Genomic DNA, 72,089 nt, shown 5'->3' with positions numbered 1-72,089 from the left:
GCGTAGACCACGACTTGTTCGTCAGACGCGTGGCTTCGCTGCAGCAGGACGGCGCCTATTCCATGCCCACTTGCGTCAGTGTGGAGGATAGTAGAGGCTGTGGGATCAAAGTGACGAAGCACTGGTCCTGATGTGAGGCATCGCTTGAGGGTCTGAAAGGCGGCTTCATATTCATCCGTCCAGGTAAAGGGTGTGGTCGTGGTCAGGAGTTTATGAAGACGAGCTGCGATAGTGCGATAGTCCGATAGACGCTAATCCGAGAAAGCTGCGAAGGTCTTTAGGTGTGGCTGGTGATGGGAAATGCTGTACAGCAGCGACCTTGTCGGGATCTGGCTCAATGCCGTGCTTGCTGACCACGGGACCTGATACTGTGATGCTGCGGCTCGCAAATCGACACTTCTTAGTATTGAGCTGGATACCAGCCTTGGCTAGACACGTGAGAACGTCATCTAAACGTTTTAGGTGCTGGGAGAAGCTGGACGAAAAGATGACAATGTCGTCCAGGTAACATAGGCAGGTTTTCCATTTGAGGCCGCGTAGTACGGTGTCGATCATTCGTTCAAATGTGGCTGGCGCATTGCACAGACCAAAAGGCATTACGTTGAATTCGAGAAGGCCATCAGGTGTTGAAAACGCCGTCTTCTCTTTGTCGGGTTCATGCATCGGGATCTGCCAATATCCAGAACGCAAGTCGAGGCTCGAAAAGTATTCGGCACCTTGTAAGGTATCCAAAGCATCGTCAATACGGGGCATAGGATATACGTCCTTACGGGTAATTCCTATATCTATATCTATATCTATATATATAAGAAACAAAAAGGAAAACGAGCAAACGTTGCCATCATACGACCAGACGGGTTTTGATACGTCAGACCTATGTGTGCAAGATGAGCGACTGAAAAGTATGCTTACGCACTATCTTACAAGTCTCAGTAGGAAGTAGAGCACAGCACGGTCTCGGGCTTTCGGGTAAGCCCGAGCCCGTCCCGGCCCGTAAGCCGGGCCGGGCGGGGTAGCACAGTTTTTTCACGGGCTCGGGCCGGGCTCGGGCTCGGGCCGTGCTCGGGCTCGGGCCGTGCTCGGGCTCGGGCCGTGCTCGGGCTCGGGCCGTGCTCGGGCACGGCGTGTGTTTTTTGACTCGGGCCCGGGCCGGGCTCGGGTTTTTGGACGCGGGCCCGGGCCGGGCTCGGGCTTTCTGGTGGTGTGCATGTAACGTGCAGCAAGTTATTCTCGGGCCGTCTGAACTCTGAAAAACATTATTTTTCGGTCTCGGGCCGGGTTCGGGCCGGTTTCGAGTCGGGCTCGGGCCGGACTCGGGCCTAAGGTAAAGGGGTGGCGGGCCGGGCCGGACGGGTAACGTAGATTATTTCCGGGCCCGGGCCGGGCCCGGGTCTCACCATAAAAGTTTTGATCAGGCTCGGGCGCGCAGCTCAACGTAAAAACGGGCCGAGGCCGGGCCCGGGCTGAAAAAATCGGCCCGTGCAGTGCTCTAGTAGGGAGTTTCTGCAGTAAATTTTTTTTTTCCTATGTCAGCGCCGCCTGCAGTCTTGGAGCCCCTCTGACGGGCACCATGTTGCAGCTCACATTGAACGTGACTGCACGTCACCTAAACTTTGAGTGCCCCAAGCATGCTACCCACAGGCAGAGTATAGTATTATACTGGAGAGCATGTTGCACAGTGTCCTTGCGTCCGTGCTGCAATAATGTGTTCCGTGCGCTTTACATTTAGGCCTTTTGTTATCCTCAATAAAGGCACGCCGTATGAGCACACGTATTCTAATGAACGCCGCAGTAGCTATTCTTGTTGTGCCAGCAGAGGCGGCGCATGCGCAGTATGCTAACCAACTGCAGTAAAAAATACCTGCTGGTATTTGACCACCATGTATCTAATGAGATAACGCCGCCTCCCTACTTTACACAATACAAACGTACCGTGCATATATGAACAAAATACAAACGTATTTAATAAATAAAAGCAGGAACACGGGAAAGCTATTTCGAGGACGAAAGTAAACTCTAGATGTGGCAAAAGAACGAAAACGAAGCGGCTGCAAAGATCACGGCGCTGGATGAGGAAAATCGCTTGACTCACTAACCCAATCAGTGACGCAACGTCCTCGGAAGTCTAAAGAGACTCTGCTTTTCAGAAGCGGCCAATACGGCAGCCCACCCTTCTCCATCTTTGCACCCGCGTCGTCAGGGTGGAAACATTCCGCGTAAAACACAACTTCAAAATTGAGGACAAGCAGCGATACTGCAGCAGAACTCAGACCGCTGTTTTTGCGAGAGAGCCAAGCAATCCGTAAGTGAAAAACAGCGCAGCTGAGCCACTTGGTCGCTGACTAACTTCCGGAGACATGAAAGGAGAAGTTAAGTCTGGGAGACACGTTAATCCACCTCACCAGATTCCGCGTATATTCGACTCGGTGGCTCGATTCGTATTCGCTTCATGCAAATGCCGCGCATTTGCAGAGCGCTTGCCGACTGCTCGTGTCTGAGTGGCAAAAAAAATATTATAGTTGCCTGTCTAGTATGTGTTCCAGGCGATAGCATGTCCGCTGGCTTTACCATACATTAGGCATGAATTATTTTTATTCTAGGAGCGCGTGTTCTCCGGCAGGTAAATAACGGCGTCCAAATGGTGCACTAACTTAAGTTTCTTAAGTCTGCTTACCTTCCTCACCTGTGAACAAAGACGTTTTCACGAGAACATTTTTAATGTTCGTTTTTTTTTTCATCTTTTTATAAGCATTCTTACGCAAACAAAAAAAAACATGTCTCCCATATAGCTACACAGAGGTTATACAAATTGAACAAGACTGCCTGTTTGATAAGCAAAATTCGCAATGGGTATAAGGTTGTGCTTGCTTCGAGATTGACAACCCTCTGAGCGAAGCAGTCACCCAACCAACTGTGATACCCGTAATTATGAAAGCTTTAACCAAACAGGTTTTCCTAATTATTACATCTCATTTCACTTAATGTTTAGTTGAAGTTTTTCTTTATTTTACAAAATTACATTGCAAAGAAACAATGCGTTGGTAAATAAATTATTTGCAAGATGATCGACTAAGTAGAATGCTGACGCACTGTCACGAGGATAAGCAGCTCAAATTAATACTCATAAAAATTCAAAGCAGATCAAATTCTCTTTTTTACAGGGTGTTGATTAATTTATTTCGCTTGTCATTAAATAAAATTGTCGATGTTATATGCTATATTTATTCACCAATCGCAATGCCATTTCAATCATACTTTTTTTTTTCTCTAATGGTTTGGCACGCAGGTTTAAGCAAGAAATAACCGTGACCTAATACGACAAAAAAAAGTTGAGCTGAAGGTGCCGAATCTGCCAGGTGTAAGCGTTCATTTGCACACGGATACAAAGTGCGCCGTTCACCTAGATTAAATACCACACACCCTAGGCTTAAATATCGGTGAGCGCTCATTTTTGAAGAGTGGGAGTTGAAACTTTCTCCGACACGCTCCCTGCAACGCAACAAGGCACGGTTTAGCACGTTCCCTCGTGCGAAAGTTTAGTAGCACGTTTTCGGTAGCGCGATAAAAATTTTTGGACACACCGGTGATCCACGTTCAAACAGGAACACCCACTCACTTTGGTCGAGTATTGTCCCGGGAGTACGTTGAGGGCAGAGTTCGAAAAGAGAAGTGTTTGCGCGAGAATTTGCATAATAACTGGCTCCCTTGGAACGCCCGCCTACATAACCAGCGGTTTAGTTAAAGGCATCAAACAGGAAGAAAGATTTTTAGAGGAACGAGGGCGAGATGTTAGCGTTTATCAAAGCTTGCAGAGCATGGTCTATAGCCGTGCGCTTTAGAAAACGGCGAGAGATAGGTGAAAGATGGGGTGACGCCCGCTCCATGAACGGATGATCACAAAAGGCGAAAACAGGATGCCGTTCGGGAAGCAAGCGACAAGAACAGGTGGAAGCGGTGGATGCACTTTTTACCTAGTAAGAAACAAAGCTTTTTTTTTTCTCTCACGATAGCTCTAACGAAAAAAAAAACGAACTACTGCTACCGCAGGTCGGAAAAGGAAGTACTGTTCGAAGCTCGAAACCTGTTAAGTTGTGTTCCGCGATTAGACGCTCCGAAAGGTATAGAGGAATGGGTCGGCGAAAGAGCGAACGTGCTGCCAAAAATCCTGTCAACTGTTTAAACGACGTTGTACATAGAGAGGAACGTCGGCGGCAAGATGCACGCGTCGAACATTCCCGGAGTGTTGTAGCGCTTTCACAAACGAGCCACAAAACAAAGTGCTGCCTACGCTTACGCTGCCTACCTCGACTCACGACAAGTTTCAAAGAACAAGTGGTGCTTGCGGAAAGTTCCAGAGAGAGAGACAAAGCATGCATAGAAAGGCAGGGCGGTTAACCAGAGGTAGTTCCGGTTGGCTAGCCTGCACGAGGGGAAGGAGTAGGAGGACAAAAAGAGAGCGGAAGGACAGAGAGAGAGAGACGAGAACAAGCAAACCGCGTACACTGATCCACAGTTATGACAGGTACTCCGGCAGAAAGTTTGCGTTGCGAACAACGTGTTCTCTTTCTACACTTCAAAGATATTTTTGGAGCTTTGTGCATGCTTACGCCTAACAAGGCCTTAAAGGAGAGCAAGCATGAGCCAGAAACGCAAATATTTCTATTTTGTGTCTATCATTAGTAGCCGCAGTGGTGGCGTAGTGGATATATGTCGTTGCGCTGCAAAGCCTGACGGTGCTAGATCAACCCGATGGTGCTGGTTGCCGTAACTGGGTAAGGACATTGCAGCGAACAGACCAGCCCAGACCATCCGATTCTCTCCGAATTCATCATTTCTGCTTGCTCCGCGTCATGACAGCAAAATAAGGTCAAATCATCCATCGCTAAGTCTCACCTCACGCTGAGGATAAGGTATTAGTGTTGATTTGTCGTTAATGTTGAGATCGGCTGTTTGTTTTGACGCTGTGAGGCCTAAGTAGAGAGAGAAAAGTGATTTGATCTTTCACCTAGCAGATTGCGCCACAAAATTAGCGTTGGTGGTGCGTTGGTGGTGTGTTGGCGATGCGGAATGCTCTGAAACCCTAATTCTTCACTGTAGCGTTAATTTGATTCTATGCTCTAAACTCGGCACACGATGACGGTATGCTAAAACCTTGTCCTCTAGGCGTGCCTACAGCCATGATACGGCGCATTCGCAGAGCGCCTAACGTACCACCTATCACGGTAACGTACCACGCATCGCGCAAAGCTGAAACTCTCGGCAGCGTAATGAAAACCGTGAGCGGGACTACCCTGATACGCAGCTCGATATGCGTCCTTGCACGAACAAATGTGATTTGGAAATTTGCCCGCTCGCTAAACAAGTTTTACGCTACCAGCGCCCCACCATGTGCTCAATGCATATAATATGCTTGAAAGCATGTTCACAATGAGACTTCGTAATAAATCAAATCGTCTAACGACGTTTCATAGAAAACGTTGGACAGGAAGTTTTGTTAATGATGAATAACCAGTCTTGCCGAAACGATCCATGATGCCAAGGCACGTGCTGTGCACAAGCATATTAATGATCACCAGTTTACCGAACCGTCGAGACATCTCAGCAGATTTCTACGCCCCGCTTTGTACGTTTCCGTTTTGGCATCACTTTAGCAAACGTGGATTCAAGGCACGCACGTAACTAGTGCACGAATCGGCAACATATTTCTGAGTTGGCGACTCTGTAATGTACACCGCACGGAAATCTGAAAAATGAGGGCAGGTCTAGCACGAAGTCAAACTCGCATCTGTACTAACCGACGTGCTCGATTCCTAACTGCGTCCTCAAAGGCGGTCGCGCTGCTGAAGCAACCGGAGCGACTAATTTCACGAGATGGCGGATCAATGAGGGCCTCCCGATCTGGAAACCCTTTCACAAGACACCCTCTGGCAATTCCTAAGGTGCGCCGAGACAAAGCGAAGTCATTTTTGTTCAGTGAAAACGGCCACGAAACAAAACAATGGCAGGAACAAAGGGCACCTACGATTCGCCAGAGTTATAAACCCCCTCCACTACGGGTATCGTTACACTAAGTAACGTGAACCTGAAGCTTCGTAAACATCTCGAATCAGAATCGCCGACTGCACAGTGGGAGTGATTGTAGGTTATTTGAAAGTAAGAGTGGCCAGGCAAAACGTCGTACAAAAGGAAGCAAAAATCGCACGTTCTTTGTATTGCCAGGCCGAGAACGGCTACGTAAAAAAATCAGAACGAATGAAACTCCATAAGCATTGCTGGGCATCGATTTCGAATCAATCGACGCCATTCACCTTGTCTTCTTTGCTTGCGACCTCTTGGTCAGCAGCGCAACGCCATATAGCCATAGACCTATACTGGGGCGGGTGAAGACGACGTTATTCATAACAATCAATAAGACAATTCGACTGGCATCTCTTTCCAGACAAGACTAAACGTCTTTTCTAATTCCATCTGATTTTCGGCCAATTCAGAGGGAAACCAAGCCAAACAAAAAGCAGTGCCCGCGCTATCCTGCAAACGTTAAGACGGCAGGGAAATGGAGTCCTGTCGTGATTGATTTCATAGCACGTCGTGGCCAATCACCCCTTAAAATTACGGGCCGTCTCAATCATGCAGGAAGACGACGGGTACCGGCGTGTCAGTAATCTTTATCTGTGTATCGCGTTGTTTGAACTTCCTAACATGCTCCTTTTACGCATTCTCTTTATTGTATTTAGCTTCAGCTCAATATTTTCATTGTTATCAGTTACAGCACAGGGGAAACATTTACTATTATATAGCGTGTCTTAATATGGTCTTCCTCCACTCGTTCGATTAACGCACCGACTGGATGCGCGTTTAAGAATGCAGGAGGCGTTCCAGCAGTGCCTGCTAGATGCCAGAACTTGGAGACCATTGACTGCGCTATTGTAACAACAGAGTGTCACCTTTAGACTTAAAGTGGGGCTGACCTTCCATTACTGTTCGAAAGCTTAATTTTAGTACCCGTGGTTTGATCTGCAAATTTTTTTACTATGGCACCTCGCAGAACGTGTGCACGTATAATTTTTTTTTTTTTTGCACTTGCTACACAGTATTAAAAAAGAACATGTCTAAATCCCAAACATAGACCACTACCCTGAAACCTGAAATCTTCGCTGAATGTTCACTTGACAGCTGCTCGCATCATACGTATAATCTTCGTCGCCGAGTACGACCCGTACTCAAAAAATACCAAGTGCAGTACTATGCTATTCTTGGAAAAATTTTAAATAACCGAAATTAAAAAAATGTTCCGCGTGCCCTATTCAGCGCCTTTATATGGGCATTAGGCTACAACACCTACTTCGTCAGGCTATTCGCTTGCGCAACTGCAACTACTTCTCTTTCTGGAACTCCCCACGGTGGTGCCAGTAATAATGCTGAAACATTTCGGCGTCATACGCTCACATGCAATACCTCACATCTCTTTCCTACGCAGTGCGCTTCCATTGAAAGAGCGTAAGTACAAATCACGACTTCGTATACCTCCACCTACGTTTTTTTTTTTTTTTTGCGCTTCACACAATGCAGCCAAAACTTTCGCAAGGCCGTGGAGCCAATGTTCGCCTTAGAGCGGTTCCCCTCGGCATTCATGCGTTGGGAGATTTTGGGAATGCATTTTTTTTCATCCCCAATCAATACATCCGAAATGGGAAAAAATAAAAAGCGAAAAAAAAACCCGCTGCGCAATATCTTTGCAGGCTGCTATAAAGTGAGATTTACATGAAACTATGCCCTAGAAAATGTGGAAAACAAAAAACAATAAAAAAAGAAAGAAAAATCTACTTGTCCTTCCAAGAGGATAAGCCGGGTGTTTTCGATGCTCATTTTAGTCTCCCTAGCTAGTTTTTATCCTCAAGTAATTTCTCAGAGACTTGTAACTCCAAAATAGATCATTGGTACTCCTGCATAACTTTGACATGTGCGCGTTACTACACTTCACGTATGATTCATTGTACACTCGCAGAGACACCACTAACGCGCGTTCTTGCTTATCTTGAGTACGACATAATTCCGCACTGAGCCGAAATTGGGATGCACTTGGGCGGACACGAGCTCTACAGTGAGCTTCTTTAACTTTTTGCAGCTTCGGCGAGCTTAATGTTTCGTAACCAGTGCGTAGGCGCGCATCTTCAGGCACCCTGAGGCGGTGAGTGACGCAATGAACGCCTGCTTCATATGAAATGCTGCCGTAACGTAAGCTTACGAAACTCGGTACGTACCACCGACGCCTGCTTCTGAAAGAGGTATAGAGCAAAGTGCGAGGCTGCGAAGTGGTAGTCGGGAAGGCGAAATGCCATCGCGTATGCATGCGGACGTAGGACGACTGGGAACCGAATATCCTTAATGATGTACTGCGACCGACTGCCCAATCCGTCTTAATTTAGATCGAACACCACGTGCGTCCTCTGAAATACGCCGAGAAATAACTTCACTACGCCATCGATTTCTTCCTCCCCGGATACGCATTATACAACAGACTTCTTCGGTATTAAAGCATGTCGAAACGGCACCTTCGCATTACATATTTCGAAACAGTTGTGACCGTTTATTGATTATTCGAAATATGTTTTTGTTTTCCGCAATGCGTTGTTGTTTTGCGTTACCTGAAAGGAGCGTTCTCTGGAAGTACTGCAAGAGCACGTTTTAAGAGTACTTCTACCTATCCCCGATTTGTTACTGGATCCCGAACCGTAAGGGGAACGTTTGAAGAAGAAGAATTGTGGGTTGGAGTGCCATTACGGACATTCCTAAGTCGTCATGACGGGAGCTTATTAGTGTCCTTGAATAGAGAAGTTCATGACCACTGATATTGCCAACTCTAAAACGTGGAGCTAAAATCTGAAGGCTGGCTCAGAAACTTGAAAAGAAGCCGAAGAGCGTGCAAGATAGGATGGCAGGCGTTGAGTTTAGAAATATAGATACACAGAGATTTAACTTTGTCAACTACCCAGCGCATGTATGGTTAGTGAAATAAAACAGGCACTTGCCAATGAGTTCTGTCTTAAACCGCTCTCATATTGACTACTCTTATTCAACGCCAGTTTCTGCGCATAACGTTAGGTCGGCCTTCGTTTCACGCGTGAAGGAGATATTCGGTACCCATTCCAGCCGCAGATTGAGCAGTATCGGAAGCTCCCTGGTGAAAGCCTCCGATATCCTTCAACGCCATTCTCTGACGAAGGCTGCCGCTACAGCCCTAGTTTTTTTGTGAAGATCTCGTGTTTGATGTGCAGTAGGTATACGTGGTTGTCTATGTCCTTACAGGGAACACTCAAAGTGTGCCGCTCTTGAAGACAACCAACACGATAACCTGCTGAACGTACTTTTATACATACACGTCTGTCTAACGCTTTCTATAATTTTTTGTCGATGTATAGTCGTTTCGCGGAGGTGTCCCCTTCGTGTCCCGACTGCGGCGGATACAGCGATTTTAACCACAAGCTCTGAGAGCGCCCCTCTTTACACACCACGCGGATCAAGGGATCTCGCAAGACACCTTTTATTCACTGATCAAGAGTCACCCGACTGGTCCCATCAACTCAAGGCAGTCCAGAAGGCCCACGATGCGGCGCTGAGGCTTGCCCTTCCCGTCCCGACGTGGAAGCGGCCCGCGGTCCTCCCTCCATAAAAACAAAGGGGGGGGGGGGGGGGGGGGGGCACTTCTTCAGGACCGCAATGAAATTCACAAAAAAAATGAAGCCGTAGAGGGGTTACAGAAATGTGGTTTTTATTTCTGGTTAGCCGTTCCGTTTCCAAATGTACCATACTTTGCGGTATCACCACAAAGCTAAAAGTGCCGTTTTTTTTCGGTTTCTTTTTTTTTTTTCTAAAATACTGCAGACCATACTTCAGGCCTCATCAGGAGTGGTAATACTTACGAGTTAGAGAAGTTATACAAAAAAATCACAGCATATCCACGGGGTGAATGATGATGAGTGGGCGAAGCTCCGGAGGGAATCATCGGATCTCCCGCTTAAGGGGACGCTAGCACAAACGCGTTAGAGACGTGCAGTACTCTCTAGTAAGGGGGAGCGGCCACAGCGTCTTACGCAGCCATTTATACATGCCGGAACGTGCACCGCGTTTGCCGACGCCATCACATGACTGCTGAGAGAGTATACCCCCCGTATTCATAAACACTCCTCGACTTGAACTTGACTTGCCACCGCCTTGGGCAGCGCGTTCGAAACGCGTTGAAGGTAAGGCGGAGAGGCCACAGCGTCTTACACCAGCTTCTTACACGGGCCGTAACGCGCTAGCACAAACGCGTTAGAAACGCGCTAGAAACGCGGCCTTTCGTTAATGTTGGGTATTTATTGCCATCGTGGTGCTTGTGTCTATGTGTGCTTCGTGGCGTAGTGGGCTAACGCCGCGCGCTCGGAAGCGAGGGGTCCCTGGTTCGATTCCGCGCTACGGACACAACTTCGGAATTTTTTTCTCATTTTTCTCAGACTGGTTACACACTACTACTACGACGAGGGACGAACGGGTGCCGCTTTAAGGAGCTTCGCCCCTAAAAATATATATCGTGCATAAAGTGAACCAAATACAGCAACAAACATGTCAAGTACGAAGGAATCGACTACAGCAATTATTAGACAAATTATATAAAAAACGATCAATTACGAGGTAAACCAAGTACAGCCACAAAAGGCAAGAAAAGCCTCTAGATTATAGCAAGGTTAGAGAAGAAATAACGTAGGAGGAAATACTACAATGTCGTAAAACAAACAGGTGTTCGATCGATTCCGTGCTCAGTAGTGACGTCGACGGAAGATTCCACTTGTTTACCGTGCAAGAAAGGAAGGAAAAGTTGAAGGCGTTTGTTTTGGTTTTTAGCGGAGTAAGGGAGACCGCATGACAATGACTTGTTACCGATATGAGGTGTGAAAAGTAATCCTCAGGATTTAAAAACCGTTTCCTATGCTTGAACCGAAAAGAAATGCTGAGTCTTTGAATTTTTCAGCTACAAAGTTTAGATACCATGTTGCCTCATTAAACAGGTCGGGGAATCAGCATGTCGATACATCGAATAAACAAACCACGCTGATTTCCGCTCGATCTTTTCTAGTGCATCAACGTTTTCTATTGTGTGCGAGTCACAAACAATTGCTACATATTCGAGTTTAGGTTTAGTAATTGACGTATATGCTAACTGTTTTGTTTCGGCTGGTTAGCCACTGATCTAAACTGAATCGCCTGGAATTGTTTCTCCTTTTTTTATTATTATTATTCTTTTCATCGATCAGTAAGTTCACCTTTTTCAATCGCCTTTCAGCTACTGGGAAGCTCAAGAAATTAAAGCTCCGTGTCAAAATGCAACAAAGTGGAAAGCGAGAACGCCATTTGCGCACGACAACATCAAGCATACGCCTGTCTTATAGGAAGCGGCGACAACCAAACAGAAATACCACGCGACAAATTAACATCACACTAAAGAGTAGTACTCGTTTAGTTTCATCGCTCAGCGTGAAAAACGGTTTAGGAAGAAGCGGCCGTCGGAGAAATGCGATCTGGCAACACACACAGAAACGGCACAACGAAAGCGTTGGCGTCATGTCACGATGGGCGCTCGCAGCTGAAATCAGGCTCTTTGTTCTTTTCGGGACCGTTAGGGGAAACAATTTAATTATGGTGCGTCTAGTCACTAGTTCCCTGCAGCGCTCTGGAGGTTACTGACGTTGCTGGCCAATAAGAAGGGCCCAAGTCATCGAGACTGTGTTCATCCGCGCCCTGTCGTCTGCTCGCCACCACCACGGCGCCACGTCAAAGACGCCACACTGCGCAAGGAGGTGCACTATGTACTCAGTATCCTACGCCAGCGGTTTACTACGGTTTTGGGGATAAATCTTCACTTTTTGTTGTCACAGTCATGCGTTGATCTGCTTCTTGGGGTGCACAATAAAGTATCGGGTGAACGGTCTCTCTTTTGAGCCGAAATATCCTTTTCCGGACGAGCCGGTTTGTAGTTGACACACAAGCGCAGTAGACGCACAAGCGCCGTAGACACACAAGCGCCGTAGACGCACAAGCGCCGTAGACACACAAGCGCCGTAGACACACAAGCGCCGTAGACACACAAGCGCCGTAGACACACAAGCGCCGTAGCCATGTACAGAAACACACGACATCGTACGTGTGGGTTCCTCCGTCCTTGTCTACCGCGCTGCACAAGCTTCTGTTTTTCCAGTTGCTTTGTCTGATATCATAAAAAAAAACACGTGAAACTATTCCCTAGGTTCTTGAACTCTAAGCACGCAAGAGATAGGATTCTTGAACGCTAATCAACTGAAACATTGTCTCTCTAGCTCGCAAAAGCTCATTCCTTCATCAATGTTTATCTCAATGCTTTTAATAAAAGCATTCGTGTGAAAAGTAAGTGTTTGGTGAGGGTTCTATATGGCGCTTGCTGACAACACAGCGTCACAACGCCTCGTAGCATCTGCGGTGCGGCGGGGAAGTACAGAGATGGAGTATATATATATTTGCTGCGACCAGTTACAACAAACGAACTAAACACACAAAGTGCTATCGAACGTCCGCGCGTCTCGAGAACCAGTGAGGAAGTTGAAAGCGGGGCTTAATTGTTTTTGCGCGTCGCTGAGCCTTCTGCATGCTCGGACTGGTGACGTGAAGAAATTGGACACAAGATCACAGGAATTCGATGCGTGGACATAAACAAAGCCAGCAGAACGTAAGCTTGAAGTAAAGAAAAGAAGCAAACAAAAACACAACAACGAACGATAAATATTTGACGTTCTTTTCTCACTAAATAGCACAAAAGTGAATCAGCTAGAAAATCGGTTGCGTACTGTTTTCTGAATGAAGTCTTTCAGTGATGCGATTTTGTTGGCTTATTTTACTCTTCTTTTTTTCTTTTCAGCAAGTTCCGAAGGAAACTTGAAGAAAGGAGAGAACACACGTTTTCAGACTCCTGTACTTTTTTTTATTTTCTAATCAATTCAACGCCACCACTCGAATTGTGCACGTCACCACCGCACAATTTGTGTGCGAAAGATTGCAGTGTTGACGTTCACAAGTTACTGTGGGATAAAAACAGCGTCTTGTACATCCACTGGCCATCACTCAAGTGAGATGTGCATTAATTCATTTAGCTTGCCAGAAAATAAATGAAAGCGAAGTTCTCCCATCACCTCTCTCCATCTACCACGTGACCTGCTTCCCACATTTCACACACACACTAATTTCCACTTTGACACTTCTAATGCTAACGCATTAAAAACGTGCTTAATCCAGGGCCAAGCGGTCACAGCGCACTTGAAACATGGTGTACGACAAAACGCGCACTCATTTTTTTTTCTTTTTTTATTCTTCTGCGATCCATACGAGGTTCAAGACATCTGTTGGTGAATGCTGGTACTGGTAAGTACGAACGTTTGTGCCTGTTAGCAAACGTTCCTCTGCGACTGTGTTCACACTGACTGCCTCTTTATTTTTCTTACCTTTTCTTTTTTCTCGTCTATCTTTTCTCGTTTTCCCAGTCTAGAGCAGCCATCCCGGTACATCCCTAATTAACGTCCTGTCTTTCCTTCGTCGTATCTCTCTTTTCACATGGCGCAGCTAATCCCATTTTTCATTTCCTTCTTGGCGGCAAAAGTTCTAGAACATGTCCAAGCATGTATTGTTGACAGTCCTAAGGCGATGGAAGTCCAATGCTCATTTTTTTTTCGCGCTCTCCTCGAAGTCCACAAGCCGATTCGCCGATGGGACACACGCTTCCTTCCAGGCAACCTTTCGCGGTTGGAGCAAGCTTGTCTTCGGATGTTTCGGGCTTGGATGGCCCTGGCAGTTGCTATCACCTGAGCCTGGGGATCTACTGCCGAAAACCCTGGAACGCGTACTAAAATCCTGGCTCTTGTGTCTACCGGGGACACTGGTCACCTTATGTGGCAGCGCCCTCGTACTCAGTATCTCAGCTATAAGATGGCCAGGAAGGCCAAACTCAAGCCTATACTGTTCCAGAGAGCCCTACCAGTTGGATAACAGACAACAAATGCGCCTACTCATCGCTGCAGTACCTTGCGTCACAGAGGGCTTCACGCGTTTATTAATGCGAAAGTATTCTTTGGCTAGTACCCCAGCAAAATCTGTCTTTCATGCGAAAAGTGTAATACCTTGTATCTTCAAAAATGCGTAATTTTCGAAGGTTATAATCGATTTAATAGTGGAAATGTAAATGATTGGTAGCTTTATAATTGATAAGGAACAACTGAAACAAACAAAAATCAAAGCCCCTTTCTTAAAGAAAGATGGTTGAACGCGAAGCTTTCTCCCAAGCAAACTGAATCAAAGTCAAAAGTCCAAAGCCAACGACCACGCAACGAACCCAAGATATGCTGAGTGACCCTATACGATATGTGATATTATTGCTTGTTTAGGATTGTATTTTTTTAACGTTCAAGTTGAATGAAAACACATTTTGTTAAGCTGCATAGCCTTTATTTTAGATCGTACAGCCGTTGATTACACGCACACACTCACACTTTCATAGACGACTAGACTTGCACAGTATTGCCTTGTGATCGCTGTGGTAGACGGTCAGAGGCTCTGCCGTTGTCGATACACGGGATCAGCCTTACGGGCACGATCGCACTGGTGCTTACGTTCGCGTACGGCCAGCCTCTTCTTCTGCCGTGCACTGCACCCGCGGCCTACCCAAGAAGACTGCCGGGAATGCATTCCGTGACGCGTGTAATGCAATGCAGATATGTACAGTTCGTCTGAGTAGCGTGGCGTTGCAGTTCCCATTATTCTTATCTCTACAACTGCAAATGTAAACAGTAGTGTTCTACGATACGTGTGTCGTGCGTTGTTGTTCTATTGTGTGCGCAGATGCGCAGATTGTTCCATTGTGTAAGTTGTCTTTCCTGCAGTGTGTTTTCGGCGCTCACGGACGAATCAGTAAGACACAAAGCTTCGCTTTAGAATGATCAGAGAGAAAACCATTCTCGTCAGGCCGCCTTGAAAGCTTACTTTTTCTCAGTACAGATTTGTGTGCAGAGAAGCCTGCTGTGGGGCTGTTGAGTGAAAAAAATAACTGATTGGTAGATGTGATAACAGTTTAATAGTAGTAGTAGTAATAATAATAAGAATAATAAGAATAGTAATAATAATAATAATAATAATAATAATAATAATAATAATAACCGGTGGCATTAACACAAACTGGTGACGTCGCCATCGCCGCGTTAAGGTCGTAATAAAAAAAAGGAAAAAGAGAAAATAAAATGAAAAGGGAAAAAAAGGCTGTGTAGACATGCATAAGCTAGTAAAAGCAAGTAAGCAAAAGCGAAGTAACAGCCGAGCAAAAGCGTGCTTACGCATTAGTAGATAATTACCTGAATTTCTGTGTCGTTTATTGTGTCTCTTTTTCTCCCTAATTAAAAAGAAAAGTGCTTTCCTGTATCGTCCTTAAGCACCCACCACACCAAAACTGGTAATGATTGTTCACTTTGGCGCTCTTTGGCCATATCTGGCCCTTGCGCCATTAAACACCATACATCATCAATGATTGCTCACACATAGTTTCAGTCTTCATATCAGCATCTACATTCGTGCACCGTGACTTCATTCGACATTGTGACTGCATTCGAGATCGACATGTCGGCCCGCCTGGGCGAAGCACTGCATCCTGTTTCATCCTATTTCTCTACTTCATACGTTGTTGAACTTGGCTCTCAAACGTCGTGGGTGCTTCTATGTCTATGCTAACTAGGACATTCACATCGTAGAATACTTCACTTTGCAATCTACCACAAAAAGGTGTGGCGCTCGGGAGCTCTGATGAAGCATAGGTCAAGCAAACTCCGGCTGAAAGTTTCGGACCATGGTACGACATTTCACTGGCCACAGTGCAGCTTTGCGCGTTTCCGAGACCGTTTCTTATGAAAGCACGCTGCTTTGAGGTTCGCCACCGTGCTACGGGTCACTGAAAAGCAAGAAGAGGCACGTGATGGCAAGCGTTGCCTGTACATGCATGTTTCATGAGTGGAAAGCCGATTTGCTCGTGTCTGCTCGTTTTACTTGCACTTGCATTCAGATGGCATTCCCATGTCCTCCTAAGTACGTCTCAGAGGGCGTCTCAGCGGTGCGATACAGGGACAAGAGAAAGAAAGGAACCGGATGTCGTAGAAGTCACGCCTAAGAAGAAATGCGTTCAGTGTTACCGAAGCTGCAGTGCACGCCAGCGAGTTCGGAATGTTCGATTATCCAAGTGCTCTGTATTGATCCGCGGCCTGCACGTCAGCTTTCGATGGTATTTAGAGACACGTGACGCTGCTTTATTGCGCATAAGTTTAGCGATGATCGCGTTGGTCAGCACGACCTTTCGAAAAGCAAGAAAGTTTACCCTGTCGCAACTTGGCACTACTTTTGTTTGCGCTCCTATGTCCGTCTCAACGTACCTCGCAGCTTCCACGACACTGTCCGGTTCTTGCAAGGCAAAATACATGCGCTATGCGTACTCCCGGCGCTTTTAGTTCATTTCGCTCTTTCATGTGGTTCTCACTTCACCGGTTTCCGGGGGGCGTCGCGTGGCGCGAAAACGGTGTCGTTTATTAATTGGCTAGCGACTAGAGTCCGAGGCACGCTGACGTTACTTCGGGAACAGCGCTACTCTAATGCTAGTAGGCTTCGTTGCTTTTCGGTGCAAGCCACGTACATCAGTCATCATCGTTCACAGCATGAGTAGCCAAGCGCGAGGCTATATAGACATGGAGCAGTGGGAGCCAGGGATTGTCGGGCTTGTCAGAGCTCCGACAGCGAAACGTATAAGCGTAGAAAAGTGCGACTTTTCCGGTGCCGTGCGAGGGACCCCGTACGAAGGATACGTAAGCACACTGTAGGCGCACACTGCCTTGCGTCACGTGCGAAGCGTTGCTAACACTAACGCAAACCCACGTCTCTCTTCGATGTGGGCCGGTATCGTGTAAGAAGTTATTTTGCTCGATTCTATTACTTTCTTAACATCCATCATTCGCGTCTGGCTGATCCGGATGATAATGTGGCCGGAGTGCCACTCGGACCCCTGCAGAAGCGCCAAAAGAAATATCATTGGCATAAATTCGCTGAATTATCCCATCCCAACGTCCGGTTCACTAAGGAAGGCAAGTATAAGCGCGGTGGGGTCGAAGCGAGCCTGTGTAAGGACTGTACACGTACATGGGACATTGTCGAGTCGAGGGAGAGAGAGAATATATTTAAATGATAGCTAGAGGGCCGTTTAAAAAATTGGGAAGGGAGCTAAGTGTGACTTGCTATGGAACATCCACACGCAAAGCTCCATAGTGAGTTAAGTGTCTCTTTGATGTTAGCGCGATGTGGCCTAGTAGTCTTCTTCGAACGACACCACCTCTTTAGGCAGATAGTTCAACACTCGGATCTACTTACCTTGTGAATGCATAGGATTTCACTTGTGGAAGCTAGACAAGCATCCCCGTTTCGTATTCTTCTCGTACGTCTTACCGAGTGGCTCATGAAAGCGATAGTGGCATCGCAGAAGCGTCCGAGCTACGTCCTAGCCAATTACGAATGATGAAAATATCGGGAAATGAGCTGCATGGTTATAAAAATATGGCCTCTAGACTGCGTATATGTACACGCGGAAAGAGGGAGACACGCGCACAAGAGAACAAGGGATAGACTGCCCTAATTAGTTGCTACATGAAAAGGATGTAACAAAAGGATGGCCAGTTAATTAGCTTCGTATTAGTGGATGAGGACATGAGATCGTACATTTACGAGGCCACATGAAGCGTATGATCGTCCATGCCGGCATTGCAACAGCAGCGACGCCTCCCTCACTACATTCCCGGCCCTTATTCCTGCGTTACACGTCTGTAATGAAAAAGAAAAAGTAAATCGATAGCTGCTGCCAGGCGCCTCACTCTTCGGCTAATTGAGTTTATAATAGGCCAACGAAAGAGAGGGAGTTGTGCGTATAGTATGGGCTCGTGGTATCGCGTTGCTCCCTTTTTTTCCTTTTTTTTTTCTGCTGCTGCCGCACTTTGAAGAACACGCGCACCGGCTAGTATGCACGGAAGCGATCGACGTTGCTCCATACGCGCTTATTCGTGCCTATAGGGCACAGGTCCGGTTCCAGCGACCATGGCAACGCCACCACGATCCTCTAAAACGCTCTCAGTTGTCGATTGCCCTCGTTTTCTGAGCTTATGGGTCTATGTTGTAGGCCCTCTAATGCAGGACGGAAATGAGTTTATACAAAGGAAATTAAATTCTGGGGTTTTACCTGCCAAAACCACGATATGATTATGAGGCACGTGCACGCGCTTCATAATTATTCCGAGGTACCCCTCTACCATGGTATGGGGGGTACCTCGGATTAATTTTGACCACCTGTTTTCTTTTAAACGTACGCACAATGAACAGTACACGGGTGTTTTTGCATTTTGCGCCCATCGGGGTCTGGGGCCAGATTCACAAAGCTTTTCTTTCGTAAGTGCTCTTTGCCATTGGCCGACCGCCTTAGATAATAACATGTCTTGCATCTCGATTGGCTAAACCTTGTTCTTACGAACTAATCTAGTGTAAGAATTTTTGTGAATTCAGGCCCTGATCCTGCGCCCTCGGCCTTAGCAGCGCAACGCCAAGCCACTAGGCCATCATGGCGGGTGCGTTTATCTTGCATCGTCCCCCCCCCCCCCCCCAAAAAAAAAAAAAAAAAACGTCGCATACAATTATTGCTTCGTGTCCCCGGTGTTTTAAAATGATTTTGTACGCTCGACTCTAAGGCAGCACTTCAAAATTTCTGTATTCATGAGCAGAAGAGATCAAATGCAGAGAGGTTGCCCAGAGTAGCTGTCCCGTTCATTATTCTGCATTCGGGAAACAGGTAGAAAATCTGAGGTGGAAAAAAAAGAGATGACGTGAAATAAATCTGTCCGCGCATGTTGTCCACGCAGCTGTCTACGCACACGCGCACACGATTACGCACGCGCACACACGATACGACGTGCAGCCTGGCACTCCATGCACAGCATTAAATCAGCAGAGAAGCGAAGATAGTTGGACAATGGCCGTGCGTGTCGCTGGCGCAGAAAATAACCGAAAGCGCCACTGCATTTCCTCAGACACACAGGATTCTGCGACCGCAAATATCCTTGCCTGGCCTTTCTTCTCACGTCGTGCGTTCTTCTGTAATAGAACAATTTCTACTTGTTGATGTTCATATTTGTTGATTTCTCAACTGAGGATCGAAATGCACGAACCATGGAGCAGAACACTGAGCCTACAATTCGTAGTTTCTTATAAGCTCTTGTTGCCGCGCCTTTCTAACGTAGTTTGATTTTGAAATACGGAGCCCTATCTCGAGTGATTTTCTGGGCACTGTCTGTACCACCGATAAATGAATGAATGAATGAATGAATGAATGAATGAATGAATGAATGAATGAATGAATGAATGAATGAATGAATGAATGAATGAATGAATGGAATGAATGAATGAATGAATGAATTAATGAATGAATAAAGGAATGAACGCATGAATAAAGGAATGAATAAATGTCACAGTTTCGCCCTAAGGGCGAAGCAATGAATCCGATAGCAACACAGCAATGTCATACGAAGTAAGGTGAGCGGCTTTGGTAGCAATATGAATTGTAGTAAACATGAGCTGATTAAGTAAGCAGGTGTGCTGCGGCGTAAGTAGACCGACTTGAAGAGAGACTCGATGACCACGAGAAGGCGCGTGTGAAACGGTGGTGTTGATGAGAAGCGCTTCCCGTGGGCAGCGCGTGCGAAGGGGCACACCTGTAGTGCTGCACTGCCGATCCGGGCAGCATTCACAAAGGCCCTTGCTTTCATACTATACTACAATTAGTCATCTCTGTCACCAGAGCCCACCGGTGGCGCAAAAATCACCGGTCGCCATGCGGGCCGATTATAGCGTCTGAATAGCTGAGCACTTACTCCGTTCGCGGCAGACGGATAAAGTATCTTAAGTATAATACAAAGTATACCGTATAAAGTAGCATACAAAGCTCAGTAGCAGTATAAAGTAGCATAATGTATGCAAATAGGATGGCTGAGCGCACGAAAAGTGTCATGGCTCAGGAGATCAAGATAAAGGCGAGCAGAACGTACTTCAGCAAATGCTTCTGTGTGTAACACTGATGAGCGTCATTGTCAGAATTATGATCGTCATCAATGGATGTAGGCAATCCGCTCTTTGAACATCTACAAAAAAGTCGTAAGTCTTTTCTGTGAGCGCTTACCTTTGGCCAGAGCAATACGATATGTCTATATTAACACACTGCGCTCCCGTGTCTCGAACTAGCACGCAGGAACGCTGGAAAATCGGCACTGCTCAGCAAAACCTATGGCTGATGGTAAACTAGGAGCGCACTGGTTCATGTACAATAAAAATTAGTGTAACCAAATGCCAGTATTCTTGTTGTCGTCAGTTATCGCATCGTGTCAAGATTGCAAGGCAACTACAACAACAACAACAAAAAAAAAAACAGATACACTCCAGCCGACCTGATCAGAAGGAAACCCAACAACTTTCTCACCCGATATCACGAAGATGTCGTGACCTTGTACGCGAAGCTTTGCAACACTCATTGAATTACCGCCGTCAGCACCTTATCGCCTTGTCCAGCCTTATTCAAAAGCGGCTTGCTTTCCTGCCGACCCCCCCCCCCCCTCCCCCCGTTCCTCGCCATCTTTTGTGCCAGGACAGGGGGGACACTGTCCCATAACTTCGGTGTCAGTGCCTCGATGTTTTATCATTGTTTTGACACGGGCTCAGTGGCATTGTTCCCTCTGCTGTGTTCCTTGTACCCCGGGGAAACCTCGTTCAAAGCGGCGGAACTTGTTTGCGACCTCCTGAACAAAGCAGGAAGTTCCCAGGGGTACAAAAAAAAATAGAGCAGAAGAGGGCACTGGCATGTTCTAAGGAACGCGGCGCTGACGCTAATGGAGACACGAGTTAATGCACCAAGCGGCTGCTTATGCGCCACCTCCCGGAGACGCAGTGGGCTTCGCGCGTTGCACCTCAAGGGATGTTTCAGCATAAGAAGGACAGTAAATACGTCTCGCGTAGATTCACCCGACGACATCAAGCCCCACTCCCGCTGTCACCACCACTCGCAGACGCGGCTTCTCCGAGTCATCCTCCTAAGGGACATCGTCGCCATAGTAGTTTTTTCGCCCGGAGAGGAATAAATGCTTTCGTTGACGCGCCAGGAAAGACAAAAATCGCAAAGAATGTCGTTTCTGCTGCGTGGTCCTGACCCCGTACTGCACTCTGAAGAGGCCGTCATACAGCCGACGACATTTCTTTGCAGACTATGGCATTTTTCTTTCCGTCTTTTTTTTTTTCTTTCTTTTTTTTTTTTGAAGCAACAGCTGTTGTAAAGACTTTCCTGTTGCATTAGTGGCGTCACCATTTTGTCGGCAGCGCTGGCCGTCCTTGTAGTAACAGCAGAATCTCACTAATAATCACTATGCCGTCATAGCTGACGACAAAATAAAATGCTCACGACCGATATTTAACAAAAGAATGCACATCAGCTGCTGTCACAGCTGAGTTATTCTCAATACTCGAGAAATTTGAGGAATTCAGTGCAAATGCGCCACCGGGGACCGCGTGCTGATCATGAAGTTTCACGAAGCTTTCACTTTTGTGCGGCGTAACGCACAGCACGACGTCTCAATGCACCGACCGGCATCCCATCCGCCGGCTTAGCCAATCAGCGCTTAATAGAAGTGATACATATTCCTGAAAGTAATCGACAGTCACCACGTTCCCCAGGCAGCGACCAATTGCGAGTGCTGAGAGCAGCATTGACGCTTCATCTCATCGTTGTTCGTTCTTGTTTTTTTTTTATTAAATGTATTTAAGGAGAGGCTGGTGCCTATATGTGGCGCCGGCTACTCCTTCTCTGACATGATAGTTGTCGGAAAGCTGTCGACAATCACAAAACTGGACTAATAAACACATGGACGAATATTCACGTAGTAAGTCTTAGTACTGTAATATAAATAAGTGTTCGAGCAAAAGAAGAGTTCACGTAGCATAAGTACTCACAAAACCGAAGTGTTCACACGCAACACATGAATTAACACGCCATAAATCACATCATCCTCGACAACCTCATAGATAAAGTAACGCCACATTGTATAAACGGCTGAAGAACCCTACACTTCCAAAAATGCGAATCTAACTCTTAACAGGGCGAACGTGTGCAAAAATACAAGCAACAGTCAAATATCTCAACAATAGGGCCGAACACAGTCGTCGGTGTTCTCATGGGTTGAGTTCTTTATACACGTCTCACCGTACTTTCCAGAATAGTCGCTGGTGTTAGCGTGCATTCGAGAATGTGCAACACTATTCGCCACGCGTGCGTAATCAGATCAGACAGGCCTCATTCGCTACAGAGTTGCCGACAACATTCAAGAAATTTCGTATACTGTATAGGCTGGCCGAGCGAAACTTTGACAGCAGTGACAATCCGGTGAAACCTAACTCCAGAAAATAGCGAAACAACGACGGGTGCGAGTATTTCCTCATCAGTATAATCACCTCAATTCAGGCATTTTCAGTGCGCACCACGGCGCACGAAACAATACAGAGAGTTTTAGCTTTGCGTGATGCGTTAAGACCAAACCACACGTACGCTTGCCGGTTGAACTAAGCGAATGCAACCCCGAAGGTGGGGGGGGGGGGGGGGGGGGGGGAGGGGGGGTTGCATTCGCTTAGCTCAACCTCACGCTGAGGACAAAGTACCAGCGGTGTTTTTGTCTTTGTTATTGAGATCAGCTGTTTGTTTTGACGCTGTCAGGCCTAGAGAGAGGGCACCGAGCCAGGACGTGCTGATTTCCACCTAGCAAATGGCGTCTCAGCTTTACCGTGGTGATTCGTCGGCGATGCAGAACGTCCTGTAAAGGACTAATGATTCACTCCTTCCTTTAATTTCATAAACATCCTAGCATGGCGCGCGATGATGGTATACATATATGCTAAAACGTTGTTAAGTAGGCTTGTCTATCGCGGTTGCACCAGGTGGCCTCACGTACCACACATCACGTAAAGTTAAAGAACGGAAGAGGAGTGATACAACTTGAGAAAAGCTGGCCGACAGGAAACGAATAGAAAGGACAAGATAGACGAGGAAGCAAAAACCATTGTTCTTCGTGTTGAATTGTTCTCGTGCAGCTACAAATGATTTCTGCCACTGTTACTGTGCAAAGACGGTACGGGTCCTACTGCGTGCAGTAACGCGCGAGTTATCGCTGCCAGTTTTTACGGGAAGCTCCAACTTGGCTCACAACGCTTGTATTCCGTTTAGAGGAACCAGCAAAGTGTTTGTTGCAGATACGTTCTGCAGGAATAATCCCAATGATGAGCCGGATTCACGAGCATTTTCACTCATGAGAAAGGTTTGCGATTGGCATATACCCGACGACATGTATTTCGATTTCGGGAATGGCCCCGGTGTCCTGGCTTCGACCACTCATTCGAACATGTTCCTTGTATGATTGGTACACCTTACATGAAAGAAAACTGCTGGTACGACAACGCAGCCATCTTTACCTTCTATGTTACTTAGTTAGCCGCAGTGCAGCAGCCAGTGTTTACGAGTCCTTACCTTGGATCTAAGTAATACATAACTATAAATTATTGTTCACTCACACGTCTCGAGTAACACTCAGGAACGCTGGAAACACCAACCAGTGTGGTAATCCGGCAACCACCTGAAATCTCGAATTGCCACCTCGGATCCTTCGTCTACGTTAGACTCCTCTTTCGACTCATTCGAAGAAGAACTCATTCGCGGCTGTGTGCGTTCACAGCCTGCGCTCCCTCTCGGATCCGCATGCCGACCGCTGTATAGAAACAACTAGCGAACGAAAAGCGTAACGGCGCTAGCTTCATTCCAATTGCACGGCAAAATGGAACCATGCAGAACGGGTGCCGACTAGCAACTGGAAATTTTATTGAAAATAACATAGAATAAGTACAACGTGGCGAAAGTGAACTTCAATCTCGTGTGCACCTCTCTTGTGCAACTTAGCCAGCTATCCACCTTGGTAATGCACTCGCTTATACCGTTCTGCATCTGCACTTCCTTTTTTTTTTCCCCAGTTTCAGAAATAAACAGCTACATGGGAAAACGAAGCGGCAACGCCAGCAGGGAACCGTGGTAGAACAAGAAATATTGTAGACACCACGGAGAAAACAAGAAAGCGAGAGCCCAAGAAGGGCAATCTCACACCATCGTAAACCGGAGCTGAAGCTTCACGGCAAAGAGAGTGTGATTTGTAGGCTAATTTCTTTTTGCAGGCTTTCGAGGTTCCCATTTCCCAAATGCTGTGAGCCTGTGCACACGCGTGTAAAGTACACGACCATGTCATATATACATAGTATGTCCAGTTGTACATTATGGAGCCCGGGTTTGTAGTACTGACCGGTTTTATATGCCCTGAGTTCATGCGAGTAGAGCTGGTTGTACGACTCGAGAATAGAAACTCGGGAAATGGATTCAGCCTATACCTTTTTTTTTTTCTACTGAAATTGCTGTTCACATCTCTCCACATACTCGAAGCTATTACGCATGGATATGGCGCGGTATTTCAATAACAGCGCGATAACCTGCACCGTCTAAAAATCGCATACCGCAAGAAAAAGAGCTCTCGGGTACCTGAAGTGCAAGCTGCTTCTTTACCTTTCGGGGACACTAACTTTTTATCCTGAAATACACAAGTAATGGAGTACGAAGATTACGAAAATACACGTAGTAATGGAGTAAGAAGATGCTCTTTTGCTATAGGGCTTGGCGAACTGGCCGATCCAGAGGGGGACACCCCGACATCTCGGGTCCGTCCATTCCGTAGTATCCCTGTCTCCTGGAGGAGCACTTCACCTCGTTACTTCCTAACCTTCGTTGATAGCATTGGCTGCTTCTGCCGGATAGGTGCCGCTATAGACCTCAAAGCAAATATGACAGTACTTCTCCATGCTTGGACAATCCTACGAAAAGTATTCACCGTCCGTATGTCAAGTGTATCTCGCCTTCGTACGCGGCAATATACTTATATTTCAGGAGATGCAGAACCAGCTGCAGGAAGAAGTCTTTTCAGGTACTGGCTCTACGTGTGCAGTGTCTCAACGTTGCACCAAGAGGTTGGCCAATTTAACAAATGTTCAAAACAAGCTTTGCTTAAAATATTTAGTTCCCTCTATTTCTACGATGCCTTCGCCATCTTTTGAAAGCAATGCGTGTTTTTGTGTGCGGTAGGCACACTCAAAATGCGCGAGGTATAACAGTGAATTCCCGTCATGTCTACCAAAACAAGTGTGGCTGCAGTTATCGGAAAGGCACGATACTTGTGAACAATTTCATTGCAGCGGCTCCAGTCTGTCCTTGGCATTAAAACCAGTGCGTAGAACCTGTACAACTGCCGCAATCTGACACTTTCATTGTGGTACCCTGAATACGGTGATGGGACGTTTGCATTTGCATCACGGCTGTGTACACACTGATTGTATTAATCTGCACACAGTCCTTTTTCCCGCAATCTCGCTTTCAAAACCGCTGAGTAAAGTGAGGGCTTTGTTAATTGCGTCCTCTTTACTCCCTCACTAAAAAATAAATTATTCAGACGCAACGCACATTTCGGCATCTATGTAAAACGAAGCTTTCGGTAAGCGGTTAGTTAAATGCGATAAAACTGCTCATCTTCGGCAACGTGTTTTGCAGCACAGGAATTACTTGCCTGCCATGTAAATCAGTGTAACGCTACCCTACGTGACCTACGTCGATTACACTGCCTCCGGGAGCGGCTCACTTTTCAGGCAGCAGAAACAAAACGCCTGTGAATCACTTGCTCACTATGTCAGTGCGCTTACGTTGTTAGCCGTCTCCTATGAGTTCGGGGGCTGTGACGGTAGGGTCTTAGATCCCTTGATCTTCGGAATCCCAAGTTATGCCGCGCGTGCGCGGCTTTTTAACTATCAGCTTTGATGAAGAGCTAACGCTAGCTAAAGCTGAAGAGGTCGGAAAGTACGTGAACGAATCGCAGCGGGCGCTGCGAGCTATTAGTAGCGGTGAACAGCGTCAACACGGCACAGAACCTCATACCTGCGGAGGAAACCGCCATTGCGAAGGTGCTTCTCAGGAAGGATGCAGCAGACAACATGCGGGAGGTCACGCTGAAGTCGGTCGGAGGAGCCACCAAGATGGCACCCATTGTCCCAACGGCGGTCGAAGAAGCCGAAATGATGAAGTCGAAGCTTCGAGGACATCGCAAGACACTTCCCGTTATCGCTTCGCGTCGACAACGCACATCCGCCAGCTTCATTCACTGTCCAGCACGATATCAGCGCTGATATTCCTGCGGGAAGAAGCACTTAATTTATATGCTCGAGTGTTCCTTCTCTAAGAAACAATTTATCGGCGAAACGGGACTATCAATGAACGCCAAGTTAAACGGACATCGCGCGGACACAGCTAGAAAGCTTCCCAAAGCCCGTCGCCGAGCATTTCAACCAACCAGGTCATAACTTTGATGAACTTAAATTGCACATACTACAGTCAAATTTCCGTTCGGCTCGACACAGAAAATATAGAGAATCGTACCTCTTTCATACGTTCAAGACACTTGCAACCAATAGGCATGAACGTTTCAAAGGGAGTTTTAGAATCTATTCACTATGCTAAACTTCAATGCATAGGCAACAGCACTTAGTTATTTTGCATTGCGTTGCATAGTCTTTTTTTTTTCGTTATTTGATTGTCAATAGTATTCCCACCTCCCTTTGCGTTCACTCATTCATTTCGTTCTTGTATTTATGAATTTACCGCCCCCTCCCCCATTTTTTTTTCCACAAGCACCATTTTACTTCCGCTACTTTTATTCTCTCTGTCAGACACGATAGTTCAATGACCTTCAGCGAAGCATATACCGCCCCCCCCCCCCTCCTCTCCCCGTCGTCCAGGCCCCTTCCACGAAAAGAGGAACCTACAATGACACGTCAACCGGCTAACACACGGCGCTGCCTCAAATTCCTCCATCGACTATCGGTAGTTCATTATCTTTTTTTTTAATTCTACACCCTCGCCACTATCACACTCTCGCTCGTTACCTCACCCACCCGCCTTACCTTCTCTCCCCTTTAGAAGAACCCTACCTATATATACTGTGCCGGGGAGAGCATATGTCAGCCTTGAAGAAGACAAGTCCACGTATCGAAACGTTGGTTCTTGCTCTCATCTTGTTCTCGTGTTGCTCATCGTGCGGGAAGATTAGACACTTCTCAAGAATTTATTGATAGCTTTCACGTGACGTCACGCACCCACCTTATCACCGTTTTGGGGCACCAGCTATGGCGACTACGAGCACTTCAGTACAATCCATTTTATTGAAAGCTTTCACGTGACGTTACGGACCCAGCTTATCATCGTGTTGGTGCACCAACATGGCGGCTACAATGACGTCAGTGCGAGCCATCTATAGGGAAAGAAAGGCGGTCCGTGTGGAAAAACACGTAGTGCTGCAGTAGCTGCCATTCCAGAACACAAAAAAAAGTCGTTCTGTTGTTCTGTTTGGCCATCTGTGTTCTGCTGTAATGTTTGTCATATGTTGGCCACTACATCTATAGTTATTCCTTTTTCGCCAAAATCATGTTGATCTGTGTGCCAAGCTGCTAACCACATACGACGTCATGCTTGCCAGAAATGCACCTAGTCTCTCCTATTCGAGCACAGCGCTTGTTCAATGCGTAAGTTTCAATTATTTTATTTTCTTGATGAATAGTGGCACTATAGCCCGTGCTTAATTTGTCAGATAGTTTGAAGCTAAGCTGTAAAAAAGTATTAGGTAATTGAAGAAAGGGGAACAAATAACTTAAATGTGGCATTTACGTGCTTTTGCACTAAATTGAATTGACTAGTCCAGCTTCACATAGAACCAGTTGTGACGTGTTTCTCCACATGCTATATAGTAACGCAGGTCTATTTCGTGTTAGCCTAAATTAATATTAATTTCTATATACTGCCGTAATTATTCTAAGCAACTTATGCATTGTTCTGGTTTAAACTGTCTTGTTGGCAGTGTAGTCTAACTCACTGGCTGGACATACTGCATAGTTTGTACGAGAGGACACGTCACCATTACCATTGTATAAGATTTGTACGCATGATGTGTGCAACTCTCTTAAGCCGTTGACCTTGATAGTGGAAACTGTCGTCGTATACGAACGGCTTCATACAATGACGGATGGCTCTCTTTTCAAGCTATGCCATTCCTTTACTGGAGCTGCGCGCTGCAGCGTCGCGTGCGCCACAATCATTTGGTGATACAGAATGACACAGAATCACAAAGCGCACACCGAGGAATGCCAGTCTACGCGACGCTGAGCCGCGACCGCAACACGAGCTATATTACCACGCTATCAAATAGCAATAGCTGAGCAGGAGACAACCTGTGGCTTGCATCTCGGGGATGTCGCAGTGACCTTCGTAAATAGTATCTTGCTTTATGTTTATTAACAGCGTACGCCAACACGCGCTTATCTCCACAGGAACACAACCCGTTTCTTAGAAACATGAAAATAAAACGAAAAGTAAACCACCAACAACCCTCCCTCTTCCGAGTGATACGCTCGCAGTCATTCGTTCCGGCAGTAAATAACACGTTCTGCGAAAAAAAAATTACAAATGTTCCCGATTATCATACAGTTTTCGTCGAGCTTTAAAGGCTCGAAGCGCAAAAAAAAAACCGAAGCGAGCTCGTAAGCACAAACTTGTATTCACAATATATTGTTTTCTACCGCTCCGTGCTGCTGCATCACGTGACTGAATCTTTCGGGCTCCTAAAAGTATTTCTGTTAAAAATTTTATTGGTACAACCGCGACCGGGATGTGTGCCAGAAGCCCCTCATCTTGCCCTGGCGCTCTTCTGGTCAGGAGCGTAAAGCAATCCCTGAAACTTCACTGGCACCTTTCAAGGACTTTGTGACGCGAGAAAGTATGAAGGGTTCCTCGCCTAAAGGAGGGGAGAAATTCTGAAAAAGGTGTCACACTTGGTCCCTCCCGTATACTTTTTTATTGTTTCATTTTTTTTTTCGCTCTCTGGCGTTGCCTCTGCAATCGATATCTGCTCATACAAAAGCTTAATAGGCATGCTTGGAAGGGCTCTGTCTAGAGAAATAATTGCGGCAGCACCCATCTTCGATAATTGTTGACGGTAATGCATTATCGTCGTTATTATTATTATTATTATTATTATTATTATTATTATTATTATTATTATTATTATTATTATTATTATTATTATTATTATTATTATTAACGTAGCTATAATACTACACGGTATATTACCCCCATTTTTATTGTATTGTAAACTTGAATTGCTTGTTTATTACAGAAGTTTTCTTTGCCATTTTTTTGTCTTACTAAACAGCCTTATATTCTTGTTTTTCGTACTATTCCTTACTTTTTTTTTAATTTGTAAAATCACCGTAACCAATGCTTGATCTATATCTCGTTTTTTTTTATTGCGATAGCAATTATATGGACACTCAAAAGCAGATTTCTGCCGTCGCCGTCGCCGTCGCCGTGAGGTTCCGTATGACGTCATTTGGAGATGAAATCGTCGCCGCGCGCCGAACGCTGTATGTGCGAGTGAAAGGGCGCGAGGGGCGCGTCTTTCACGGGGAGTGAACGCGCGGCGGAGAACAAACGCGCGTTCTGCGCCGTGCTCGCTTAAGGGCTGCAGAAGTAGGCGTCTCTTTTCTCCTTTACAATCACCATATATGTAGAGCAAACGCGCCTTCTTCAGACGCGCGAGAGGCCGTGGGGGAGGGGGAGGGAAGGGAGGCGACGTTTAGCTGCGGCACCAAGTGCCTATTTATATCAGAGGCTCCAGCAACAGTCACCAACGCCGCACGCATTTTGAGCTAACGCGGGCAAAACGCCGATGGCGTCGACAACAGTTCTGCGTGTTGTTGCTACCAAAGCCGCTCACCTTACTTCGTATGACATTGCTGTGTTGCTATCGCATTCATTGCTTCGCCCTTAGGGCGAAACTGTGACATTTTTTTTTTTGTTCATGTATGGGAGTCCCCCTGACAGTTTTTAACTTTGGGACTCCCTGTGTATGTACTAATTATGTATGCACTTCTCTGTAAAACTGAAATCGTTGATGAATAAACTTTAAACTTGAAACTTGAATGATATAGCGGAATAACATGTTGCCACCGTCGAAACGAGTTACGTATGAGACGTGTACGGCATCGCGGGACTCCTCTTTCGTGCTCCCTTAAGAACACTCGGTGTCTTCTAGAGCTGTCGCCGCGAAGCCCGAGCGTGGCCTCCGAAATGCATGGCACGCCGGCACGTGCGAACGCTGGAAAACGCGTCATGCGGCGCCCGGGCTCCTCTCTAGCGCTTCTTTCCGGACACGCTGCGCCGTCTGGTGGCGCTGCCGAGAAGCCCGCAAGTGGCCTCCGAGACTAGAACCATGGCCCGCCGGTGCGTGCGAACGCCGAGAATTGTTCCCTCGCTTGGCCGCACACTCTGTGGCATACAGTCAGTGACCCAAGTTGGCGATAGGTTCATGGAAAAGAGGCACATACCCAGTGCATTTGTGGCGCAGCCTGCTAATGCGTCGGGTTGCTGTCCTTTAGGAACGCTTGTGACGTGGGCTCGATTCCGCTCAGCATAGGATACATTCATGGGATCTTTTCCGTCATTGCAAAGAGGCACATTCCCAGTGGCACACAATTACTTATCCTAACTGGCGTCAAAGACGTTAATTGAAGAGCGGCACACCCCACCTCGCAACATACGCAGTGACCCAAGTCGGCGTCAAAGAGTTTCTTCGAACAGCAGTGCGTACCCAGTCCCGCGTCTACAGCGACCCATGTCGGAGTGAAAAAGTTTCGTTGAAAAGCGTCACGTATGTTCACATTGACACAGTTGATTCGATGGTCGGTTTCAAACCCTGTTACATCAGCACAGCAGCCCGATGCGCTACACATTCGATCCCTGATTAGCCAGTGACCCAGGAAGGTGGAAAAATGGTTAGACACAAACATAGAAACAAAGGCACATACATACATAGCCCCTGCAAAGTGCGTGTAGGGCCCAAAGAATGCTAACGCATTAAATGGTACCGATAGCCCCTTACTTGACGGACAAGCACGGAAGTCGCAAGAAGAAGAGCGCTGTCGTTGAGGTGAACCGAATTTCAGAACAAGCAAAACAACACCCACGGCTACGCAGGCACTGGGTAAGGGGAAAGTTACAAAAACGCTGCGCATACAGCACAGGAAGAAGTAGAAAACTCACGCCATCTTGGCCCGAAAACACACAGGCTCCTCGTTGAACGCCTTCAATAGCCGCAATTTGGGACAGCCCCTAATACTTGCTGCCCTGAGCACTGAACCAACTGGACTGTGCATTCTTGTGTAAACACGCTAGCCCGGGCTGAGGCGGTGTGCGCATGCGTGCCCTATGCGGCCGGCGATGCCCTTATCACCAAAGCTGTGATAAGACAGCGACGGTAGTCGCACCACGAGCTGCGTTCAAGGAAGTTTTACGTCATTCGCTGGGCCAACACGGACTCAGGGCTCCTTCCTGCATCAATTTTTCACACAGTGATCGCTAATCTGAAGAAAGGTGCACCCGCATGTTAGTTGACTTCTCGTGTGAGTCACTTCCTGCAGTGACTTTCTTACGGGCGATGTTGTAGCAGTGCCTCCAATCAGAAGTCTAGAGAGTGGCAAGGTCCTTTTGTTCATTGTGAGACTTCCGGTTGCTTAAGGACAATTCTCGACGTCCGAAACTCTGGCATTATGTCTCAAAACTTCTGATTGGGCCAGTTGGCGCACGATCTTCAATATGAAACCTGGCGCAAAGGAATTAGCGCAGGGAAGCACACACACCAACGAAACAAACCGGACGATCCCCACGCTAGCATTGTGAAATGATTTAGCGCTGAAGTGAAATAAAATCGTAACAAGCCGATCTCATGATGAGTTCTACCACACTTCCATTGCCGCAGAGGATGCCGGTAGCCTTATTGCAGAGTATGCTCGCATTCAGAGCATGCTATTATCTTTCTATTCCCTCCTCTCCATTCCCCTGCGCAGTACAGCCAACTGGACGCTTTTCTGGTTAACCTCCATACCTTCTTCCCTTCATACTCTCTCTCCCCCTCACTCTCTTCATTCTTTTCTTATACTTTAACAAGGTTAAAAAAAGGAAACCTTTACTGTAGCCCTGGAATGAAGGGGCGGGGAAGGTAAGGACAACAAGGTTTTCTATTTTCTATTCAAGAGCAGACAAGACATGCCTTGTCGGCAACAGTAGTGCAGCATAGATGTAGGCAGCATTTAGGAGGTGCACCTCTCCATCTCCTCCTCTTAATTCTCTGGCCAAAACCCACAGTACCAGCTGGACTCTGAATACGCAAGTTTAGCTAAGGCTTGGGAGCCAGCCCCGTTAAACGGTGGCGTTGAAGTGCAAAGTGATAGGAAGGCGGGAACAGAAAAGGACAAGAGCTAACTTCCAACTCAAATTTTATTGAGCGAAGCAGCACGGTTGATACACGGGGATTTTTAAAAAGATTCCCATGGCATACATAACTTAACCCTATACTTCACGGTACGTGCAGGTTCCACACCCAGGAAGGCTTAATTCATTCCGAAGTAGGTGAACTGATGCCTCACTATTTCGTTAAATAAAATTTAGTTAAAAGTTGGCGTTTGGCCAGCTCGTCCCACTTTTTTTTTTTTTTACGCTTCGACCCAACTCGTTATCAAGTTCGCATTTGAACCAACCAACACGTAGAGGAAAAGCGGTGATGACTGCCGGCATCTAGACGTCCGCAGGTCGAGTGCACGTGTGCTCTGATCGTGCTCAGAGCACTCTATTCGATTTATTTGGACCATATGTTTTACATATTTTGGTCGATTATGAAATATTTGGAGAAAAAAAAGATTTAGGCTCACGGGCATTTTGCAAGTAAACTTATGTTACCAGGATCAGCTATAACCGTGTCGTTTAACCGGGAATCGAGATGTGTTCTGCGTCCACAGGGCCCTCAGGGGCCGTATTATCTCATGAATATTTTAATCGATTCTATTCTTTTCTTATCACCCATCGCAACGAGTGGCCGACACTCGTGATAACGTAGGGATGGCGTCCTGCCAGCCAATGACGAAGGGTTAAAACAATGAAAAATAAAGTGGAACACCACAAAATACGGCTCCAGTTGTAAGTTGTAACATTCCACCATTTCCCTTTCTATTCTACGTTTCTTATCACGTGTCGCACCTAGTGGCCAATTCCAGCATTAACAGCGGCATGTTGGCGTACGAGTCATGTCCGAGCCAATGACGAAGGGTCGAAAAACGAATGAAAAAGTTAAATAAAACGTCAGAACATACGGTCCTATAAGGCTTATGAACCTTTATTGGTCAAGTCACCAAAGCACACTTGGGAGTAAAACTGCTCACTTGTATTTTCATTTCAGTGAAACTCTTAGGGTAAAGCGTAATTATCGTCGTGCCGTATATTCAAATTTGTTCTTGAAGTCAGAAGTGTAGTCAAGAGACATCCACCACGATGCGGTACGGTTCTAAGGAGATTGCTTCAACCCCAGTGATTTCTTTTCCAGAAATACAGTCACGCAAAACAATAAAACTTGGTTCTCTAAAAGAAAACGTCCCCCCCCCCCCTCCGGTTTTTTTTTTTTTTTTTTTTTTTTTTTTTAGTGGGTGTGTAGGCGCTGTGAACTCCTGAAGTTTGACAGAGCAGAAGCCGACTATCTTGGCCGTCTACTAATTAGAAGCCGTCTATTGCGGCAATCGGTATTTGACAACACAATATAAAGAAGCTTTGCCACAGTGCTTCTAAAATGAGAGAGGCTGTTGCCCGTGCGGCTGATATTGCCGCTAGACCTGTCAAGTCCGCGCAGTGAGACTGATGAAAGACGTTATAAAACAGTTCCCTACACAGAGACACAAACTCAAACCGTAGGTATTTGAATATTGGTTTCTCGGTCTCTTTCGCTTGATTTAGTGAGAAAAACTTGGAGGTCAACCCCGGTGATCTTTGTGGAAGCAAATCAGTTCTGCGGAAATCCTCAAGGACGAAGTTTTACAAAAGAGAAAACTGTCATCCCGTCACTAGAAAGTTCCTAACCCAAAGTTGAGCTCCACCTGAACTATTTTTTCTTATACAGTGTTCTCGTGCTTCGAGTTGTCGATTAAATCGGCTTTATGCTGCCATCTGCTATCCTCGTGGTTAGCTCAGATGGTAGAATGAGCTCTTCCCGAAAGGCGTTGGTCTCAGATACAATCCCCGGACCGGGATAATTTTTTTTTCTTAAGCGGCGAAGCTCTGAAGAAACCCATATGAGTTTCCTTGAAAGCTACATAAGGGGGGGGGGGGGGGGGGGGGGGTACATTTGGGTTTATGACAATTTTTTTGGCCTCCTGTAGTTGAAGCTTTCACTATTTTTCTGGACCATAACCATTCCCTCCTCACAAGGAAGTTTCTCCGATGAGGATTCGGGCTGGGGTAGCCGTCTATCTCTCTGCGACGTCCTAGTGGGAGGTGTATCCAGGGCGATGACACCTGTTCCGACTGCAAGACCCTGGGCCAATACGCGGATGCTTACCACCGAATACTTGCCCAGGCACAAGTCACGTCAGAGAGCCTATACTGAGAAGAGTAGTTTGCTTCAGACCCTACCATCGTGCGGACCTCAGTATGTGCGCTTTTAGAAAACAAAATCCCCTATAAGTGCCGCATGTGTGTATGCCGACCTTCAAGAACATTTTTCAGCCCTGCATGAATTAGAGAATGTTAAGCTGACTTGCCTCATACATACTCTGCCTTTTCTTAGACACTGGATGTGCGCCAAGGAAGCAGGTATGTGTACCAGGGACACATTATTGCGTAAAGAATGGTCTTTTGCGACGCATTTGCAAAAACAACACGTCTTAATCTGTGCGGTGCAACTCACCAGACTGAATATCAACAATCGAATATCTAACTGGTGACATTAAGTTTAGCCTTCTACTGACTTTCACTGTGCGTGTCTCGTTCTTGGTTCGAAACTCTGCTTTCGAAGTAATTTCGCTGAGGGAGACATGTTATGCTTTTCTTCGTCAAACGGTAAAATTTATAAGAGTATAAGTTCGTATGGGTTCTCGTTACGGAACTTGCGTGACAGAAGGGTGACCTCATTTCTCGAGTGTGGGTTGCTTTCTCCTGCTATGCTATAAGGTAGTCCTCCTCGAATTAGTGGACAGGATTCAAAGGAACAAAGAGGAAGAATCGAGCTGCCTGATTTTGCCAACTTGTAATATTTGTTGCTAGTTCTTTCACTTCTCGGTGTGCCGCCAATCCTGCTAGTGGGTAAGTGCCATGGGCGAGAGAATGAACATCAACATTCAACTTCCAAGGAAAAGTGAACCGACTCTTGCTTGCTCTTCAAAAGGAAAGTAAACAAACAAAACAGGAAAGGGAAGAAATGAAAGCACTACGTGATCACAAAGACAGCAGCAACGGTCTGTAATGACAGTAAGTATAGCAAGACATTCGCCACATGTAAGGGACGAGAAAGAAACACACGTGGGAAACGCGCACACGAGCCTCCTCGAGAAATCACGAAGGCAGAGAAGCAGCACGAGACCACCGAATCTGCCTGGCGTATTGTAGTTCTCCAGCGCCAAGCAGCAATTCCACGCCATGCAATTCTTGCTCTACGCTGTTGTTGCCGCTGGGTTTTTCTTCGGCGCCTTCATGATGATAGCCTTGGAGCTCTTTGGCTTCTACAAGTCGGTGAAGCTTCCGCCTAGGCCACGCACCAAGCCTTTCGCCAAATTTCTTCCGATTCACTTGCCTCAGGTGAGCTCGTTCGTGAATTTCTATCAGATAACTGATTCTTAATAGATAGTCTGGCACATTAGAGATCGGTATACATCTGACAGAAACTTCGGCATACATCGACATATCGGTATACATCGACACTCGGGTGAACACTTTGTGTGTGAACACTTCATTTCACACACAAAAGAGAAAGGCCCGGAAAGTCGGCTATCTGTCTAGCTTGACAAATTAGGTTTTGACAGCATAACGCGTTCGCGTTGCGCCTTTGCGCACCAACGTGTATCTACTCAATGGCGCAGAAGCTGCTGAGGCTGGTGCAGCCCGGAAACTGGAGCAAGCAGCGAGGCTTCCTCATCGTCGCCAACCTCTTGGCGCAGTTCCTATTCCGAGAGTGGAAGGACAGCATCTTCTTGCGCAGGTAACGGGCCCCGGCGACCCCCAGCGCAGGCATTCGCTTTGGTCTGATGAAAAAGTATTTGACCTGAAGAAATGCATAACGATCGCTTCCGACGTCATGACTACAGGTCTACGTTGTTAGATTTATCATTTTAACTATAGATTAGCGAATGGGTGCCACGAGAAGAAAGCAGACTGGACACTTAAACCCCGGATTACGGCGTATCTGGCGCGTTCGCGATAGCCTGATTTGCAAAATACGTAACTAGAATCGCCACAACTACGACGAAGTGTGCTGTTCTAGCTAGAGCCCTATACGTCTAAGGTTTGTGAGCTGCGGGGTTATCATCACAGTACTACTTCCCACGCAGTGGGCCCAGATTCGAGACGCGGCCGGGGAGAAATGTACTTTTAAACGTGCAGATGACATCATGCGAGCACGCTACCGCCTTAAGAAAAGACTAACACGGTATAAACAGCTGTTTGCTGCCTCATTTCTGAAGGCGAACAAACGAGGCCATTTCATTCATCACTAAATATATGCCACTATGTCTAGCCAGAATTACAAGCACAGTGGCACGCAATTTCCCATAGCGCAAGTAATCCTCATTACGCGCATCTCATTGCCATGCATGCTTACCTTTTTTTTTTTTTAAGGTTGCTCCTGAGCGCCATCAGCAAAGGTCTCCAGGAAGCTCAACGTGGTGCGGCCGGGAAGATATTCGAGAGAATTCAAGTGAGCACGTTACATAATCAAACGAATGGTGTTTTGGCTCGCTCCAAACCACTGAACAGAGCTGTACCTATTCAACCTGGTTGATTTGGCGGTACTCTAGGACAAAAAGAGCTAACCCTGCATAAAAAAAAGAAACATTCTGAAGTGCGCTGCAAAACATTGCAAGGCAGTGCATTATTTGCTGCCATAGTGCCTCCCTCGCCACCTGTATCACTTTATATGTATATTTGTCATATATACTCATTGTCGCGAACTATGAATATGCGCGACGAGTTCGTGTTTACGTAGCTTTAGACTTAAAAGCAGACAATGACGTTAGAAAAGTTGTCGCGGACAGTGCACTAACGTTTAATTTGCGTTAGTCTTTTTAGGTGGAAAAAGCAAATTATGTTTCGCGCAACGGTGCCGTAGTGCACTACTAAAGATTCACACTTTTCCCTGAACACTTCTTCGTTTATTGGTGATTCGACAAAAAAAAATGTCGAGTGCAGATACATTGACGTGTTTCTAACAACGTGCACCACTTCGTTTCAGCGCATTATACACATATACGTGCAAACAAGAAAGTCAGGGTCGCATACAACACTTTCTCTGCTTCCCCTTTAAAAATACTAAGCCTGTATATTAATAATTATTATCACTGTTCTAGTGTATGTGATCCTTAAAACCCATTTTATGGCGACGACTGTGAGTAATTCATGAAAACAAGCGGTCTGGTCAACATGCTGTCGATGTAGTCAGGGCTCGTTACTCAACTTTGAAATTCCCACACTACATTATCCGACCTATCAAAGCGCTATCGCGTCGAGTACTTTATTGTTTTGTTTTTTTACGCTGTGAGAAACTGTAAAATTTGTTACGGAACAATTGTATCAATACCACCAGGCGCACCCACCAAAAAATTTCATTTGAGTGAGCTGAACACCTTTTTTCCCGATATGTTATGTCACAGCGTTTCTCATTACCGTTTCTTATAGTTTTCCGTCTTTTCCCTAAAATGGCACATCCTAAGCACATCGCTCTTTTCTCTTTAATAACAGTAGCATAGCCAAACTAACATTTCTTGTCACAGGTGCGAAACTTAAATTTGGCATTTCGGCACTTCTATTGCTGCAGCTACGCGAGTTTGATCTCAACAGTGATTTCATCACGTTTACGAAGATTTCCGTCGACGACGTCATTCTCCACGACACTTGGAAAACGCTCGAGGTAAGAAGCTAAGTCAGCTAACGGGCTTGTTACTGATAGTTAACACTCCTGGAAGCTACCGTCACCTGTTTGTGTACAGCACTTGCGTGCCGGCCTTAACCGCGCCAATCTCAAAAGCGTTTGTAAGGGCTTGATTGTGTTCCTGGCGGCGTTTGGCCACGTGAATGAATCGGCCGGTCATCATTGTGTCCCCGATTGGGGATTGTGTCCCACGTAACGCCTACGTGATGAATAATCGTCGTGAGGAAACCCGCCTTTCGTTTCGTTGGCAGGAAGTGGACATCTTTATCAGCCTGGACTACGCCGGCGGCGTGACTCTTGCCGTGGACGCCGAGCTCATCATCGGTGGCGTGGCATCGCTGGCAGTTAAGGTGAACCACTTCTCGGCCAAGAGCCGGCTGCAGTTCTCCAGGAAGCCCTACACGCACTGGTCGTTCGCCTTTTACGAGGTCAGTTATGCAAGACACACTCAGTCGAATGATCATCCAAAAAGATTTCTTCGACTGACACGAAACGTGAAGCTATTGCCGATCTAATGTATAACTTCTTAAATACTTTTCATTTCATCTGGTCCCACTGTCAGAGGTAACGGGCAAGGAGCTACAGAAAAAACTTCATAAATTTGGTGATATCGAAGCCAGCTATGAATTTATATACGTGGTGACCATTTTTAAGTGCTAACAAATTTTTAATAATCGCCTGTGGCAGGTAGCACAATTCTTGTCCTTGAGTTCGATTATTCGAAGAGGCGGACATTATGGAAATCGAAACTTCTTTTCGAAAACGGAAACGAAACCATCTCGAAACCGAAACCATCCTGCACATTATTATTTTTTTTCCTTGTTTGGTTGTTCACTAGCTTGTGGTTCCGTGCTGATTTCTTTGCTGTTAACTGCCACCGTGTCCCGCCTTTATCAATCTGTGGTTCTAAGCCGCATCGTTATAACCGTGCTTTTGCGGTGCTCTAGCATTCACAACATTCGGAATTAGCGTCGACCTACAGCTCTAATGTTTACTCTCCGACAGGAACCAAAGATCGTGATATCTGTGGAATCCTCGCTCCAGGGCCAGAGCTTCCCACAAATTGCAAACATCATCACCTCAACGGTACGTGTTCAGAAACTTATTGGTAAAAAACTGTCCGAATTCACAATGCTTTCACTCGTAAAAGCTGTTTGTCATTGGCCCGCTGCCTTTGCTAATGCAGAGGCAGGTGTGTGTGTGTGTGTGTGTGTGTGTGTGTGTGTGTGTGTGTGTGTGTGTGTGTGTGTGTGTGTGTGTGTGTGTGTGTGTGTGTGTGTGTGTGTGCGTGTGTGTGTGCGTGTGTGCGTGTGTGCGTGTGTGCGTGTGTGCGTGTGTGCGTGTGTGCGCGTGTGCGCGTGTGCGCGTGTGCGCGTGTGCGCGTGTGTGCGTGTGTGCGTGTGTGCGTGTGTGCGTGTGTGTGTGTGTGTGTGTGTGTGTGCGTGCGTTGCTTTGCTTTGCGTGGTGGAACGATACGTTGCGTTGTGTTATGTGTCGTGTGTTGTGTTGCGTAAATAATAGTTTTCTTATTTTACCACTGCGGATTCCACAGATCAAACGAACGCTGCGCAACAAGCACACGATCCCGAGCTACAAAATCCGCATCAAGCCGTTCATCCTGCTGCCGGACTTGCGTATCGCGCCGCCGCTCCATGAAAAGGTCAGTCAGAGCGGCAAGCTCGAGGTCACAGTGGTCGAGTGCTCGAGGCTCGTACTCTGCGAGGGATCCTTCCAGCTCTACTGCATGGTCTCCATCGGTGAGGAGGAGGCACCACTTTTGTCATTATTGCCAGTAACAATAAAAAAAGTTCTACAGGCCTGCGCGGCACACGCAGCACAGTCACAGCGTAAGCTGGTGGAGCGGCTCAAGAGTAGCTCCAATGCGGTCTTCGCGGCAAAGTCTCTTCGCCTCGTTTTGACGAGAACTATCTGAACTGTCCGCCCGGCCTCCGCGGCGAGCTGCGGCTTGTAATGCTCTCTGCACAGCAGTCTGCTGAGCCCGATGATGCCTGGTTGTAGCCGCGCACGTAGCTCTGCGATTCACTTCTTCAGCAGCGGTTCGTACCTTGCGAGGAGACGTCATAGCGTGTACCGAAGAGGTATCCAGAATACGTGGCGCATCTCGCATCTCTTGACCCGTGGCACGGTACGTTGTTGTTAATGATGATGATGATGATGATTGTTTATTGGAATCTTCAAAACGGGCTGGTGACAAATAGTCACCTAGCCTGCTTGAGTTAACCAGGTCCAGTTACATGCAGCATGCAACTGCTATATGCTACTTACATGTCGGGCACGCTGCGTTTGCAGGCACCTTAACTAGATGCGCCACCATACTAACGGAGGCTCGGGATCGCGTTGATTACGCGCCTCGTCTGAATCGCATCTTCGTCGTCTGCGCCTGCGCGCCTGCCTAGGGTGCGTTTATAGGGCATTTTTCCGCTGCCTGACAGCAAGCGCTTGCGTGGCTCAGTGGTAGAGTATCTGACTCCCACGCAGATGGTGCGTTCGATCCCGGCGGGAACCGGGTCCTTTTACAGCGTAAGCTGTTATGGGCTCATTCCAATAGCCGTCTCTGGTCGCGATGATGCCGCCGCCGCCACCCCGTAGCCGCTATCGCGGGAAATGCGAAAAAAAGTACCAGCTCTCCGCCGGGATCGAACCCAGGTCCGCTGCGTGGGACTCGGATACTTTACCACTGAGCCACGCAAGCGCTTGCTATCAGGCAGAAGAAATATTCCCTTTATACGCGCCCTGCGCCTCTGCGCCTGCGCGCCTAGGCAGGCGCAGACGACCCGAGCCTCCGACAGTATGGTGGCGCCATCTAGTTAACGTTCCTGCAACTGCCGCGTGCGACGAGATGTGATTCAGAAGCGATGCGACTCAGATGCGACGATGCGACGCAATCAATGCTATCCCGATGTTAGATGTGCGCCACGCATTCTGGATACCTCTTCGGTACACGTCATGGCGTCTCCCCGGAAGGTACGAACCGCTGCTCAAGAAGCGAATGGTAGAGCTACGTGCGTGGCTACAACCAGGCATCATCGGGCTCAGCAGACTGCTGTGCAGAGAGCATTACAAGCCGCAGCTCGCCGTCGACGCCGGGCGGACAGTTCAAATCGTTCTCGTCAAAATCGAGGCGAAGACACTTTGCCGCGAAGACCTTGTTGTGCGTGGTGCCGAAATTAGAGCTACTCTTGCGCCGCTCAACCAGCTTACGCTGTGACTGTGCTGCGTGTGCCGCGCAGGCCTGTAACTTTTTTTTTCACAATTCCGGCGATAGCGGTTACGGTCACAGGCGGCGGCGGACACCATCGCGAACCGAAACGGCTACTAGAATGAGCCCATAACAGCTGACGCTGTAAAAGACAGAAAATTGTCAGCTCAGCTTGGTTTCCTTGGATTAAGTGATTAATAGTCAATCATACTTGTTTCCACAATCTCATTACACGTTTATCGTTTATCATTTAGAAACCATTGTTTCAAGAAACACTAAAAAGAAACGCTAAATCATTGTAAACTGATAAAGCGTACTTCCATAACTCTGTTGTCGATACTTTCGCAGTAACAGGTTTATTCTTAGGAGAGAGAATGAAGATTAAACTTATATATATTGCCGCGACAACTTGGCCACACTCAAGTTGCGCGCCCTTCGTATTGGGCACTGTGCACGCCGTACCGTGGTGTTGTTCGGCAACAACAGGCAGCGATCCTCGTGGCACGAGTACCCGGTTGGAACCGGCTCGCATGCGCCACGCGCACAAGGTATGGCGCGAGAAGAAAGAAGACAGTTGGACGCCAGTTTTAGAACGCGACTGCCGGGGATTCTTCACGACCACAGTATTTTTAGTCTTGGGCACAGGTTCGCCCTTAATAAATATCGGTGTTTTGGTAATCTGTGTTCCTCAATATATATATATATATATATATATATATATATATATATATAATATTGTGAGCGCTAAATGTGCAGTTCATCATCGTCTTCACGTGTATATAAACATCCTCATAATCATCATCATTTTGTCGGGTTGGTGTTCGTGGGCTGTCTTCGCGCTTTGTGACAGTACAAGAGTCCTGCCTTCGTCCCGGGCGCCGTCTCACACTATATATATATATATATATATATATATATATATATATATATATTTGCGCTAGTCGCTAGCACTGGTAAATCATTATTGTGTCGCGGATTTCAATTACTTGTTTTTGTATTTGGGCTTTGTAGTGCCCGTAAAACTTATTGAAACTTGGAAAGTGCAGCCTTTGTCTGTTCTAAAATACAGTTCAATCACTCAGTATCGATCAAAAAACTAGCTGTATATACAGACGCCGTCAAAATCTTACGAAGTCAAGAGCGAGCTGGTGCGGGAAGGGGGCGTCTCCGCTCGTCTTTCGTTTTTTTGAGTATTTTTTGGTTTACCACACATTCACTCACGGTAAAAGTGGCATTTCTGGGATTATAGAAGGGTAATTTACTAATACAGCTCAATGAATGTTTCTTTTTAGTGTCGCTTTAAGAGGAGAGACGCTTTAGCTTGAAGCCACACAGCAATTCCCCTGTTCCGATCCGTGGGAAACGCTCATTAGGCGACCGCTCAGTCAATTCAAATCAAGTTCGTGGCGTTTAAGCGAGAAAGTTTAATTTTACCAGCCGTTGGATGAGAAGTGCTTATTTAAGACGTCGGATTTTTTTTTTGAGAGAGAGAGAAACGAATGGTTCAACATGAAATATAAAAAAGTAAAGCACCAAAGTTTTTACACCACCCTCATTCTGTATCATTCTGTATCATTCTGTCACAGTTCTTTAAGCGTTATCCATTAGACTATGTAACGCGGCCAGATTTAATATATTAGTTTACATCTATACGTCAAATTGTTACGTTCCGTAAGCGAGTTATGCACAACTTTCAATTCACAAATCGGTAGTAAACATTAAGAAGAGTTCAATGTTCAATCCACGCCCATTTTCACATAGCACCCATTTATGCTAACGGTATTGAATATTTACGTTCATTGTGAAGATAAGGTCGGCAAACCTTGTTTCATATTTTTTCTTCCATTCGCAGAATTTGTTATTTAAAAAAGTACGGCCTAAATAAATGTTGTTTTTTTTTTCACGCCACAGTATAAAATTCAACTTCCGCTTTCAAATGCAAGAACGCTTATAAGAATGCTTGCAATGTTCAGTTATGTGGAGCAAGATACGTTCTCATTTCCTGCGCATTTAGATACATAAAGCTTCAACTTGAAGGCATGCTGACGCGTAAAATATTGTCTGCATTTTTTTAGGCAGCTGTCGATTCCATCATTCTTATGGAGTCGATACTCCTTTACATATACCCTACTGTTAGCGAAATCTTGTTCATACAGTCATTATTATGCCTCTGTGGAGGATGAAAAAAAAATGTATGTTTTACAATGCTTTGCATTTCGGCACTTTTTCTCTCTTATTCTACTGCTATGTACCTGCTCTCGAAAATCGGCCCATTTTGTATCCAGAGGACTCGCAATGGATCAACGTGGACAATATTGTCGGCACGTCTTGGATACCTATCGAACTCGAGATAAACAAGGAAAGAGGTCATGCCACTGGGGTCGAACTTAAGGAGGTAAGCTCAGGTAACAGCGACCACTGCGCGACTCCGTTAATTCCGTGGGTGATTATTGGCTGATATGTAACAGGAGCTAGGTTGATGTGCCTGAGCACAGATCTCCCTGGCAGATTTTTCTTGTATTTTTATTTATGGCGTTCTTACAAAAAGTGGTTGCAATTGCAACTGAAGGAAATATGCCTACTTAGTAGGAATGATGTATTGCCACTTCAGATTGTCATTATTGAAATGAAACAAAATAAACGATGCGAAGCAAACAAGTTGGAGTAAATCAAGCACACATCAACAAGCACGTGTTTTGTTTGTTCCTTTGACAGAAATTAATAGAAGGAAGGTTTCGAGAGTGCGTCGTCGTGGACACCATAGCACCGAACTCCCCCTTCGCAGCCGGCGGACTTATTGAGGTAACAATGTAGTAGCATCTTTATCTCTACTTTGTCGTCGTCGTCGTTGTTGTTGTTGTTGTTGTTGTTGTTGTTGTTGTTGTTGTTGTTGTTGTTGTTGTTGTTGTTGTTGTTGGGTACAAATTTTAGAAAGCCAGGTAATTGAACAGTCTGATTTGCTATTGGTAACTTAAACACTCTCAGCAAAGCTCACTTGCCGCCGCTTGCCCTTGATACGGCCTTTTTTTATGAGCCTATGATCTTCGTAACTCTCAAGCAGTATTTGATAACCTTTATCACGGATAGCTTTACAACGGCGAAATAGTATTCTGAAGTCCTCCTTCCGTCTTTCTTTTAGGGAGATCTCGTGGTGTCAATCAAAGGTACAGACGTCACCGACATTAAGCAAGCCTACAAACTATTGGCCAAGCACGGGGAAAAGTAAGAAAAAAATACAGGCATGCGTGCTTTCTTGCGCTCTGGTATTTCTTGATATTATAATAATAATAATAATAATAATAATAATAATAATAATAATAATAATAATAATAATAATAATAATAATAATCACGTTGACTTTACGAATGCAGAGTCACGATGAGAGTAGAAAGAAAGTCTGAATTCAAATGGCACAAGCAAGCCGCAGTGGAACAGCAAGCCCAAACCCACAAGGTATGTTATCAAACCAGTTTCAAAAGAAATATGTTTTAAAAGGGACTGAGCTTGAGCTTGTTGGTATGCGGCTTCATTAGTGGTAAACAGCACGAAAAAAACTAGGCAAGAAAGACGGACTGGACAGCTGGTGTCCAGTCGGTCTTTTTTGTCTTTGTTTCTTGCGCTATTTCCCCGTAATGCAATTTCAAAAAGTGTTCACTTTATCCTTGTCTGATAACCGGCAGCCAGAGCTAGCCGTTCATTCATGCACAAGAGTGCCGGCAGAAGAAAGACCACTGGCATGCTAACCAAGTGATGCAAAAGAAAAGGACCATCCCTGATAGCCTATATATATATATACTGCGCGAGAGTCCGCTTTTGTGTGCCGTTTCAGTATTCTTCAATGTCGCGCGTGATCGGCAAGACAGGTTTGCATTAACACTAAAGTATTTCAGTTCCCAGGAGTCTATAAACCGAAACGTCAAATACGAAGATAACTTCCTTTACTTCAGCATATCAACGAGTGATACTGCAGTACAGCTATTCGACGCAGGGTCGGACTGCAATCTATAGCACGAGGGCAGTTTCGAAATATCTCGAGTATCGGCGGCGCGTGATCACGTACTGCACTTACTCGAAGATAGATCGAACACCAATATAGGTAGACCCCTATGTATTGAACTTACCGAGAAATAAACAATTTCCAATTCGAATGTAGGTTGACGTACGTTCTTCCAGAATAACGAGAAGCTTTGAACATGAGACACCTCTTTTTTCCATAAGCTCTGCTACTAAATCACGGTTGTCGATACCACAAGCTGCATCCACGTAGGAACTGCCAGAGAAGTATTCTTTCTCGGATGCTTCGCAGGCGTTATCGGGAGTCAGTAAGTGAACTGGATATGTAGCATTTCTCAAAGCCAGTCTTGATAATCTCCAGACTGTCTTTACGGCATGCGCGACTGAGGGACTCCGTTAATTCGGTACTTTTGGTAGCTTTGTTCGGTACGGTAATAACCGATCCAAAAGACGTAATGCAGCTTTCCACAGCGTTCACATCTTCGAGTGACCGGTAACTCCAGGTTGCCCTTGAACAGTGCGGTCGTTCTCACGTGACGGCGTAGAGTGAGTCTAATCAGTGTCCGCGTACAAGACTAACAGAGCCCCCTACAATTTCTTGAATTGCGATTGCTCATAACCAGGCAGCGTAATTGCAATTCTGCATCGTTTAAGTGCGTTTGTGTGCTGAATTCGGGTCCAGTATAGGTACGATTTGACTACGGCACCTGAAATTTCTAATAAATGAAATTCACATCCACGGGTGCCTTTTGGTATCTTTTGCACACAGAGGGATAGCTCTCTGCCGACGGGGGCTATTAGTGACAAATCAAGGCTAGATGTTCTGCTCAGTAGCGAAAAAAAAAAGACACATAGGAACAACGTAGCTAAGGCAAGAAGACAAGATACCCGCTAGTCATTGAAACACTCCGTGCTTGCTTCAGTGGATAACGTAGATAACGTAGTCTCTGCAACCATGAATTGGGCATAGTTCACGTGCATTTTGGCGTGTGTGCGAAAAGCGTCGGGCTCCTTTGCTAGCCTTATAGTAAACCGGGAAACCACTGCCGCTTCTTGTTTTATAGACTGCCGATCAAACAGGACCAGTCCCGGGAGCATCCGCGATAGAGGAAACCAAGACAAAGAGCACCTCGTCACGACGAAGACGACGCTGGCTAGTCTGCTCGGTCCGATCATTTTTTTTTTCGGTTCTCTATTTTTTAAGGCGAACTATAGCCTCATTAAGAGGAAGCTTTCTTTCGGGGAGGGGGGGGGGGGGGGGGGGGGGGAGGTTCGATTTTTCTTTTCAGATAGATTATAAGCCACAATAGATGCTTATTCGAGAAACGCTGAATCTATTTGTCATAAAGTTTGCTGCTATTCAAAGAAAATGCTCAGTTGCGGTGACTGTCGGGCGAAAACTAGTTATTTATTTATTTAGTTAGTTAGTTAGTTAGTTAGTTAGCTGGTTAGTTAGTTAGTTAGTTAGTTAGTTAGTTAGTTAGTTAGTTAGTTAGTTAGTTAGTTAGTTAGTTAGTTAGTTAGTTAGTTAGTTAGTTAGTTAGTTAGTTAGTTAGTTAGTTAGTTAGTTAGTTAGTTAGTTAGTTAGTTAGTTAGTTAGTTAGTTAGTTAGTTAGTTAGTTTAAAATACTGCAGGCCAATGCTTAGCCTAAACATGAGTGAAATAATACATTCTTATTCAATGAAAAGAATAACAACATGTAATTTTAATAGCGCACAGATACAAAACACAAGACAAGATACATAAAAACATACAACACAATTTTAGCAGGTAAATAGACGTCCTAGTGCACCAGTAAAATCTTGTGAGGAAAAAAACAGATGGCGGTAATGAATTCCATTCTTTCACTGTTCTAGGGAAAAAACTATTTAAAACTGTTAGTTTCGGCCAAAACTGCAGCAAGTGAATGGCCATGAACGTTACGAGTCCTTCTCACTGGAGGAAGCTTAATGCACTCTGGAAGCTTGAATTTATTTTTTCCTGATAGGCTATTATAAAGAAATGTCAATCGAGCACTCTTTCTGCGGGTTTCCATGTTTGAATGTTGCGTAAATGCATTAACTGTGACGGTGAGTCTTCTCTTCTGTATTTGCCGAATATAAACCTAACAGCTTTCCTATTGACTTTTTCAAGCTGCATAATGTATTTTTTCGTGTACTCAAAATTAACAAGAATCTGTTAACATTAAAATATAATTTTAAAATGTGCTACTCAATAATGCCGCAATAAGTATACACATTTGTATCGCAATTTTGTAAACTACGTATGTTAGTGTGTTCTTAGCGCGCAAATTTAGTCCAGCGTTTCACATGTGATGGCCTGAGACAAAACCTTCTAGTATGGTATTAAGTTAGTGCTCCGGACCATTACGCTATTCTTAGCTTTCGTCGCTGCCAACCATGCACCCCATGCACCCCATGTCTTTTACGCGACTAAATAGCCATTTCAAAACACATATGACAGAGTAAGTAAAGCGTTATCAAACACAAGGTTGTCGAGCGTAAGTAACTCTTTGCTGCAGATATAACGCAAACAGAACAGACAAACGAAAAAAATAGGTAGAAAAACCATTTATCTTTAAATATTTTGCCTGTTTTGTTCCCGTTATCTACCCCTAGTTCGTAGACATTCATCACAGCGAACATGTTATCGCATATTATCACACGAGACTATTGAACATATGGGTTGCGTTACATACGAGGTTTAACAATTGCGATTCCTGGTCCGAATTTTAAAACTGAAGCAAAAATATTGTTATTCATGCATCTGAATGACAAGATAGACAAAAAATCAAGAAAAATTTCTCAGTGGAATTTTTGGCATATCAAAGGTTTTTTGTCATTGACGGCAAACAGCTAAACGTATCGTAGACATTGTATGGTTCTTTGAACTTAGTAATTCACAATCGCAAAGGTGTGAATCATGGCAATAAATTTTAGAATACCATTCTGTGCCACCCAAGACAGCGAATATGCCTTGACAGGAGGCTCCAACGATACGGCACACAAGTCCGACATCAGCGTCATGCGACACATGGGCATTCACGATGTACCACGGAGAACTACGTTTATCTTCAGCAGAACGTCGACAAAATGTGTAATTAGAGACGATGACATCCGGAATTGTGAGATTTATTTTTCGGTTTGTTGTTTTCCGTGTCGAATATTTCTTTCAAAGCACTGTGATTCCCGCAAGAATCATTGGCCCACAAAGGGTTAAGGGCCCGGTTTCTACATTTCTGCCCGCAACTCTCTTCGTGAATCTGAGTCTAACATCGCGCAAACCCGCCGTCGCAGGTGGCCAAAAGTCGAAGAGAGTTGGTGACAGCGAGGACATTCAGACGCGGGCAAAATCTAGGAACCAGCCCATCGAGCGCACTCAGTTTGTTCTGTCGACAAGGGTGAGTGGGGCTGCAAGTGGCGAAGGCTACGAAACTTCTTTTAGATCCAACCCAGTCATGACGTTGTCACAAAAAAAAAAGTCAAAGCCCCTTTCTTAACGAAAGATGGTTGAACGCGAAGCTTTCGCTCGTGCAAACTGAATCTAAGTCCAAAGTCAACGACCACGCAACGAATTCAAGAAATGCTGAGCGACCCGATGCGATGCATATGTGATTTGATTGCTTGTTTAGGATTGTATTTTTTGAACGTTAAAGTTGAATGAAGACACATTTCGTTAAATTGCATAGTCTTTATATTAGGTCATGTAGCCGTTGATTACACGCACACACTCACACTTTCCCGGACTGCATGCCGTTGCCGGTACACGGGATCGGCCTTACGGGCACGATCGCGCTCGCGCTTAACGTTCGCGTACGGCAGCCTCCTCTTCTGCCGTGCGTTGCACCCCCGGCCTACCCATGGTGACGGCCGGGAACGCATTGCGTGACGCGCGTAATGCAATGCAGATATATACAGTTCGTCTGGGTACGTGGCGTCGCAGTTCCCATTGTGCTTATCGGTACAATTGCGAATGTAAACTGTAGTGTCCTACGATTGTGTGCGCAGATGCGCAGATTGTTCTATTGTGTGCACAGATGCGCAGATAGTTCCATTGTGTAAGTTGGCTATACTGCAGTGCGTTTTCGGCGTTCACGGACGAATCAGTAAGACATAGGAGGCTTCGCTTTAAAAAACAAATGCTGAATGATACCACGTGCTTTCAAACAAATGCTCAAAATTGACAGCTGTCTTCTTCTCCTCAAGGACCCCGTTTTCCTGGAAAAATTCACAATGGAAATAAAGAACAACTTGAAGTTCATCAATGTCGGCATATTCAGCAAAGGCCAGATCATCAGCCTGCATGGTATGAAGAAGAGACCCTCTGACACCATGCTGGCTTATGTAAGTACACTGCGCCTATTTTCGTCGATAGTGAAAATACCAATTTAACTGTCAGTGAGTGGACCTCAACAGCCAGCATGATTTCTCGACTTAAGAATGCAGCACTTACCTGGCCACACTCACTGGGCCCGCTTTATGAATAGAATGTGCTTCGCGTACAATTTTGCTCCAGGCAGGGCCCGATATACGCGTGCGCCTACTTTTTTCAGAACAGTATACCACTCACGTATGTCCTGGACGAATGTCAGAAGACCACGCAGGGATTCTTCGGCCCGGTGATCAAGCTGCTCTGCCCCGAATTCCAGCAACTGCCCAAGTGAGCAAACAGGTTGCTCGAGCCAGGTTGCTCGAGCCATCATCATTCTAAAGGCAGCGCACTTGTTCAGACAGGGACGAACACTAAATCAAACACGCGCAGAATTGCAACTCAGAACTTCAGTTCAGAGTTGCGACTGTTTGCTCTTGAGTTGTGCTTGAGTTGTGCTTGTGTTTGTGTAATTTAGTGTTCATCCATGTCTCAAGCCCACTGCCTTCAGATCGATGATGGCTAACCGACTAGCCCAGCAATATCTCCGGAGCAAGTTAACGCCATCATGTGCCTCGCTTCACTTTCTCATACTCTGATGACGCCTTGAGAATGATAGGAAGGACGCTACTGACAACTATAGTCAATTTGTCGGCAGCAGCTCGGCAAAATCGCACGTAAGCTAGCATGCGTACAAAAGTCGATTAGGTCACACCTAGTTGCAAAAAAAACTGCAACAATATCTAATTTCTCTTCTAAAACGTGACACAGATGTGTCATTGAAAACCAACTGCAACAAAGTTTGACTTTGTCTAAATTGCTAATGAACTAGGGGTGGGCGAATATTCGAAGTTTCAAAGTTTCGAATACGAATCGAATATTACGCACTAACTATTCGTATTCGAAAAGGAACTATTCGGTCCGGTCCTTTCAAATACTCGAAACCAACAAAATATTTCACTACAACCTATTGTTAAAGTATTGCTACTGCTATCTGTCTACTAAGCAAAGTATCAAGAATTATCAGAAGTGAAAAAATGAGTAACGTTTTCGAAGTCATGGGGATACAGAATGGGAAATGATCGATTTGGTTTTGGTTTCGAGGCGGAAGCCCACTTGACAACCATGATATTTGCTGGTAATCTGTCGTTAATATTTTTGTATGTCTAGTCAAGTAGCAGTTTCATCTTTTACGCTACAACCAGTGATACTTTCCTTGCAGTGGGCTCATTTAAATGTGTTTGCGGTACACAAGTCCGTCAACAGCCTTTTTTTTTCTACAGTAACCATTTATTTAACGTTTTTTTTTTTTTAAGCTATTCGTACCACTAGATGTTCAGTCATGGAAAACTTCATTGCTACCAAGCTGTATATATCTTGAGAAGTTATTTGTACATGTTTTCTTGATATTGTGATTTCGATATTGTGTATAAAACTGACCATTCCTCCCTTGTAATTCGCTGCCTTTTTAGCCCTAGTTAGTACAAGCGTGTTACGTAATTATACCGAAATAAATATCCCTGCTTCAACTATGTGTCTGCGTTTGACTATTCGATATTCGATTCGATACTGAATACTTACTATTCCCGTTCGATTCATATTCGAAAGTTTTTGACATTCGTCCACCTCTAGTATATACTATTGATGTAATCTTGTGACAGCTGCAGCAGGACTGGTAATTGTCAAACTTTCTTATTATCAGTCTTCAAACAGCATCTAGAAAGACAACGTGTGCACTTAGTGGCGAGCGGATATGACGTAAATCACAGCAGGTTGCCTTCTCGATTTTTCAGCACGCCGCTGACAGCCGCAGGCACCACCTTCTTCTTGGAGGTTATGCCTGAGTATCCACGCTAGTTATGAATAGCCACTTCAGGGTCCCACTGAGGAGTTTACACCGATGTACACTAGTTTTGAAAGTTCTGGATCACGTGTCACGTGTTCTGTTTTTCAGTTTCGGTACAAAAAATATTTTTTCAGCTTCTCGTGACGTGTCCATGAATATTTCAAACGTAAAATTTTCCGCAAAGGCTGCTCTATCTGAAACGCTCTGATCATTATCGTGCCATTTTATTCGTGTTCCTGTCTAGTGTCTCTTATGCTTACAATACCGAGTGTTACAGTTACGGACAGTGCGATGCGCAAAGTGTCTTTTTGCATTATTCGTTGGTGAAAGTTCTTTTTTCTAAAATAAATTTGCTGTAATGTTTGTTGACCTTTGTGCAGATGTGTTTTTATGTGTATATTTGTTCGGCTATGGTCAGCAGTAATGCTAGCAGTGAGTAGCGACGGTTCTGCATTTCTTCCTCCACGCTGTCTCATTCCGTGCTACTGCAGAATGTACATTGGTTTGTACCAACTAGTTTAGCAATGACTCCTTTTAAATCTTCTTAGTTTGTTTGCTTGGCTATGAAACGTGTTGTTGAATCAAGCAACTCCGTCACGTCTTGCGGCAGTACGATAATGATACTTCAAACAATCTCCTAGTCATTCTAACAGATAAGGAAAGCTTTTGATCGCACGCATGCGTTTACGATATAGTCGCAAAACCAAAGTTCTTGCGAAAGAAACATTGACCAGATTTATGAATAAAAACTCAAGTTGGTCTACGTTTTGTCCTATTGTTTCAATGGAACCTATACGGTGAATTTCTATGGCAAGGGCTTGTGGCAAGTGGTTGCGGAAAGACGTCCAAGAATGCTCGAATACTTTAACGTTAAAATAAACTCGCCTTCGGTGCTTATTTGCTGCTCATCCCCCCACCCCCCCCCCCCCCTCAACAGTACTTATGAACTAAATAAAGGTTCCTTTCAGAGCGAGTTCAGCGAAGGTACAATACACATTCCTGATTAAAAACGCTTCTCAGTGGAGACCTTCACAGCCGAGATGCCTTTGCGTGGTACACTTTCGAGCAAGTTGCACACTTATAAGCACTTTTTTCGTCTCTGTAGCGCATGTATACCAGTTAGTCATCCCACTGGGCTCCAGCAATTTATTTCACCATGAACCAGGTGGTTGTTGCTGCTGCTGTTGTCGTCATCGTCTAACGTGGCCTACCTTCCCATGCTCCTCAACTCTTCTCAACAGGGACCTTATCAAGTACTCCACTCTCAACGGATTTGACCCGCGGCTGTGTTACGGTGACATTACGCTTCACTTCGTCTTCAAAGGAGAGTACAAATTCAAGGGCGGTCCCCAGCAGGAGGTCGAGGAAGAGCACGACCTGATGGGACTCGAATCCAGCTGGTGAGCGTGTGTGTGCGTGTGTGTGCGTGGGTTCACACTCTCCTGTATCGCGAAGTCATGGCGTCGTTGTGTTCCTACTTCCCAAATGCTGAACGATGTTCAAGCACATTCTGAGATACGCAGAAGCAAAGCAGACCAAGTAGGTCTAAGAGAGCCAGTACGCAAACTCTACAGGAGAATAGTAATCACGCAAACCGTTAACTTAGCATTAAATATTGGTCCCTGGGCCACTCTGGACTGAGGGCCTTTGAACACTCAACCACTTTAATAATTTTTATGTATCTCCCTCGAGTTTCACGACGCTAGTTTAGGAGGAAGTTGTTGTTTAGTTCCAAAACGGAAGTCTGCCCGCTGAATTATTTGTAAGGAGCAGAAATGTTCTTATTTGTCAGCCTCCGAACCAATTTAAATCAAATGTATAGAAAACAAAATGAATTCTAATGACTTTGTGCCCTTAATTCTTACAAAAGTGGCCAAAATTTTGAGAGTTGTGATTTGTGATTCCCACTTTATAATCGTGTAACTGCCCCTTCGATAAATATACAGCTGTGTGTTGGCAAACGCACTTCAAAAGAATTTTAGTGCAGGTACGCAGGGACAAGGAAAATATTTACAGCATCGTTTATTCTCTGGGAGTTCATACACGTATATGACAAGTGTTCATTCACCTCTCGCTCCTGCTAGGCACGCCACATTACTCCCCTGTAATGAGGACTTCTTTTTGTCTAATCTGATCAGCAGACCCCGCGCTTACACACGTTTTTCCACTCCTTCTGATGGTCCCTGCTTTTATTACTTCTCTGGCAACTTTACCTTTATGCTCGCCATGAAGAAAAGCGCGCAGCCGCACTCCTGACGTTCAACAAAGAGATGACCGTCCCGGTAATTCTTAACCATCCTTGTGCTCTTTAAGTCCATCATTTCAACATCTTTCCTCCTGTCAGATATCACGTATATCGAACTCATATGTGAAATCCGTCCGCTTTGGGTGCTTTAACACATGCAGTTCACAGAACTGCGACATCTATTTTCAGTGCAGATTTACGGATTTGCAAATTTTGTAACTTCTCTAAAGCTTCGCAATTTTCAACAATCCTTTTTGTTAACTTGAGACACGAAATCACAGTTGTGCTTCCTACACTTAATAGAACTTAACTTGTTTTCTTAAATGCTACAAATTTCATTCAAATCGATTGATTGGTTCTCTGGTGGTAGCATTTATGGGGCTCAGATTAACTGGAATAAAAAGCTTCCCGTTAACGTTTGCTGCGAGCTTCACTAAACCGACCTTATACGCTTTGCACAGGTCCTCCACTATGAAGACTCAAGGTTCGAAGAGTTTGACCCATATGTTCGAGGACGTCACTCTCAAGAAGATCGTTGTCTGCAAGTATTGTGACAACCGGGTAAGAACTGCAAGCTGAAAAAAGTCACCTGTGTATACGGGTGACAATGTATACGGGTGACAGGGCATATACGTCAGGCCAAATACTATGCACCCTTAGCCTTGTCATCCAAGACATTCACTGTGTCTAGATAAAACGCTTGCTATATAAATAATTAAAATAAGTTTTTGAAAACATTGCCGGTCAACTTAAAAATGTGAAAATGTGGTCTTTAAGAGCGTCACCGTGTCCAGCGTGCACATGTATTCCTTAAGTATACAAAAGAAAAAAATGGCCGCAGATCTGCTTGCTTCGCTGAAAATGACGTCGAAAGACGATAGTCTTCTGCCACCCCTGATACGTAACACCCTCTCTTCTCCTCCCTCCCATCCCTCACGCTCTTCCCCTTCCCTCTCACTCCTCCCATGATGGATGCAATGGGGGTTTTGCTGAATTCAATTCAAATTTCCCGCGTTCGCCCTGCTCTCGCGCCATCTGTTGGGACCTTTTATTACTGTTAGCTCAAAGCCGGCTACAAAGCCGCGGCTTCAGTCGGCTTGTTTCAAACGCGTAGCGTCTCTTGGACACCTTTTCTAACGCGTTTATTTTTCATCTACTAACGTAAAAACTAGTCCAATGTGCTATTATTAATTAAATGAACGCTGCGGAAGACGGTTATGTACATATATTTTGCCTCAAATAGGCCTGACGTTTCCTTTGCGCTGTATATGTTGACGTGTACTGACCCCGTGCCACCAGTGCGAGTAGCTCGCTTGGTTTTGGCCGGGCGGTTGATTCGAGTGGCCGGGCGGTTGAATCGAGTGACAGACGGACAGACAAAGTGTTTCGCGTTTAGGTAGCCCAAGAGAGACTATCGTCTTTAAAAAGCGTTCGCAATTGCGAGAGCTACCTTTGAGAACTTGAATGTGACGCGCAGTGCCTCCAAACTGAGTGACTGTTACTTTGTTCCAGATCTGGCTGGGTTACGGATGCCGTTGCAAGGAGTGCAACATGATCGTGCACAACAAGTGCCACCCTCTGGCGCAGCAGAAAACGTTATGCAGGCAGTACGTACATACAATGCGATGGCAGCGCCATGACACCCCAGTGCCTAAATTGCCGCGTTGCATTATCTATTGCGATGTTTTATCGTTTTTTTTTTTTTTTTTTTTACGTACAGACCTGCTGTTTTTTGCTCCATGAGTTACTTGTGTGTGGGTGGTGGTCACGTGACTGAGGGCATGTGACCAAGTAACTTAATATTTGAGCACGCCAGCTCGAATCGCCCAGGGTGCCAGAAAGGTTTTGTTAACTGCGTGTGTGCTAATATTCGAGATTTGGAATACGAATCAATTCGTATTTGCTACTCAACTCGAATTTGGTTCGAGAATTTACCGCTTCGAAATTGTCCAATAGTTGCTTCTGTGTGAACTTGACAGATGAAAACATTTATTGCAGTCTACAGGTATAAAGGTCGATATAGGCTGCGACTGAGCCAAAAGATAATGCTGCTAGAGAGTCGCGGTTCTTGCGTGAAGGCGACAGTTCCTAAATGAATAGAGCTTCCTTCAAAAAGTACCAGAGATAATTCTGGTTCTAATGTATACGGGACCCGTGTAAGTGTGACGCTTCGTGCGACGATGGTAATGACGTGGAGTACACGGATCGTTTAAGCTTCGTTATTGCGTTATAAGTTATATTTAATGATTACGTATGCCCGAAAAGCCGAATTACCTTGGTATGTTTCGAAAACTATTAGTGCTTGAAGATTTAGAAAGCTAAAGCGTAATAAATAACATCGCAAGAACGTTTAAACCCGCAATCACGAATGTTAGACAAATTCATGCACTAACCATCATTCTTTTAGTATAGATGTACGATCGTAGCACCGTAGTTGATGTTTACCTGTGTGCGCGTGACACCATGCTTGTTAATTCAGTCAGTAAGCGACTGTAAACTGCGACTTTATTACCCGATTTTTTATTACTGCCGTTTTCATGGTGCACCAGATACCATCACCTTTCGATTGTATCTAATTTACAATCTTCACACTTTTCGGGACGTCCAGCAGTGAAGAGCAGTGAAAGTAATTACTACACGTAATTATGTAAATAAGGCTTCTTTTTGTTTTGACTAAATGGATTCCACAAAGACTTTATACGTGACTTTGTTTAAAAGTACGAAAATATTCGACGTTGGATTCGACGTCGAATATTCGAAGTCGTTTTTCTCTTATAATTGTGTTCGATTCGACTATGCAGTTCTGCCATTCGAACATCCCTAGTATAATTTTTTCAGTCGATCACGTGATGATCACCAACCCGTGAGCTACTCAGGTGTTGCAAGAAGTCCACCAGGGTCTTTTAGGTGAAGACAAAAACGAAATCGAAGCGTAGCGCTGTTTCTTGCCGTTTTCAGGTTTCTTTTTTTTTTTTTTCTTGCTGATTTTTGGCAACGGTTTCAGTAACGTCCAGTAACGGTCTAGGCCGATAGACGATAGGAGCCTTATTTTAAAAAGCGTGTGTTACCGTGATACAGGCTCTATAGCGTGGTCAATAGGTTGGTGTTCTGTTCTGCATTTCTCTTTGTATGTCCATGTGCTTTTTTTCTAATTTTAGACAGTTATCCACCCATTTCTTTTGGATGTACGGTCTCTTAAGGGGAAGCTTTACCTCGGCGGCCAACGCTTATTTCCCTATTCAAATACTTGTAAAACGGTGATTAAACAACCGATGAACCAATATGAATGAAGTTTGTCGCACAGAAAATTCTGAAAAACACAGACGACAGGAGGCAGAATTTCGATTTATTCCCTCGAATCTGCTAAGAAAATTCCCAAAAGTATGTCGGTCTAAAAAATATTGAAGCACGAATTTTCTTATCTGTAAAAACCGTGCACCAAAGTCAGATATCATAGTTCTGTAAACTGCATCTGCTAGAGAGAATCTCTAGCAGATAAATTTGATATATGAGTTTACAGCTTACGAGAAATTGTTGAAGTGTACGAGGCTTTTGCAAAATTCCTACTCAAAAATTAGTGGTGTATTACACAGTGGTGTGCATTATATCAACTTTGTCGATCCTCTTTAAACGTCTTAACATGTACAGTTTAGATAATCGTCATATCATCGCTTATTGCTGAATTAGGGTTGTAAACTTGATGCTTGAGTTCTCGCGCAATATTCAAAAATGTTTCTTAAAAAATTATAATCTAAATGAAAAATCTACTTCCAACAGTCGGTAGGATTGAACTTTACCCTTAGAATGCAACAAACCACATGAAACTACATGGTTAGAATGCCGAGCTAAGCGATGTCTCCGTTCCCGTGTGTTTAGATAGGAGCCTCTGATGTACGTAATGTGAAAGTAATTGTTTCGCCCGGCGTTCTTTCTGTGTAACACCGTTTGACAGCGCATCTACCCTCCTAATGCTGTAGTGGAACTGCCCTGCAATCGTTTTTGATGTGAAATTGTCAAATGGCTCCCTGAGCTTTTTGAAAAAGCTGGCGTCCGGCGTCTGTGGCAGCGAAACGGCACCTAAATTCCCATAGGCTGCGAGGGAAGTCCAGCGAAGCTGGCGTTCTGGTAGGATTTGCTATGTTGGGGTTTAGCTATATTAGGGATTTGCTATGTTGAATTTGGCTACAAAGTGCTAAACCGGACCTTTCGCTACGCACTCGGGAAAGAGGCTTCGGTGCCGGTTCCGACTAGCACAAACAGTATTTTTTGACACTTAGACGATGGAATTACAGTGCCCAGCTCTGAAAGAACTGGCTGGGCGTGGATTTTTTCAGAGCCGGGCATTGCAACGCGTTGGCGTCCACGCGCGACGTCATTCCTAGCGCGTTCCTCAGGCTTTTGTACAACGTTCCCAGACAAGAGGCCTTGAGCAACAGGGGTATTCTGTAAGAGTCCACCTAGTGGGCTGTCCATTGTGGCTGTCGCCGATTGGCTCTAGCTGCACGGGCGAGAAGGAGACTGGCTGGCTCCTTCTCGCTCGTGCTGCTGGAGCCAATCGCGACTGTATACCACTCCAGTTCTATAACATTTAATTAACAGCTTCACGGCAGCTTCGTTTCACATAGATTCCGATATGTGCGTTGGACCAGCATTATATTTCTTCCAGGAAAATCTGGCCGGACGAGGACGCCGTTGAGAGCGGTAAGGACAATTTGTTTGTCTTCCTCGGTATCGCTGAATGTTATCTTCTCTGTTTTAGCTCCGCTCTGCGAGCTCCTCTTTCCCTCTGTTATTCAAAGAAAACGAAATAATACTTAACTAATTACCTTTTCTGAGTGCTTTAATTAAATTGAATATAAATACTTACGTTGATTCTTTTCTTTCTAGACAAAGAAGAAAAGGAAGTAAGTCTGTCAAAGTTGCCCTATTGTTTTTGGACCGTTTTTGTCCATAAACTGTCTGTGGTAGGTGTGTTCAGAAAGACGGTTAATATGCATCACAGTTTTATGGGCTGCAGTCACTTTCTTGACGATTCAATAGCAGCGTTAATCTAGTGAATGTTCACGGCATTTATAATTTCGCAATACTTTTAAAACGGCGTACAATTCGCTTAGCAAGAGAACCAAATGTTAGAAACATTCATTAGGTGTGCGACTTTCCTTGGAAGCAAAGGGGTAAAACAGCTTTAAGAAGATTACGACTCCGCTCCACCCTTCACGACGGAACGTGGAAAGCAGTCGCACGTGAAAAAGAAAGCTCTGCACATTTCTGATTGAACCAGGGTGGCAGTTTGGGCACGTTGGTATTCCAAAAGGACGGCATAAGAAGTGCGAACACAGAAAATGCACAAAGGCGCCTTTGTGTACGCGTGCGTGCGTGTGCTCGTCAAGTTTGCGCGTCTGCTTGAACGCATCTTCTTAATTTTCTGCCATGAGTGCTGCGGCTCCCGTCTTCATCCGAGTACTCAGATGTGGACGTCATGCTAAGACAGTTATATCTGTTTAGTGTTAGGGTAGGTTATGTCAGATTATGTTAGGTTCCAGGGCCACATCCGCACACGCTCATATAGTTACCTGTACGTCAAGCTAAAATAATTTACTTCTGTTTAAATCGTGTGTTAAGTTCTGTTAGGCTAAAACATGTTCTCGACTACGTACGAATACTGCGACAGGCATGTGTAGGTCAGGCTGAAACACTTTTCTTTTTTTCTTTATGCAGTTCTAGGTTACGTTAGATTAAGTTAGGTCTGCGGTTACACACCTTATATATAACACTTTAGTGACTTGTTTTCGCATTTCCTACGTCGTGCCCTTGCTTGCTCCCAAGTTTCCTTCGTTTATGGAGGCATCCCTAAATGAAAGCTACAACGGCGAGCTGCTGCTTGAGCGCTTTCTTCTCTGCCGTCTCACGTCTCAGTGCTGGCAGGTTGCGTATTTTTATTGTTTTGCTTGCTTTCGTTCGTGTTCTTTCTTTCTTTAACACAATATCATCTTCGTTTCATTAAAGCTGGGACGAAGAGGGGGAGGCAAGACTGAAACAACCCTGAGCCCGAAGACAAAGCAGTCTATGGCGTCAAGACTTTTTCATGTGGCTGCGAATGAGGTGCGTCTTCCTCTTCCAGTTCAAGTGCAAAAGTGAAGAAACAAAAAAATGTAGGACTATTTGACTTCTAAACCAAACTAGTTTACCGCAGAAGCTGCGGCCGTTGAGTGCCATTGGAACTGGGAAAGCAGTATCCAGTCGGTTTGCAACAAGTATATGCTGTGTGTCCCAGCTTACGTTAGCCAAGCTGTTCAAAGTATATATATATATATATATATATATATATATATATATATATATATATAATCACGGTGCATAGTACAAATTTAAGACCTGCGGTGTTTGATCGTCATACATCTGATGACCGAACACCGTAGATCTTAACATCACATCTTGCACCACGTTTCTAAACCTTCGTTCTTTTCTTTTTTTTTTTGAATAGCTCACCTAACGTTATTAGGACACACGGTACATAGTGTAGTTTACATGTATACTACCCATGGAAGAAGAGTACATTTCGCTCTATAACCGTCTCACTGAGGACATGCGTATAATTGAGCCGTAGCCGTTTTGTCTGCGTCTATGTAAAGAGCTGAAACGCTACACTCAACTATAACTGTGCGTCGTACAGTGCACTTAAAGCACAGCAGCGTAGGGTGATTCAGTTCGCGCTACAAATGCTGAACACGTTCTGGATTGGCCCTCATTGTCGGCGTAGTCCACAGTCGCTGCCTAAATTTGGGGTTCCGTAACTTCTTGTGCGCAGTCTTCTTGCTGGCGAGGGCGGCACGCGTATAAAACTGTGGCCGATTCCACGCAAAGCTTTTCGTTCGCAAGTGCTCTCTGCCATTGGCCAAGTGCCTTCGGTGATAATGTCGGACACCGCGACCAGCTGAAATTTTTTTTTTACGGACAATTCTAGCGTAAGTGCTTCTTTTGTGAATACGGGCCCATGGTCTGTAAAAGAGCAGCGTTCAGAGCACAGCGGACGATCGAATGTGTCACGGCAGGTGGCCCAGCTGAAGGCGCCTACCGCGCCTCTGGTGGAGACGGATCGCGATTTCTTCCGGAAGCTCGAGATGCAGGACACGGCGAGCGGCCTCAACGGCGCACTAAACTACCTCAGTACCAGGCAGTACGGGCTGCGCATGTACGCCGTTGCTGTCGAGGAGGCCAAGCGCATACACGAAGACCTGCCGCCCGAGCAGCGCATGGAACGAGTGCGGAAGGTGGTACGTGGTCAACCGTTCACCATTGTTGTCCTATACAACCTCGCATCAATGGGTTGGGGGTTCGATTCTCTGGAATGGGCGTGTTTGTCTATTTAACTACTCTTACTTTTCTGGGGCTTTTTTGCTTTCTTTATCGAAAATTTGAAACATAACGTCACATTAGTTGGCTTGTTGTACGCAGCTCTGAGAATGTATCGATAACTGGCATTTTGTAAGATGCACGTGAACGTAGCGATTTCACGTTGGCTGCCAACTATAATCTGTCCTATTTTTTTTTCGCTTTGGACATTTGCATAAGGGAAATGCAAATGTCCAAAGCGACATTTGCAATAAGTGAAATGCTTCTCCAAAAATACAAAAAGTGAAATGTTTCTCCAAGCCCACATCATGACACAACGTGTCATGATGAGGGCTTGGAGAAAAATAAAGTTGATACCTCGTTTTTTTTTTTCTTAGCTTATAAAACGTCGGCGATACTCGTAAAAGATTTGATAGCCGTATTGTAAATTTCCCTTCCGGTAGTAAGTACAATTGAAAGTATATTTATTAGAACAAGTCTCGTTCAAATTGGTTGTGGTCGACCAATATGGAAGCATTCGTGCTTTATACCTCGAGCTAAAGCTAATTTAAGAATCCGCATTGTTCACCTAGCAATGGCGAGAGCTATAATCCAAATCTAAATAGCAAGTTCTCAACTTCGTATAGATCCGCGCCAAAGATAGATAACGCAATTATGTAATCGTCATCTCTTAATATATCAGTTTGCAATGTACGTTAAATTGTTATGTTGTCAGCGTGAGCTTTGTTAAAGTACTATTCACAAATTAGTGTCGTATAGTAAATGTTTAAGACAGGTTTGCTGTGATTTGTGTTTTTGTTCTGACGACATTAAAGCAATATTATTAATGCGAAAGCATTATATGCCCCATAACGCGAAAATGCGGCGGCGGCGTCGGCCGCGTGACCGAGCGATGGTCCCAAAAATGGCCGACGGCCCAAATATTTAAAAAAACGCGTCAAGAATGCTCGTACTGACGTCACATTTCTCAGGGAGGTTACTGTAAACAAAGTAAATTAATGGCTTTGAAGAGAAAATTTGTACATTTCGGTCTGGGTGGGAATCGAACACGGGCCTCCAGGGTGGAGGACGAGCATGCTTCCCCGACGCCACGGCGGCTCCAAGGTTCTGGCTGACTTTAGTGCCTAGTACGTACGTCATTGCACACGTCACATCGCCGCCATCTGGCTGACAAAAGGTGTGGCCTAGTGCGTGCGTCATTGGGCACGGAACAGGCGCAGCCAATGGTGAGGAAATGTCTTACAAACTAGAACTAACCTCCCAGGGTTAGTTCTAGTTGTAAGACATAAATACCCCAGAAAGTGGTTGGGAAAACGGCTCCGCGGTAGCTCAATGGTGAGAGCATCGCACGCGTAATGCGAAGACGTGGGTTCGTTCCCCACCTGCAGCCAGTTGTTTTTTCATCCATTTTCATTAATTTAACGTTTCTTTAATTCAATTAGTAAGTACAAATTTCCCCTATGTTGTCCTTGGTGTCATTGTTTGTTGGCTTCTTATGATATGATATATATAAATATATATAATATATCATATATATAGTATATATAATATATTATATCTATATATATAGATATATATATATCACATACTTTTTCTGCTTTGTGTTCTCTTACTGATGCAGTTTACAGTATATTGTAATACACTTTACAGTTTACAGTACACTGTTCAATTGCCTGGCAAGGGAACAAGAATTCAGGATAGCCAGTCAGTGTTGGGCTGCTAAGCACAAGGTCGCGGGTCGAATCCCGGCCACAGGCCGCATTTCGATGGGGGCGAAACGCGTAAACACCCGTGTACTTAGATTTAGGTGCACGTTAAAGAGCCCCAGATGGTCGAAATTATTTCGGAGTCCCCCACTACGGCGTGCCTCATAATTAGATCGTGGTTTTGGCACTTATAACCCCAGATTTACTTTAATCACCAGTCAGCCTTCAGATTCTGTAAAGGAGTACGTTTATCTAGGTCAATTACTCAAGGGGGACCCTGCTCATGGGAAGTAAATTTGCAGAAGAATGAAAATGGGTTCGAGTGCATGCGGCAGGTATTACCAAATCTTGTGCGGGATCTTACCACTGTCACTGAAAAGAAATGTGCGAATTCATTGCATTCTACCGGGGCTAACATATGGGGCAGAAACTTGGAGAGTAACAAAGAAGCTGGAGAACAAGATAAGGACTACGCAAAGAGTGCTGGAACGAAAAATGTTAGGCCTAACGTTAAGAGACAGGCAGAAAGCGGTGTGGGTCAGAGAACAAATTGGGATAGACAATATTCCAATTGACATTAAGAGAAAAAAATGGAGCTAGGCAGGCCATGTAATGCGTAGGATGGATAAACGGTGGACCATTAGGGTTACAGAATGGGTACCAAGAGAAGGTAAGCGCAGTCGAGGACGGCAGAAAACTAGGTGGGGTGATGAAGTTAGGAAATTTGCAGGTGCAAGTTGGAATCAGATAGCGCAAGACAGGGGTGATTGGAGAGCCACAGGGAGAAGCTTTCGTCCTGCAGAGGACGTGAAAATAGGCTGATGATGATGACAGTATGCTTTGTCAATTATCATATAGAAAATTGCCAACCGGATGTCTCAATTTTTTTCAAGTCTTTGGTAATTTTTGTGAGCGAATTGAACACCTGAGTATTAAATTTAATTTACGAAAAGATACTGAAGATGCGTTTGTGCACTTCTGTATATTAAACCGTGCTTCGGAAATTAACGCTTGTGTTTTGTTGGTCTCTTTCTTGGCGTATCTGTCTATTACTGAGCTAAGTGTTCGATATGAATCAATATCATCTTGTTCAGTGCACTATTCTTGTTACCTCCAACACCTAGACTAACCTAACCGAACTGTCTCTTTCCGGTACAACAACCGTCATCGATATCAATTCATATGAACTGGAACAAATCATTTTTTTCGGTCCCGTATACATTAGCGCCTTCGGACTCTTTGTACACAGATGTATAAACGCCAAAGTAGTGCAGTTAAAGCGAAAGCACTGATGAAATTATAACCTGTCGCATACATGTCGAAATATTCCCTGAATGGACCATTGCTGCAAGTTTGAATGATATGTGTAAAGTGTTTTAGCAAAAAGACTTGGGAGGTAGACGGCTACGTGTTTGCTCTCGGCGTCCGTACGTCGTCGTGTAGCGAGTTCACTTCTTGCATTGTATTTTTCACAATATTTTACATCAGGCATATTTTTCAAGTGGCCGGACAGGTGCATATTTTCTAGGTACGAGTACGCTAGACGTCAAATAGATTTTTCTCATACGTGTCGTTCCTGTAGAGAGCTCCTGCATGGCGTCCACATTCTGGAAATTTGACTGAATTTCCTGAAGCAACGAAAATTCTTAATCTTTACAATAGCTGTACGCTTTCTCCTGATTCTGGAGATGCGAGAAATGGTGGTTGAACATAACTTTATATACACAGAAGTAATTGGGGCTTGAACGGATAAGATAGGAGGTTGCCATGGCATGGGCCTAATTTCTCCCAATAAACTTGCTTCTCCGCAGTACCAACGCGTGAAAACCGAGCACGACAAGGAAAAAGCGGATCGCGATAAGCTGCAGGCTCGGGCCAAGACGCACCCTGATGCTGCCAATGCGAAGGCGCTGGCCTCCGCCGAAGAACGGGTCAAGAACCTCAACCTGCTGCTGCTTTACTACGCTTCGGGGCTGAAGCACATCTACGAGGACCAAGAATCGAATAAGCCTTGATCGCATCTCTTGACAAAAATTTTCGTGCATGAACGTCGCAGTGATGCATTCGTTTTGGAGAGACGAATGTGCTTTCGAGATGAGCGTGAGCTGATAAAATAAAACCGTAATGCAGTGCAGGCGACGTTCAAGAAAGTTTTGTTTCGCATGAAAACATCCGTAGATTTTTGTTCTTAACGCGCAAGCTTACGTACGGCGCTGAGCGTCTGAGCTACAGTAGCACTACACTCAGCTAGGATACCGAGTTTCTTACAGCGAAGCTGTTATATGCTAGGTTCCAGGAGATCATGTCCGGCAACGAAAGTAGATAGACCGGAAGTAGATCAACAATTTCGGCTCCATGTGCGTGGTGGTTTGGTTCCATGTGCGTGGCGGTTTCCCGCCAGCTGTAGCACAGGTGTCAAAACGGATATGACCCATTGTTATTCCCCTCGCCACCGCCGATGCCTGTTTCACAAGTGTCGCGATGCTCGGCGGTGGCACGCCCCACCAATCGTTGTGCCCCTTTGTCTCGTGACGTAGAGATCGGGCTAGTGCTGTTATCAGCAGTTGCCCTTTGGACTTGCTATAGGACGGACGCTCGTTTAACCACATCTTCCAGGATCCTGACGTCAGGATCCTGATGATGCCGTGCAGTGTGCCCCGGCTACGAAAGCTGCGGCTCATATGCTAGTATATGACGATGGGGTGGACTTGGAGCAGCAAACGCACTACATGGCCATGGCGCCGGGCCAAAACAAGACGCCGGTGCGCTTGCTCTTTGACGAACATGCCGAAGACGCTCGCCATAGTCAATAATGCTAATAAATTCACTATAGCAATTTTCACTGTAGCAGACCCACCATAGTCGCAGCTTCGCTGGCTTCCGTCTTCAGAGTAGTGGAAGGGCTCCGAATTTTTTTTTTTTTTTTTTGGGGGGGGGACTAAATGATTAGAACTCGGTGCAATGAACTTGAATGTAATGCGGGCGGCAGTGGCCAAGTAGTACATGCAGTTAATTTGTCTCGGTCTTCCTTCGCTGCAGCGGTAAAATATCGTTACATTGAAATCGCGGATAAGCACGGCATGCTAAAATTGCATGCCGTTATATGGTCCTGAAGTGGACATAAATATAGGATGATGATGATGATGATGATGATGATTATGATTATGATTATGATATGGTCATCAAGTTATAAAAAGTAAAACGATTCCTGATATCGACAACTTCGTTACGTCGGAGTTTTACAATAACTAATTTTAGATTGCCAGAAGACAAGCGTTTGATTTCCAGTGACATTATACGGAGAAGGAGGGGAGAGGGAATCGTGATTTTTCCGTCATAAGTTGGTCACAATATGGCGCGTTTTAGAATGGTAGCAGCCTAATATTAACACAGTGCTAACCTCTTCAACCTTGAAACATGCGAGGCAAGCACAATAGATCGGGGGAGCTTCGGGATTTAAGACCAACAAAGGACAGGTTAATATGCAAAGTGTAAAGATGTCATGGCAGACTACAGAGTTGGTGCAGAAGCGCGATGAAATCGTTAGGATGCTAAGCAGGACAAGTTCTATATCATTCATCTATCTAGCTGTCTGTTTATCTCTCTAGCTAGCTGACTGGCCTTCTCATCTGATAGGTGGGCGCGTCAACTTATTAGTTCAATTAAATTTCATTTTCATGACCTGTACTTGCACCTATTATATATTGCATCTATTACATCTTGCATCAACTTGTACCCATTTAATGTCATGTATCAACCATTTTAATGCGATTAGCATTATTTGCATACTTCAAGTGTTTTGAGCATATCTATCTATCTATCTATCTATCTATCTATCTATCTATCTAACTAGCCCCTTACGCCGACCCAGTTCCCCAAGTTGTCTACCAGTTTGAGCCACTATAGGTTTGTGCTGGTGGTCGTGATGCCATCGTGGTCATTCAATCGGCGTCATCCCAGCTTCGTGATATGACTTTTACCATGCGGTCGTCGTCACCCTCTAAGCCAACCCGGGAGCTCAAGTTGTCTAATAGCTTGAACGACTAGGTAGGGCTATCGTGCATCCGTTGTCATAGCACCGTCTTCGTGCCACCGTGGTCGTGTCATCGTCGTCACTCCAGTTTCTTCCTGCGACGCTCGTCATGCCGTCGTCACGCCATCGTATAGATGCAGGTTTCGTGAAACCGTCGTGCGTTCGTGGTCGTGCCATAATCGTCATTCCAGCTTCGTTATCCGGTTGTCATCATACCGTCGTCGCCATCCCATTGTTCTCATGTCGTCGTCACAATGTCAGCGTTATACCATCGCCATCATTCAATATCGCCAACACATTGACGCCATGCGTCATCATACCGCCTTTTATCGCGACAGCAATTACGTGGGCACTCCTGGCGCATTTCTGCCGTAGTCGTCGGCGTCGGCATGATGTTCCGTATAAAGTCCAAGGGCGATAAACATCGTCGCCCCGCGCCGTATGCTGTATGCGAGTGAAAGCGTGCGAGGGTGATCCGACGATGGCGGCTCAATCTCGCGCGCGCGAGGGAGGAAAGCTGGGAGGAAGCGCGCAGTCTTCCGCCGCGCGCAAGGACACCGGGGGAAAGGGAGGGAGGGGGCGTTCTACACCGGCGGCTGCTGCGTATGGCGCGGCCGCACGGGCCCTATCTCGAAAGCGATCTGCGATGGAAACATAGTGCATGCGCCGAGTGCTGATAGCTTTGTGCGCGCTGTGTTTTCGCCGCTTAGTTCGCGCTTAGTTAGCGCTAGTGAATGATGTCTCAAGTCCGTAAAAAGCCCCAACTAGCCCAACTGTCTTTGAGTGCCATAGCAAAAGGACGATATACCGAGGTGCGTCACATAAAGCCGAAGCTACGGAAGTCTCAGAATGACCATACATATGTTAAATAAACGGGACCTCAGAAATACGGTGTGTCACTGCAATTCTCGAATGCTAATCGCATTACCATCGACAGTCATGGGAGATTAGTTCTGCCATAATTTTTTAAACTATGATGAACTGTACCACCCTATTAATATCACCGAATGCCTTGCCTTGTCTTGCCTTATAAGCAGTGACGAACATAGTTCCTCTACACGCTCATGTACGAATTTGCGCAGCTACTCGAGTATAACCAATTCTCCCCTATTACACAAGCCTGCTTCCGCAGCCCACCACGCATAGGCGTGCGATGCCTAAAAAGTCGCTTTCGAAAGAGGCACAGATTATTCAGATTCGTGGTTCTTAAACCTTATATGCCGCTGCGGTGAGCAACTCGCTAGGAACCACGGCTTACAACTGCGGCTCTGCTTCCATGTCGAAACAATGCATCGCCCTGCTCGAGGAGACAAAGCAGTTCACCAAAGACGTAGCCGTATTTTGAAAACGAGATAAACGGTTCGAGTAATGTACACTCTCACTGGAGTGTGTCCGCGCGCTCCCAGTGAGGATAAACGGACCGCAAGCGCTTTGTTCTTATCTGCATACCATGAAAGAGTTTCTCGTTGAAGGTGCCGAGGCGAGTAATTACACTATTGCTGAATTGTGGAACGTTTCGAGTGGGAACCTCGCTCACCACACGGCTTTTGTGAATTCGTATAGGCCACGAGGCAAAGAGAGGCGCCATTTGTTCTGCAGCCACAGACGCGACTTGGAACAATGCCGCGGACGAGGCTGGGCTAAGCGCTTCCGGTGTCGTACGTGGCTGTGAATTTCTCGGCTAGGTTTGTTCTATACAGCGTGGTATATCTTGGGGCGGCATAAACAGATGGCAAACATAGCAAAGGTGGTAAGTTCAACCCGAATCACGTCCGGTTAGCTATAATGTGCAATGGATGGTGCCACGAGGGGTTAGACAGTGAGCGGAAACCTTAAATGGCCTATTACGGGGCGCTGACGCAGCATCCAGCATTAAGAACATTTTCTACTAAACCCCTCCTCAAGGAACACCAAATAATGCCCCCTTAGAAGTGTCAATAAACCACGAAACTACAATAATGGCGTAGAATCATCTACTTCGCTATTCACCTTTTATGGCTCCCCTCTTGATAACTCCGGGTTACGAATCTCTTTGCAGCCATTAGTAAAAAAAAAAAAAAAAAAAAGTGTCTAATAGGGAAAAAGGCTATACAGTGCTGGTTGCACTTCCTGGAACATTCTTCCTACTCATATAAAACAGCATATAATACCTTTTGGTTCTGTTGAAGCATTATACTATAGAGAACTGCATGAATTGCTGAAAAGGTCGCTGCAGTTCATTGCTGAAACCTAATATATGATACATGGTGTCTGCTGGCCGCATGAAAAACATTGCCTTTTTTTTTTTCTTGTTTTGTTTTGGCTTTGGTTTTTTGTTTCGGTTTTGCTTCGAGGTGAACGAAGTGTGTGTGTGCGTGCGCGTGCACGTTAGGGGGAGGGGGGAGCGTATACAGCATCGAGCACCATTACATACAGCATTCCGAACATTTCTCTTGCAAGCAAACGGAAACACCCTTTCGCAAAATACCATCTCGGCGCAAAACCAAAACGGTGGGTATGTGCAGCGTTGGAGCGAGCTCCGCTCAGCGGTCATTCAGCGAATAAATCTCGCGCCGGGATGCACCATTCTCGCTGCCACGCACCGGAGTTACAAAGCACCGCTCGCGCAGCGCACGGCAACAGCCGAAGATAACGATCACTCCGCGGACGGAACGAGTGCGCTGCGTTTTCTGTCCATGCGCAACAGAAATTCGCGAGGTTAGTAAATCATAGTCTGTAGGCCATACACAATTCTCGGTAGGGGAGTAACGTACAAATTGGTTTGGAAAAACACGATATCGTGTGCGCAGAGTGCGTTCGGGTAAACGAGAGAGGAAAACAACACTTAGACACACATAACTTGGTCCGTTTACAGTGCATGTACATGTTTAGCAAAGTTATGGTCGGAAATAAGCGGCTTTATAATATACTATACTAGATATAGTATCTCAGAATATATATATATATATATATATATATATATCAGTGAAGCAAACAATCACAGGAGCCGGCACAGAAGTAGTTCAAAACATAGAAGCACGTAGGAAAAACATAACAGAACTTTACTGACGTTTCGGCAGGAGTCCGGCCTTCATCAAGAGTGTTAGTGTCCGTTGTGCGCTCAATATTTTTCAGTGTGTCGTTTCACCTTTCACCTTTCATCTAGTGTAACATGCCTGCTCTACAGCATTAAACACATCTCTCTGTCTGATTTCTCTATCTCTATCTGCCATCTATCTATCTATCTATCTATCTATCTATCTATCTATCTATCTATATATATATATATAGATAGATAGATAGATAGATAGATAGATAGATAGATAGATAGATAGATAGATAGATAGATAGATAGATAGATAGATAGATAGATAGATAGATAGATAGATAGATAGATAGATAGATAGATAGATAGATAGATAGATAGATAGATAGATAGATAGATAGATAGATAGATAGATAGATAGATAGATAGATAGATAGATAGATAGATAGATAGATAGATAGATAGATAGATAGATAGATAGATAGATAGATAGATAGATAGATAGATAGATAGATAGATAGATCTGTCTATCAATCTATCTATCTGCCTATCTATCTATCCATCTATCTATTCTAGCGCCCTTTAAATCCTTACCATGTAGCAAGCTTACCAACAAGCATGCGACCGGTATAGTAAGCAACATGCCAACAAAGAACGTCAAACGCAGAGTCAGAGAGGCTGAGACAATCTCGTGGGTGGCGGCAATGGAAAATAAACCTTCTCTGAGTAACTATCTAGGAGGCAAAAACGAAATCATAAAAGAAACAATTTATGATAACTCAAATGGAAGCTCCTCACTTTTCGAAGCGACATCAGCTAGGATGTCTTAGAACGCGTAGTTATAAATCGAGGCACACCAAGAAAGAAGAAGCATGTGCTTGCTGCGGTAAAGCTGGGGAAACGATGAAACATGGTTTATTAAAATGTGAAGATATCTACCAAGCTGTCAGTTTGGGCTCCTCTGGCCTCCTTGAAGCCCTTGAAGCCCTTGGGTTCAGGGATAGCAGGGCGAAAGTACACATGCCCGCAATATAGATTAGTAAGAGGCGATTGCAGGTTTATTGGCGGAAAGGTAGGGAGGCCACAAACAATGGAGGCGTGCAAGAACAAAGTCCCCAGTAGTGGTTCAGAAAGTTTGATGCTGGGAATTCTTCCTGTGTGTATTTTTGTTTTAAAGATAGGTAGGACATTAGGCAAAATAAGAGCAAGAGCTTGGTGGCGCAACACACCACCCCGTTTCAAAGGTGCCAGCATGTGGGTAGGACGGCGTAAATCGATCACGTAGCTCGTGAATTCCGTTTCAGAAAAAAAAATCGAATACCCACTATTCCCAGTGCGAAATATACCAAGTCAAAGCTATTCGAATAACGCAGAAAAACTAACAAATAAAAAACAAATGCGAAACAACAGACTGAGAAGCAGGGTCACGTAAGCATGACCAGCGATTGGCCACCCATCATCCGTGTGCATTCCTTCTATGAGCGCGAATATCTGCTCAGAGTGGGAGTTTCCCATTTTAGACGCAGAAACAACAAGAAACAGTTTTCAAATTTGTCGCATACCGACCTTTTATTTCAGTTGCGGAAGCAGCGAAGAAAGAAACTCTACAGCCCGGCACTTTCATAAAACGCGAACCACGTGACGCTCCAACTCGCTGTTACGTGACCTACAAATAAACAAGGCGCTGAAGCCGTGGCTTGTAAAGTGACAGCGTTGCCACGTTTGGTGAAGGTTCTTTCTCGGCTCCACATTGATCCTTTGTTGTGCAAGCGACTCATATTGGTGCGACGCTGCGCGACTGACGTCAGGCAAGGTTTCGCTCAGGCAGAATGATCACCAACACAAGTTCGTCTGACGCTATATAGGCTCACCAACAGATGGCAAAAGGCTCCCCTTCCTTTAAACCTTTATTTTTTAAACACTTCTGCCAGATAGCAGCATTACTCGATTTCTTCGCTGTAACCATCTGCAACAAATTTCA

At 45.3% G+C, this 72,089-nt stretch overlaps 2 protein-coding genes across 2 annotated transcripts; both read left to right on the top strand.

Annotated features, from left to right (window-relative positions):
- The first annotated feature begins 35,794 nt into the window (after positions 1 to 35,794).
- Positions 35,795 to 53,150, top strand: LOC119448562 (uncharacterized). The gene is made up of 11 exons (XM_049665170.1): positions 35,795 to 35,953; positions 36,235 to 36,353; positions 38,108 to 38,276; positions 38,549 to 38,725; positions 39,303 to 39,383; positions 39,850 to 40,054; positions 43,803 to 43,922; positions 48,829 to 48,932; positions 49,738 to 49,875; positions 50,085 to 50,191; positions 52,988 to 53,150. Exons 1-11 carry the CDS (start codon positions 35,795 to 35,797, stop codon positions 53,148 to 53,150), a joined length of 1,542 nt encoding a protein of 513 aa, XP_049521127.1.
- Positions 53,151 to 61,051: 7,901 nt separating this feature from the next.
- LOC119448073 (uncharacterized) lies at positions 61,052 to 65,100 on the top strand. The gene is made up of 2 exons (XM_037711559.2): positions 61,052 to 61,265; positions 64,862 to 65,100. The coding sequence occupies exons 1-2, from the start codon at positions 61,113 to 61,115 to the stop codon at positions 65,063 to 65,065; spliced, it is 357 nt and encodes a 118-aa protein (XP_037567487.1). The 5' UTR covers positions 61,052 to 61,112; the 3' UTR covers positions 65,066 to 65,100.
- Positions 65,101 to 72,089: the final 6,989 nt, after the last annotated feature.

The sequence above is a fragment of the Dermacentor silvarum genome, chromosome 4 (assembly GCF_013339745.2).
Source record: "Dermacentor silvarum isolate Dsil-2018 chromosome 4, BIME_Dsil_1.4, whole genome shotgun sequence".
NCBI classification, from domain to species: domain Eukaryota; kingdom Metazoa; phylum Arthropoda; class Arachnida; order Ixodida; family Ixodidae; genus Dermacentor; species Dermacentor silvarum.
This window is presented reverse-complemented; position numbering and strand designations above follow the sequence as displayed.

Bases quoted from the DNA above. Each gene is read 5' to 3' on its own strand.
- LOC119448562 (XM_049665170.1), top strand. From the start codon at position 35,795: ATGCAATTCTTGCTCTACGCTGTTGTTGCCGCTGGGTTTTTCTTCGGC. The intron at 36,354-38,107 runs GTAACGGGCCCC...CTTTAATAACAG, and splicing joins GACAGCATCTTCTTGCGCAG to TAGCATAGCCAAACTAACAT. The intron at 49,876-50,084 runs GTAAGTACACTG...TACTTTTTTCAG, and splicing joins CTGACACCATGCTGGCTTAT to AACAGTATACCACTCACGTA.
- LOC119448073 (XM_037711559.2), top strand. From the start codon at position 61,113: ATGCAGGACACGGCGAGCGGCCTCAACGGCGCACTAAACTACCTCAGT. The intron at 61,266-64,861 runs GTACGTGGTCAA...GCTTCTCCGCAG, and splicing joins TGGAACGAGTGCGGAAGGTG to TACCAACGCGTGAAAACCGA.